This window comes from Nannobrachium achirus, assembly GCF_963921795.1.
Source record: "Nannobrachium achirus genome assembly, chromosome: 8".
In the NCBI taxonomy this organism is placed as follows: Eukaryota; Metazoa; Chordata; class Actinopteri; order Myctophiformes; family Myctophidae; genus Nannobrachium; species Nannobrachium achirus.
This window is the reverse complement of record NC_137817.1, coordinates 42,672,728-42,744,816: the sequence shown is the minus strand read 5'-3', so window position 1 is coordinate 42,744,816 and position 72,089 is coordinate 42,672,728. Positions and strand designations below refer to the sequence as shown.

Below are 72,089 nucleotides of genomic sequence, written 5' to 3'. Positions count from 1 at the left end.
CGTCCCTGCGATGGAGCATAAACTGGATAACAGTCAAGTATGGACTATGGAACAAGCCATTGAGTTCTATCTTTCACTGTCTATCTATCTGCCTCAGGGAACTGGAAGACGATCTTTTTTAGAGCAAAAAAACAACTCAACCATGAATTCCAGACGTAGTGAATGACATCATGCAAAGATTCCGCAAACGTGTTCCATCCAGCATGCATGCATTCATGACATGCAAAGGACGCAGGGGCGTCAATTGGGTATGGCAGGGGTATGCAGCTGCCATACCCTGGGTCCAGGGGGGAAAATAAAAGTTACTTTTAAATATAAATCCATGAATTTCTCTTTGTCTATCCGTGCTGGTTATTATGTAAATTACATTAAATAACTACAAATGCAAAATGTAACAAAATGGTCACTTTAACAAGGTATTATAATTATATTCTCCACACTTTTATTCTCCTCATCTTGACAAATTGGTATATTCCCAGGTTCCGCAGGTCAGCTGCACAGGTGCAATTCATTATTGTTAATTGTGACACGTTTACTAACATGTTTAGCTGCACTTGAACAACCGTTCCAGGCTGCCATATCCAGCCCAAGAAACCGTAGAAACGTGGGGAAAAATAAAATGTACAGTATTTTCCGGACTATAAGGCGCACCGGACTATAAGGCGCACTGCCAATGAATGGTCTATTTTCGAACTGTTTTCATATATAAGGCGCACCGGACTATAAGGCGCACATAATAGACGCCACCATTGTGTTATGCATCCAACAGATGGAGCTGTGCTAAAGGGAATGTCAATGTCAATGAATGATCCATATATAAGGCGCACTGGACTATAAGGCGCACTGTAGCTTTTTGAGAACATTAAAGGCTTTTAAGTGCGCCTTATAGTCCGGAAAATACGGTACTTCTTAAAATAAATGTATCATGCCTTTTGCTAAGGTATGGCAACATGACTGGTGTCTTGCACGCGCGCGAAGGCGCGCGTGGAAGACACCAGTCATGTTGCCATACCTTAGCTTTTTCTGAACTGACGCCACTCCACTGAAAGGATGAGGAGACCGTTCCATTCCATACGTCAATGTGTCTCTGCAACAAGAGACTATGATTGATGGCTTTAATAGACTGGTGCCTTGAACAAATCAATGATTGGATGCGATAAAAGTGAAGTAACCGTTTTTTTGGAGCCAAGGGAAGAACGATTAAAATGTTGAAACCCACATCCCAAGCCAGAAATCTTGGTGTAGTTATGGACTCGGGCTCGAACTTCCACAGCCACATTTACACAATTACGAAGTCAGCCTGCAGTACTATCACCTTAAGAATATGTCAAGGAATTAAAGGATTAAAGAATACTGTATCTCACCAGGATTTGAAAAAACTTGCCCAATGCGTTTATCTTCAGAAGGCATGATGACTACTGAAACTCTCCTTAATAAATCCATCTGACAACTGCAGTTCAGCATAATTCCTTACCAATACTATACCACTTCTCAGATCTTTATGTTGGCTTCCCGTGTCAAATTCCTAATTGATTTGGAAATACTACTGTTGGTTTATAAATCATTGAATGAATTAGGGCCAAAATACATTTCTGATCTTGTGCTATGTTGTAAACCATCCAGACTTCTCGGGTCCTTTGTGACAGGTCTGTTGTCTGAATCCAGAGTCAAAACTAAATGGGGGTGTTAATTTCATTTTTGTGCACCACATGGAATTATCTGAAACAAAGTCCCAGAAATCTGCAGCTCTGCCACTCACACCCAGCTCCTTTCAAAGATGAAGACTTGTCTGTTTGCTGCCGCCTTTAACTTTTTGATTAATTTCCTATGCTGCACTGTAACCTTATTGTTGTATATTAGCCTATTCTTATGTTCTATCCACTTAACATTTAGAATTAGGCCTACCTTTTTGAAATGTTCTATAAAAACCTGCCTTACCTTGCCTTGCCCAGAGGGAACGCAGGCACATATCTGGGCTGTACAGGTTAATTAAAATATCAAATCTCTTCTATGATAAATGTTGGCTTGTGACTCTATAATAAATACGATTTGATAACTGTTCTAGGCCATACGCCAGGTGGAAAATATGGATTGAAATATGCCAAGCACGAAGATTAATCTTGGGTGCTGCTTTGACTTTGAGGGAACAGATCAAGAAAATATATCTTTTAAACAAACTATTTGTAGCATTGCCAGTATCCTTATATAATGTCCCTAATCTGCTCCCCTTAACCCGATAGTTGCTTAATGACAGTGTTTCCTTTTGTCTGATCATGTCTATTTACAAAACAGAAGTGGATGTTTTCTCACAACAGAAGGGACACCTTCCTGCAACAACATGGAACAAACAGCTGGGTGGGGGGTCTTACGGGTCTTCATCCTGCATTGTCCCTTTCTCGGGATTGATGCTGTCATCACTTTTTCTTATTGTTCCCTTTCCTGTCCCCCACCAATTAGTTCCTCCACTCTCCTCTCTCTGCTCTTATCGGTTTTCCTGTCACCATTATCTCAAAGTCTTCAAAAGTCTAGTTTTTCGTTTTGGACTTATTATTTTCCTTATGTAGACCTATGTAATTTTGTCTTCTGTATCTAAGGTATCAGGTATGTTTATCTTAGCATTTCCAATAACTCTGGGGGTGGAGAGAGGAGAGTCCCCAGGAGCTGCTGGGGAAAGCCGGTCTTTCAAAGATCACAACATATGTCTTTCATACTTCTAGAGCATATCCGTGGTCATAATAGGAACACGGTTAACAAAAGATGCCGGAGAAAGAGAGCGAGAGAAAAGGAGAGGGAGTGAGAGAGAGAGAGAGAGAGAGAGAGAGAGAGAGAGAGAGAGAGGATTCCAACTCAAAACAAACTCAGTGGATGTTCCCAAAACACTTTTCCTTTTCCTGTGTCTCAGTCCTCAGAACGTCTCGTTGGTTCTCAGAGGGCACATGTGAAACAGTGTGAGAATCAGTGGTGGAAAGTAACTAAGCACATTTACTTAGTACTAAGTACTGTACTTCAGTACTTCAGTAAAATACATTTCCAATACTTTTACTTCTACTCCACTACATCTTGGATCCAAATATTGTACTTTTACTCCACTACATTTATTTGAGAACTTGAGTAACTAGTTACTTTGTATATTGATTATTATTACAAAACAAACATACATTCTCCACTTCAACCCTATATACATTTTGGCCATTTGAAAACAGCCGATGCTATTTTCAAACGATTCATATAAATCATAAACTGTGTGAAATGGGACATTCTGTATTAAAGGAGTAGTTCACCCCCAAAATGACTTTTTTTCTATTGATTAGTCATGCCATGGAGACTAGAGTTCAATTATTATTTTTTGTTTTTTGTCGCATTCCTAAGAAAATGTGATAACAATAAATGTACCCCCATTCGTCAATGGGGGTACATTTACTCGAATCAAATCTTTGTCTTAGGAATGTGACAAAAACCCAAAACTATTATTGTCTATTATAGTCTCCATGGCATGACTAATCAATAGAAAAAAAAAGTCATTTTGGGGGTGAACTACTCCTTTAATGAGTACTTTTACTTTTGATACTTAAAGTACATTTTGATGCCCATACATTTTGAACTCCAGACTTTTACTTAACAGAGTATTTCTGCATTGCAGTATTGATACTTTTTGAGCACTTTTTCCACCACTGGTGAAAATAAGATTTGTGGAGTGGAGGTGAAGGAGAATGGTTCTACAGCCGCTATAACTCATTCCCGTTAACCTCTGGGACGCAGCTGGGGGATCAGATAGAGAGGTCTGCCACTGGAGAGGTGAGGTCACAGGGATTCTTTCCGCTAACATAACCTGGCCCCGCCGCCACACTCTTAACCTTTAACCTGCTTATGTCTTCACCGCAGCACAACACAACCCACCCCTCCTCACCTCCTCACCTCACTGCTGTGTTGACCGTGTTCCCAACTTCCCACAGTCATTTTGCTCTTGCCAGCAGGGACGTGCAGGGAATGTTAGAGAGGCAGGGGCTGACATTTCTTTTTTTTTTTTTATATATATTTTTATCCCACGATTTTTGCAACCCATTTTTTCACCCGGTGCCAATTGCCTAAGCTGTGATCCTGGGCTCTACTCTCCCTCTGCCAACCTGGGGAGGGCCCCGAACTGAGCTCATGCTTCCTTCAATGCATGAGGAGTGAGCAGGCCGCTTCTTATCACCTGACAGGGGGAGCTTCCCCGGTTGGACGTAGCGCGTGGAAGGAACACGTTATTCCAACCAGTTCCATTCTAACATTTCTAAAAGGGCACTTTTGGTTGAAAACATCGAAAATAGCAGACCTCCAAGCTCACAACGCGTCGCGCTGCGATGCGTTGTGAGCTTGGAGGTCGGCTATTTTCGGTGTTTGATACCATGCTGAACTAAGCATTAATCAAGCCAATACAGAGATGTACAGCATGGATCTCTACACAGAGAGGGCAATTCTTTCAAAATTTGGACAGGGCAATTCTCTTGAATGCTGCCTTCAGGTATGGCATGGAAAGGGGGCATTTGCATTTCTTTCACCACAGTAAAAACTGCACTCATGGTCTGGAGAGGGCACCTTTTACAGATGGGTAAAAGGGCAGGGGCTCAAGCCCCCTTTGATGTGTGCACGTGCCTGCTTGCCAGTGGTAAAGGTATCAAATGTTTTACTTGTAAACATATCAATACTGCCAGCTGATAAGCAGATTCTGCCAATGCATTTCAAGGGGAATGGAGCGGATTTTTGGAGAAATCCACAAATGGCAGATTTCTCAAAACTTCTGCTCTATTGTGTGCCCTTACAAGTAAAAGTCCGGAATTCAAAATGAGTAAAGTACAAAAGTATTGGCATCAAAATGTACTTAAGAGTACCAAAAGTATGCTCATTGTGCAGCTCACTATACTCATCTACAAGCTCACAAGAGTGCGTCGCAATGTGTGCTTGTAGATCGGCTATTTTCAAATGGCCGAAATGTAGGGTTGGAGTGGTTAATGTATGTTTTGTAATAAGAATCCAATACATTGTACAATATTTGGATCTGAGATGTAATGGAGTCGAAGTAGAAGTATTCTAAATTGGAAATACACAAGTACAAATACCTCAAAATTGTACTTGAGTACAATTTCGCCATATGGGTTCCCACTGCAGATTTCAAATGGCTTATGCCCTGGGTTTTAGATGAATTACCAAAATGAGCTCTGTGGCAAACAAAGGCTTATGATATTAACCACTTAAGCTCTATATACTGTACTTTGCTGTACACCGAAAAATAGCCAGTCTATAAGCTCATAACATGTTGATGTTTAGCCAACTTTAACTCCTATATTCAGCTAAGTTCGGTAATGTTTTAATGGCTATGTAGAAAATGTAAACAAACACAAAATCTAAAAATAAAGTACATTACCAGGACAATTGTCTATGTTTACAGTACAGTATGACTGAAGCAGTATAGATAATGACATGTATAGTCCTTCAAAAGCTTGAACCCTATTGACGAGAGTCCCCCGGCCCTACAGTATATTAGGGCCTCTCCGGTTATGCTGATCTACAAGTTTGTAGAGTCACCCGATCACTTACAAGCCGAGCAACAAGCTCACAACACGTTGCAGTGCGACACGTTGCAAGCTTGTAGATCTGCCATTTTCAGCAAAGAGATTAGGTGTGGAGGGGGTAAGAGGGGATCAAATATAGACCTCTGGGGGAACTGTCCATGGACTTAATAATGCTTTTTCTCCTAGGCTAATTAGACTGTTTATTACGACACATTAGGGCCAGGTAGTTTTTTTTCCTTCTCTGAAGTATATATCTGTGGTATTTCTCTATTTTTTATCTATGTATCTGTTTGTCTGTCTGTCTGTCTGTCTGTCTGTCTGTCTGTCTGTCTGTCTGTCTGTCTGTCTGTCTGTCTGTCTATCTATCCATCCAATGAAATATATAGGGTTTAAGCGTCTAAATAGTATAGGGAATTTCTTCTTTTTTTTTTAACTACGAACTTTTACAATGAAGCACATAAGAACCAATAAGGAGCTCTTTTGGCCTGCTGAAGACAAAACAAACATGGCTTTTCCTGCCAGGTGTGTGAATGGGTTGTGATGACTGAGTTCTATTTTGGAATGCCGTCTGAACAACAGCCTGCATATTACCTGTGGTGCCTCTATCTGAGCTTCTCGTTTAGAGCGTCAACTTCCCTTCAAAATGATGTATTACGAGGGAAAAGGTCAGAGCTGTATACAGTGATCTTTCCCACCACTTCCCACCCTGAAAAATAAACTTCAAGATTCAACTAAAGGGCAACTGATTTCTGGTGCAACTCGAACACGTTTTGGTATTTCTTATTGTGAATGTGCATGTACATGAAATGTGTCCACATGCATTTATACATCCTAAATATTAGTGGGTGCTAGAATAAGACTATAGCCATCTGTTTCATGCTGTCTCTCCTCATAAATAAACTAGAAGCAGTGCTCTTCTGAGCACAGGTCTCCACCAGGCCGTGCATCCTGGTGGTGCTACTGTATAATAGGCCAATGTAAAAAGGGTGGCATATGTTCTTCACCTTAGATCTTTCATGGCAATCGGACGCTGCATGCATGATTTGAAGCATTGTGTTCCAAAAATGTGTTTTGCTAAAGTCTACCTGCTGGTGGCGCTATAACAGGCCAATGTGAAAAAGGTAGCATTTGGGAATATGTGTGACAAATGTCACGGTAATCGTAAGCTGCGTTGATGATTTGAGGCATTTTGTTCAAAAACGGAGCAATCCTGCAAACTTTGGAAGCCAATAATAGCCAATCAGGATGGAATATGAAATATCAGACGGATCGGATTTGATCACATGACTATAAAGATACTGTGTACCGATTCGCGTGATTTTTGGATAAAATCTCAATGTGTAATATTCAAAAATGTGTTTTACATAAGTCGGCCCAAAGGTGGCGCTATAAAAGGCTGATATGGGAAATGCAGGGCAAAGGTTTATCCTTAGCCTCTAGGGAGTGCGCTTACAAAGTTTGAAACTGATAATGATAATTGCACTTTGCGTTTGGGATTTGAGGCATTTTGTTCAAAATGGCTCAATCCTACAAATTTTGGAAGCCAATCTTAGCCAATCAGGATGGAATATGCAAAATTGGACAGATCCGTGTCGATCACATGACTGTCGAGATACTTCCTACCGATTTGTAGGATTTTTGGACAAAACCTGTAAGAGTAGTGCACAGAAATGTGTTTTGCGAACATCGGCCACTAGGTGGCGCTAGAAAAGGCCCATTTGAAAAATTTAGGGCAGAGGTTCTAGATTGGCATCCAGGGAATGTGTGTGCTCACTTTGGCATTGACCGGGCAAACGGTGACTGAGATTTGGTGCACACAAACTGCGAGGACGCACGCACGGACGCACGGACGGACGCATGGACGGACGGACGGACGCACGGACGGACGAAGGGGAAAACATACTCTCCCCCATGCCTTCGGCTGGTGGAGACAATAAATAATCACACGGTAGCATGGATACTGTCTCTATTCTGGAAGTGCAGTCCATTTACAGTGTATCAAACTGTATGAGAGCCATAGTGTTATCCTTCTTTTGGTAGTGGAGAAATTAATGAGGGAGGAACTATTTTCTAGCTGACTTGCATCTTGGTATATCTCATATCTGTATGTGTGCACTGCAGTCATAAACATGTTCTCCTTTTCTCTCTTTTTTTCATTTTGTGAGCGGGCCATCTTTCTTTGTTTGTGTGCATATTCCTTCTCCTTGCGTCCCAGGCCTCAACCCGGGGCATCTCAGCTCACTGTGCAAGCAGCCAGTTGTTTTTTTTCTGACACACATAAAGGGTAGCATAGTAGCAGTGGTTCTCAAACCTTTCCATGTCAAGGACTCACAATGCAGTATGCACTATTTGGCTGCAGACCTCCATCTGGACATATTTTGTGGCAGTGACCCCCTCCCATACAAAATCTGTGTGTTGTTAAAATATTTCCAAAATGTTCAATATACTTCTTTCAAGATTTGATGCAATGCGTTGTTGTGAGCTTTCTAGATCTACTATTTTCAAATAGCTGATGTGGGAGAGTGTTTTCTGCTGGTGATTCAGTCCGAGTGTATCAAAGGGTGCGTTCGTAAATGCGCCCCGTTTGTGCTTAGGGTTAGGGGTTATGGTTAGGTTTAGGCATAGTTTTACTGAGGTTAAGGTTAGGGTTAGGGTTAGGCATAGTTTTACTGAGGTTAGGGTTAGGATTAGGCACTCACTACACTGAGCAGACACCAGGTGCGCATTTCAGAAACGCACCCTTTGATACACTCAGACTGAAACACCAGAGGAAAACACCATCCCTAGCTGATGTATGGAGATAAAATGTTTAAACTGATTTTGATGCTAATGTAGCCCCCATAGTTAGTACAGCCATGAACTAGCCCACAACAGCCCTGCCAATCGGGCTCAGCCCTATTGGCACGACGGTTTGTGCGTTGGTCTGGTGAGTGGGAGTCCCGGGTTCAATCCCCGCTTCCACGCGTCACTATTAACTCATTAAAAGCCAACCCCGCGATGTCGCGGGAAAAGTAATAGAGTATCTATAGTGCCATCCACGCGATGTCGCGGGAAAAGTAATATATTACTGTAACGGCGAGTAAAAATACCTAGTACAATGGCCGACGCTCCGGAGACGAAATCCGCGCTGATTTGTCATCATCACGGCTCCACGAGCACACAATAGTCATCCCATAACATTGAGGTGGACGGCCGATCTCATCTTTAATGTCCATTATCTCAAAACTACACTTTAGAAGCTAGGATGGAGGCAGATGCTCGCTTATTTTACACAGTTATAAAAGCTCCCGGTCGGCCATTACACAACTCCACGTGGACACGCATCGGTTCCGGCGCACGATCCGATGACGTCAGACCGGAAGTACTTCCGGTCTAGACTTCTGGCCTTCAAAATAAGACAGCGGCCGTTAATGGGGCCGGGAGGGGGCACTCTGGACCCCCTAATCCGTTAATGTCCTGGGCTCAGAATGAGTTAAGTAAACATGTTTTAGCTGGGGATCCCCAGGAACACCCTCAGGGACCCCTGGGGGCCCCCATGCAGACCCCCAATTTGAAATACACTGGAATAGACTGAAGTTGAGCATTGTTGAACTAGTGCATTCTGGGATGGATGTCCTGTTGTCAAGAACACAACCAGCTATCGTTGAATTCGGGCAGACACCTCCTATCTCCATATTTCAACTTCTCACACATTGTTGGGTAATTAATGGCTGCCATAGGTTATCATACAAGTGTCGCACAACAGTGAGAATAGCAGATCTACAAGCTCACAACGCGTAGTGTTGTGGGCTTGTAGATCAGCTATTTTCACTATTTTTTGGGGGCTTTATTTGACAGGACAGTAGACTGACAGGAAGAATGGGGGGAGAGATGGGGAGTGACATGCAGCAAAGGTCGTCCGGATCGGGAATCAAACCGGCTAGCCATCGGGCATCAATGCCTATGTGGTATGCACCTGGACCGGTAGGCCAGCAGCTGCAGGTGCCCATATTTTCACATTTTTTTAAAGGAACGGTTTTGGATATACAAGGTTTCGCCCGAACAGTGACAGTGACGTTGCTAGAACAAAATACGCCCCCTCAGTACGAATCAGAGAGTGTCTCTGTTCTGTGTTCCACTACCACTTCACCGCCGTCTGCTTGTCGCGTTTCGGTTCGTCACGCTGTCTTTTCTCTTTTTTTTTACTGAAAAAGTCTTCAAAGTTCCTATGTGCATGCCGTGTATGCATTAAACCCATGGGATTATTATACTGTAGGTGAACATTCTGACAAAATAAGCTAACACTATAAGGCCAACTATAAGCTCAAGTCCGGTTGCAAGCTTGTAGATTGATGTGCAACAAAGTAATTATATAGGATTTAAGTGGTTAAATGCAGAGCCTCTGTTGCTGCATACGTTTCCATCCAGCCAGTGTCGTTGGCAGGAGAACCACCTCCAAGGAACAGCTTTCAACGTTTTCTCTCCAAAACTTCTTTTCAAATTCATTAGCGCAACTCATAACTTTTGAAGACGTTTTGTTTGTAGACTTTGTACTCTGTCTCACATTCGACAGAGGTGCTTGGCCTGGCCTGTGCTGCATACGTATATATGTATATAAAACAGCAGGTAGGCACTCAGGAATCCCTTTGTTTGGCGGTCAGTGACTCACGATGAAATGTACACCTTCATGTTTATGGTGGTGTCTGCCAAACACGGAGAGATCACCTGCGCTGAAGGGATGATTCACCCTAATTGGTCCCTGGAAAATGACTCATTGTTTCTTATAAACAGCACGGACACTTTGATTGTCAAGGGGGCTGACGGGGGGTCTTCCCCGCCTGTTTGTTCATACATGAATAAGGTGGTTGAAAAGCTGTCTGGTGTGGCACATGAAAGAGGCTGATATCTGTGTCTGACTATGTGAGCAACATCCCCCACTCTCTCTCATGTCTGCCACCCTGCATCTACGTCTGACTTTTCCCTAAAGCAGTGGTTCTCAGACATTTTCATGTCGCGGCTCCCCTAAATCAGTGGTTCTCAACCTTTTCAGGCCGCGACCCCTAAAATAATCATATTTTAACTGGGGACCCCCCCCCCCCCCCCCCCCCCCTCACCCTATGGGGCTGTTAAGTATGACATCATTTTGTAGGCAGAGGAGCATTTCTGCCCCCAGTTTCCGTGAATCTTTTTACTATTTTTACTATTTACACATTTTTCTTCTCTTTGTTGTTGAAAGGAAAGTGTTAGAGTTATACTTTAGTCGTTATTTTTGTCTCGGATCTGTTGAAAATAGCGAGGGACAGAAAATGCTCTGGGGGCAGATTCTCCTCTGCCTACAAAATGATGTCACGGCTTAAAAGCCCCATACAAGCACTAAGAGTTGAGGCATTACATTTTGTATAACACGGTTCTATTGTGAAAATAGTAGATCTACATGCTCACAACGCCTCGCAATGCGAAGCGTTGTGAGCATGTAGATCGGCTAATTTCACAATTTCTGCTTCTAATATTTGACAATTTGGCCAATGTTTAATTTGTCATTTTAGACGTATTAAAAAGTCCTTAAATTGTCACTTTAGAAATGTGGATATACGCTATATAGTATACACATAAACTGAGAACCACTGCCCTAAATGATGTGTACAGTATTTGGCCGTTTGAAAGGACTTTGTGCCAGTACCCCATAACATAAGATTTGACAATTTTGGAAATAGGAGGTCTACATCTGCATTGTGAGCTTATACGTTTTAAAATAGGATCAAAGTGGTTAAACTGTTCCTAATTTTGCTGGGGACCCTCAAGGGCCCCTAGGGGTCCTCGGACTCCAGTTTGATAAAGCTAAAAATGAATGCCCACTTGCTTGAGTGTTGCTAATTCTCCTTCGTTTACTTTGTATGTACGTATATGTCCCACTTGGCTCATTGGCCAAGCTTCGCAGGACGCTTAATGAAAGTAACTCGTAAAATGCACCGCTCACTTCACACTAGATGTGATTTTCCCTTGGGCGTGTGATTTTCCCTTGGACTTCTGAGGCAAACATGTATGCATAAAATAGGGTCAAAGTGTTTAAACTGTTCCACATTTCGCTGGGGACCCTCTGGAACCCCCTCAAGGACCCCTACGGGGACAAGGACTCAAAGTGGATTCCAGGGACTCTGTGGGTTCCTTTAAGTACCATGCATAGTAGTACATAAGGACCGCAGGAATACACAAGCAACGGAGGGTGAGAGAACTTTACTCCGGTTGGTCCGGTTTGACTCCCAGTACGTAACACTCCGGATGATTTATCTCCGTATACGGACCCTTACGGACAGCACCCAACTGGACGGACTGAATGGACTGAAGATGCATCCGTAGCAAGAAGTACCCACGGCCACCGTTGTCAATCGTAGGCGCAGACACGCAGTAGTGAGGAAAATTACTTTTCCTCTGCTCTATGACAGCGGTTCTCAAACTGTGTGTCCCAATGAGAAATATATTGTTTAATGGGGTCTAAATTTACCCATACAAGTCTGTAACTCTGACAGTGTAAAATGCATTTGTACACTATCAGTGTTAAGGGGAGACCTTGGCATTTGAAAGTTTGAGAAACACTGCCCTAAAGTACACGTGAGTCCATTAGAACGCCAGGCCCCTGTTTTGAGCCGGTCGTGTGTGACAGGCTATACGAGTCCAAGGTTAAAATAACCAACCCCCCCATCCCCTAAACACACACACACACACACACACACACACACACACACACACACACACACACACACACACACACACACACACACACACACACACACACACACACACACACACACACACACACACACCAGCATGAAAGAGTACAACATAAAACACATGTGGACCAAAACACAAACGTATTTAGTTGGTAAAACCTAAATAAACATGGCGTTTCCTGTCAGGTATACATGGCTGGCTGGGCTGCGGTGGCTGCGTGTCTTCTATACTTAACATGTGCTGCTACAGTCCAAACAAAAAACCCTCCTCCTCTGATGATGGCAACTACAATGGATCGGCGGAACAAGACAGGAGGCATAAGTGCAACAAAACGAAGAGACGCCCACAGAAAGGTAAAACGGAAAACGAGCCAGGAAGAAAAAAAAAACACACACCCTTTTTTTTTGTTCCACCTTCCACCCACCTTTCAGACGAGGCCTTTCTTTCTTGTAGCCCACCTTAAGAAAACATCCGTGCCCCCCACCGCGGCGATGAGCCCGGCGATTCCTTCTGTCTTTAATCTCAGTGAAAAGAGCTTTTAACAAGGCTGAGGAGGATGAAGGGGATCTGCCAGAGGAGAACAAAGGTTGGGAGGAACTGGGTGAGATAGTAGCATGGAGTGGAAGGACTCTGTAATTTATCACCTGTTGCCCTTGGGCGGCCCTGCACTCCACACACCGGGGGCTTTGTGTGTGTGTGTGTGTGTGTGTGTGTGTGTGTGTGTGTGTGTGTGTGTGTGTGTGTGTGTGTGTGTGTGTGTGTGTGTGTGTGTGTGTGTGGTTTATTTATGTTTTATATAATATCATTTATATCTGCAAAGTAACTAGTAACTAAAGTTTTCAAATAAATGTAGTGGAGAAAAAGTACAATATTTGGATCCGAGATGTAGTGGCGTAAAAGTAAAAGTATTGGAAATTGGAAATACTCAAGTAAAATACAAATACCTCAAAATTGTAATACTTTACACCACTGGTGTGTGTACACGTGTATTACTATACTTGTGAGGGCCAAAGTAGAGTAGCATTTGAGAAATAGACATTGTGAAAACAATTTTCATTGTCCGCACCAATTTTAATTTAACCATAAATCAGTTGCTTTATGGTTGGAAAATATGTTCAGAGTTAGGAAAAGATTAGGGGTTAGGATTAGGATTAAGTATTTAGAGTTTAGCTTTAGGCGTTAGCGTTGGAGTTATGCCTGATTTCTACTTGGTTGTTGCAACCGCACGATAACAGATCTACAAGCTCACAACGTGTCACACCGTAACACGTTGTGAGTATGTAGATCAGTTATTTTTGGCTTTAGGGTTATATGGTAAAAACAGTGAATGAAGTAAATAGCAGTCATACAATCGGCATCCTATGACAATGTCCTCACAAATATAGTAAGACAAATGTGTGTGTGTGTGTGTGTGTGTGTGTGTGTGTGTGTGTGTGTGTGTGTGTGTGTGTGTGTGTGTGTGTGTGTGTGTGTGTGTGTGTGTGTGTGTGTGTGTGTGTGTGCGTATGTAGGTGATGAATGATTCATCAAGGAGACATACTGTACATTACCTCACCCAAACCACATAACACACAGCTATGTGCAATTCTTTAAAAAATAAAATTGCATATATCCCCTTGTGGTTCTTTCCAAATATCCCTTTCCGATTCTAGGTATTTGGCAAGTAACTTGACTCATTCATTGAATTTAAGATAATTTTAGGCGTAATTAGACAGCAAAATAAACTATAGGACAACAGAAAAAAAGAGCATAATTGTATCTGAAAGGTGAACAGTAAAAACAAACATGATGTCAGGTTCATGTTTTGAAGTAAGGACCCTGAAGTTTAGTCTCGTGGTAGACAAGTTGAGAGTAGAATTAGCTTTATCAGTGCCTGCCATCTAGTGGCTAACTGTTGCAACTACGTCTCTTTCTTGCCAATATTAGGCTAATAGTAAAATAGGCTATTTTGATTGATTGACTACTTTAACGCCCATTTAAACAGCATGTGGTACAGTCAGCCAATAAAGGCTTAAAGGACTTGTTTCCATTATGGCCTATTCAAATCAGCATAAAGAAATACACAATATTACATGTCATCAACAAATACAAAACACATGTCACATGTCTCCAAACCATGTCAACCTAACCTATGCCTTCTAGCCTGGACTGATCCTCTCTGATGTAGTTATTTCTGATCTTATCCATCCTAATGAGAATCGCAGCATCCTCAATTCTGCAACCTCTAACTCCGCCTTTGGTCTTTTTGTGCCACCGTTTCCAAGCCGTACACTACAGCATGCCCGGTCTCATTATGGTCTTATCTTCCCTCTCACTCTTCCTGGTTCCCTTCTGTCACAAAGCACTCTCTTCTTCACCTTTGTCTGGTCTCTTCCACGCTCCCCATTAGGCCAACTTGGATAGTTGACCCCATGGTATAAACTCTTTCACCTTCGAGGCAGTGGTTCTCAAATGTTTTCGTGTCAAGGTCAAGGACCCCCACCTTGACACTTATTAGCCCACGCAGCCCCATTTCAAAAAGCCATGGACCCCATAAGAGAAGATGTTTACAGCTCTAAACAGTGATTCCAAACCATTTTTATTTCAAGGACCCCCAGTTTGACATGCATTATAGACTACGGCCCTCCATTTAATGGCATTTCTATCTCTGAGACCCCAATTTAATTCTGAGAGTGTACAAATGGAACGGGTCCATTTGGTTCCATTTGTTCACTCTCAGAGACATAGGCCTACCCATAAGGGGTCCATTTGGTTCATAACTATCATTTAGCTGGGGACCCCCTGGAACTGCTCAAAGGCAGGGGTCTTCAACGTCTTCAGGCCAAGGACCCCTTAGTTTAGAGAGAGATGAAGCAGGGACCCCACAACCTGTTCTGGCTGTTCATAGATTCCATATAGTTTCCTTGTTTGGCAGCACAATCGTGAATCATCAGTGTATTTTGGATTCATGTCAATTTGTGTTTTCAGATATTTAACTACCCGTATTTTCCGGACTATAAGGCGCACTTTAAAGCCATTAATTTTCTCAAAAAACTACAGTGCGCCTTATAGTCCAGTGCGCCTTATATATGGATCATTCATTGACATTGACATTCCCTTTAGCACAGCTCCATCTGTTTGATGCATAACGCAACGGTAGCGTCTATTATGTGCGCCTTATAGTCAGGTGCGCCTTATATATGAAAACAGTTTGAAAATAGACCATTCATTGAAAGTGCGCCTTATAGTCAGGTGCGCCTTATAGTCCAGAAAATACTGTACTTGAACCGTCACTGTCTTTTTCCCTTCTACACCTGTTGAAAATAGCCGATCTAAAAGCTCAGTGAGCTTGTAGATCTGCTAGTTTTGGCTAAAGTTCTCAGAATATGGACGCTAGGGTTAAAGTGGTTAACATAAAAAAGTCACAAATATTTTGGAAATCCCCTGTAGTAACTCTGAGGACCCCCTATAGGGGTCCCGGACCCCCTGTTGAAGACCCCTGGTCTAAGGTATCCTCCATGCATCCTTACTGTTCCAGTGTCCTCTCTCTTGTTCTTGTTCAGGCACACATATTCTGTCTCAAGTCAACGGCCAAGTTATTTCACAAATAAATGAATGGGCATACCGTATATGGAGATCTCTTTGTCATCACTCATTGCGACCGTAGGTCGCAGTTACTGTCAAAACCTCCACCAGCTGTGAGTCAGTCAGTCAGTCAGTCAGGGGGACCCCCAGATGTAAAGAATGACCAAATGTGCAAAAATGACCAAATGACCCCAAACGGGGCTGCTCACGGGGAATTCCCGGGGACCACCGACTCCTGGTGCTCCAGAACGGATGCAAAAGTGGTGGCGCCCCCAGTGGAGGACCCCCTGCCACTGCAGCGCACATAAAATGCCGTAACTCGGGCTAGGAGCGACCGGGAGAGCCGGGGCCGGTACCTATTCGTCCGCCTCGCCAGCGCGGAGACCCCACCCCTCATTTCTCACATGGCCCTCTTCTAGCGCCACCATGAGGCCGATTCTTGCAAAACACATTTTTGGACACTGCTCCTACAATTTTTGACCTAAAATCACTCACATCGGTATGTCTACACTCATTTCATCAACTTGGATCTCTCCCATATTGCGCCACCTTCAGGCGATTTTTAGAACACATTTTTGGCCACTGCTCCTACAATTTTTGCCCTAAAATCACGCAAATCGCTACACAGTATGTCTACACTCATGCCATCAACATGAATCTGTCCCATATAGCGCCACCTTCAGGCCGATTTTTAAAAACACATTTTTGGACACTGCTCCTACAGATTTTGCCCGAAAATCACGAAAATCACTACACAGTATGTCTACACTCATGTCATCAACATGGATCAGGAAGATTTTGGAAAAACAAGTTTTTGCCCTATTTGTGGAGATAAGCGACCAACGGTCGCTTATCTCCCGATTAGGGAGTCTTACTGGTCAATATAGGCCTAATCTTGGAATGCCATTGGCCTGGGGTCTTCAACAGGGGGTCCGGGACCCCTAGGGGGTCCTCAGAGTTGCTACAGGGGGTCCTCCAAATCTTTGAGTGACAGAAACTTTTTTTTTCTTCTTTTTTATATTAACGACTTGAACCCTAGTGTCCATATTCTGAGAACTTTAGCCAAAAATAGCCGATGTAGATCGGCTATTTTTGGCAAAGAGCTTTGGTGTAGAGGGGAAAAAGAGCAGACTAAGTACAGAGTGAAAGGTAAAGTTTATTAAGTATTGACGGTTCAAGCGGTTAAATATCTCACGAATTCACATGAATCCAAAATACACTGACGATTGTGCTGTCAAACAATGAAATGATATGAAGGTAGTGGGGGTCCCTGCTTCATCTCTCTCTCAACTAAGGGGTCCTTGGCCTGAAAACGTTGAAGACCCCTGCCATTAGAAAGAAGAAAGTCGGACAAGTACTATATAGTCTGGTTGCAACCTCCACACTCATTTTATTAGTCTTTAATTAACGTGTGTGTACGTGCACTGTACTTACCAGCATCTTTTAGTTTATGTGGGTGACGTCACGTCGCGGTGACGCCATGCTTTGACGAAGCACAGAGAGGAGGAAACCAAAGCAAACCAACACAGTGCGGTGCGGAGGCAACAAAACACCCCACAGACCGAGGCTTGTCAGCCAGCCAAGCTCACAGCACAACACAAACATAAACTATTATCAACCAGGAAGACGTTACAGTAAGAATAGCAAAGCCTGCCGGTCCAGTCCTCCTTCAATACCCCGAGAGAGAGAGCCGACATGTCTGAGACATACGGTATGTGTCTGTCAACGTTCATATTTATACTCCATTGCTCGAGGGTGTCGCTCGAGCCATAAAAGCACTGATCTACAACCTAACGGCTCGTCGCGCCGCGACACGCTGTTAGCTTGTAGATCTGTGCTTTTTTTGTCTGTCTGGCTGGCTGTTTAATAGCAGCAGTTAACTGCTAACTAGCTCTCTAGCTAGCTGTAGGGTTTGCTCTGCTAATGTTAGCTACGACTTGCTAAATGACGTTGTAACTGATTGTCAGTGGTGGGAAAAGTACTCCAGTGTTTTACTTGAGTAAAAGTATCATCATCAATACTGTAATGTAGAAATACTCTGTAACATGCAAAAGTTTGGAATTAAAAATGTACTTGAGTACAGGTACAAAAGTATTGTCATCAAAATGTACTTAAAGTACCAAAAGTAGAAGTACTCATTGTGAAGAATGTCCCATTTCAAGTTTTCAAATGTATAGGCTACATCTTTTGAAAACAGCAGATCTACAAGCTTTCAGAAGGCCAAAATGTAGCCTAAAGCTAGCTAAAGTGGTTAATGTGTGTCATATTATAATAATAATCAAAATCTACAAAGTAACTAAAGTTTACACATAATTGTAGTGGAGTAACATTACAATAATTTTGAAGTAAAAGTATTAGAAATTGGAAATACTCAAGTAAAGTCCAAATATCTCAAAATATTACTTAAGTACAGTGCTTAGGTAAATGTACTTAGTTACTTTACACCACTGGTTGTAAGGTTAGCAGTAATGAACCTTCTCCATCTGCCACATTGTTGTTAAAGTGTCACGTTTCCCCCAGTATGTTTTATAAACCTGATGAATACCTTATCTTCTATCAACAACAGCGGCTATAACAGATGGTGACATGTTTGTTGTTGTCGCCATCTAAAAGTTAGATCAACTCTTAGATCAGAAGATACTGTGTTATTACCCTAGTTTGCTGCTTTATCATAATTAAATGTCAGGGAGGAGTATAGAAGTAGCTATACTGCACATTATATTGAAACAGACACTAAGGACACACACACTGCATGTATGATGCAAAACTACCCTTTAGTTTTGTGGATATTTAACGTGACCTGTTTTAGGCCTGTATCAGGAAAGTCACTGGTTATACTGGGAGCAGCAGCACCCAGTATTGAGTTTCTCATTAACTTCTCCTTGGTGAAGAGTCATCAGCGTGCATTGCATCTACTGTTGATAGTGACTGTACCTATATCCATTCATAGGGGATGTAAATTCATGCTTATAATCATCACTAGATTTTATACAATTTACTTACTGGTCTGGTAGTAACTTATGGTAACTCAGTCAGACCTTTGTGGACGGCTAGGGTCAGACAAGGCCAGTCCACACCAATGATTAGCGACGCAACGCGTTGCAACATGCAACTACTTGCAAACACTATCCCGAATGGCAGTTGCAAGGACAGTTGAAGACTTTATTAGAAGTTTGAATAGGAAAAGGTACAGTTTCATGACGGTACAGTTCACTGGTACAAGGTCTACTAAAAGGAGATCCATGAAAAGACTACGCTTATTTCCACTGGAAACCATTAAAGTATCTCATATAACATTGAATGATAGACGAATAGAACACAGTACTATGCAGTAGATATGTTGGCAGTTGCTTGCGACTAGTTGCATGATCGGTGAGGTCTGGTCTAATGGACGACATCCCAAATACAAACTGTATACAGGGTTTCCGAAAGTTTCAAACTCTAAAAGTATCTATGTATAAAAATCATATTATCTCTCTACCTGTACTGTGTTTCACAGTCACTTAACCGCTGTTGCTGCTACGACACCTGCATTTCCCCACAGGGATTAATAAAGGTCTTTCTGCAGTATCTATGCACTGTACACTGTCACTTGATGGAAACAAAACAAGACTGCTGCAGCCTGCATGTGGTGTTGACTTGCACTTGTTTGTAGCTGTGGGCCGTTGGTCTATTAAGATCAAAATCGCTTGTTTAACTACATATGTTCATACATCTTCACTCTCTGCAATGGTATCAGTGAACAACATGGGAGAATGGAACGGATATTCAAGACCCTGCTGTTTTGAAATTTCACACCTTCACCCTCTTTCATGGCTCTCTCATACACACACTATTCATGTCTCCATCCTGAAACCCTATGAAACATTACGCTAGCATGCTGGATTCATCGTTAAGTGCTGGCACTAATGCTAGTGTGATATCCCTATTGATTTGGACTCAGTTCCCTCTTTAGAGGGCCAACAGGAGTAAGGATTAGAAGGAAGCATGAGGGCAGTTTAACTTGTTCGAACAGACTCCAGTCACTCTTTCATTTTCACCACATTGTTCTCTAGTATAGTGAAACCATTTCCATGTACATATGCACACAATCTACTAGTGGGTAATGGATAGATGGTGACACATAGGCCTACTTGCGTTGAGAGCCTGTACATCTGCTATTTCCACTACTTTTGAAAATGTATGAACATTTTTCAACATGGAAATTATGCAAAAGTAATTGCCATTATCTCAAATAACTGCTTGTGTGTTATAATTGTGACTTGAGACAGTCCTAGTTTGGATCAGAAGAGTCTAGGAGACCCTTAATTGTAGGCTGTAAAAACTAAACTATACTACTGTAGACTCAGACCAGCTTTAGCCATGAGTGAGTGACTGGACTAAAATGATTATTTATAGTATAACCTGTTTTTCTTCATTATGTCACGGTTGACATAATCCTATGTGTAACACAGCTGAAGGCTGACTGAGTCGAATCACGTGACACATTTTACTGCATGTACAGTTTGCTATAATAGTAATAGGGAAATTAGGCAACATCCTCTCTCTCTCTCTCTCTCTCTCTCTCTCTCTCTCTCTCTCTCTCTCTCTCTCTCTCTCTCACACACACACACCTTTTAGCTTTGTATAATTTTGACAATATCTGACCCTAGTATTGAAAGACAGGCAAGTTACCCAATAGGAAAGTTACATGCAGCAAGGGAGGATACTATTTGATACATTACACGGTTGTACAGTGCAAAACAGAGTGCAAAAGAGCATGTCCATATTTCTTCAGTGCAAAAGTATGAAACCAGGGAAATTATGTACTAACTATTTTATCTGTGTATTTATTCAATATCTGACACCAGTATTGGTGCATCACTAATCTGAATGACAGACGACCCAGTAGGAAAGGAAATGAGTTGGGTTTGTGATTGTGTTAGCCTCCATGCTACCCGTCTCCATGGGGACTGACTGACTATGTATCTTCCCATGCCATACCAAAGAAGTCACTGTGTGTACTGGAACAGTAGTGATGTGTTTGTGGTACGCTCAGATTGTATTTGAGATTTATTTTTGCTCTCAACAAGTGCATGGTCTCTTCACAGAAAGTTCCCAAAAGGTGTGTCTTAAAGTTAGTATTATCGTCAGTCCCAACAAAATACTCTTGTGATTGTAGATAACAGCTCTTCTTGCAATCATTATAAGCATAGCATCCTTAAATCCTAAATCCTCTATTGATTGATTGATTGGAGACTTTATTAGAAGTTTGCATTGAAAGAGTTACAGTTTCATGACGGTACAGTTCACTGGTACAAGGTCAACCCAAAACTTCCCCTGAACTTCCCAGAACTTAAAATATTTTGTTATTGTACCAGTGAACTGTACCGTCATGAAACTGTAACTCTTTCAATGCAAACTTCTAATAAAGTCTCCAATCAATCAATCAATAGAGAGGCTAAATCTTGTCAAATGGTGGTTCGTGGCTCAAATGCCAAATGAATAATTTACCTTTTTATATGAAAAGGGTTGAAAACCCACTGCCTTAAGAGATTAATGTTGATGTCAAAAGCTACTTTTCCACAGTGGTTCTCGGGCGAAATGGGTCCGTGGCACGCCGTCCTTTATTGGGCTCAGAGCCGCTCTCTGCTACTGGAAGAAGGGCCTAGGCCCTAGAGAAAGAGAAAGAGGAAAACTAGAAAGAACCTTCCGATGAGAACACACCAGCTGTGACGTTCTCATGTGTGAAGATTGAATCATGCACAGGGCAGCATGTGGGCTAAACCTCAAATCTAGGGCTGCAACTAACTATTAATGATTTTCTTAACGGATTATTCTATCAATTTCTTATTTGATTTAATTAAAAATCTTGGAGCATGTTTTTTTTTATATCACAGATTTATTTTTATTATATATATATATATATATATATATATATATATATAATTTTCTTTTATTTTTATTTTTTACTTTTAAAATAGTTGAAAACCCTTTTACCGAGAAATGACAGCTTGAAGTTTGACAGCATGTTATAGCAATGCTAAGGGAAATAATGGAATCAGCTACAGTAGGCAGTATCGGTTGACCCCGGCGTACTTCCGGCGTCCCTTGCTTGGACCACCACACCGATGGCCTTCATTGTGATCCCAAATACAAACCTGCAAAGTTTTGTGACTGTATGTTGCGCCGTTGTGGTCAGATGGTGTCGCTTTGACCAAAATTGTCCACAGCTATACGGTATAAACACCACACACAGACTGAGCAAAAGGTGAAAACAATACCAGCCACACTGTCGAGGCTGGTAACAATAGACTAAACAGGCTGGCATGGCCAGGGCAGCACTGCTTTTCCTGTCTCCTCCACTGTCTTGATACATTGACACTGACACAGTACATTTACTTAAAGGGATAGTTCACCTATTTTTGACATGAAGCTGTGTGAAATACTTGCCATTAAAATAGTGGTTACAAATGTATTAATTCATTACCAGAGTCACATGGTCAGAGTTCTGGTCAGTTTTAGATGAATATAAAGTAGTTCCGGTGATTTGGCAGGGGCTCATGGCCCAATCATTAAAAATAGATGAATCCACAAAACTAGCTTCATTTGTATTGTTGACCTATTTCTACCAAATAGACCAACTTTCGTTCAACTTTGACCCCTCTGTCACATGGTACTACTTTTTGTGTCCAGTATCACTACGCCGCTGCAACGTATTTCCCCAAAACAAGGTGCTTTGCAGGCAGCTGAATAGAACGAAACCTCGCTCTATATGGTAGAAATAGGCCAACAATACAAATTACGCTAGTTTTGTGTATTCATCTATTTTCAATGATTGGGCCACGCCAAATTGCCCCCACCCCATTGGAACTACTTAATATTCATTAGAAACTGACCAGAACTCTGACCACGGGACTCTGGTAATCAATTAATACATTTTTAACCACTGTTTTAATGGCAAGTATTTCACACAGCTTTATGTAAAAAATAGGTGAACTATCACTTTAAGTACATTTACTTAAGTACTCTACTTAAGTACAGTTTTTAGGTATTTGTACTTTGTCAGAGTATTTCCAATTTCCAATACTTTTACTTGTACTCCACTACGTCTCTGAGGCAAATATTGTACTTTTACTCCACTACATTCTTTTTGAAAACTTTAGTTACTATAGTTACTTTGTAGATTTGGAATATTATTACAAAACATACATTAACCACTTCAGCTCTGTATACATGTTGGCCATTTGAAAACAGCGGATCTACATAGCTCACAATGCGTCGCGATGCGACACATTGTGAGCTATGTAGATCTGCTATTTTCAAAAGATTGTATACATTTGGAATGGGACATTCTGAATAATGAGTACTTTCTACTACAAGTAAATTAGTGTAAGGGTGCCCTCACACCAAAATACCTATGAGAGTGGAATCTGCGTTCCGCCAATGCAATTCAATGATAAGGGAGCGTTTTTTGAAGAAATCCTCTGCTGGCATGAAACCGCTTCACTCTCATTTGAAATGCATTGACGGAACGCGGATTCCACTCTCATAGGTATTTTGGTGTGAGGGCACCCTAATAGTGTAATAGTAAATTCAAGTACATTTTGAATTCTGGACTTCTACTTGTAACAGAGTATTTCTGCCATGCAGTATTGATACTTTTACTTAAGTAAAACATGTGAGTACTTTCTCCACCACTGCACTGACAGCATGGCTGTGTTTGGGCGACGACAGGCCAGCTTTCTAAACAGAGCTGTTCAGTTGTGTTGCTGTCACATTCATTGAGAGCCAGCCAGTGGGTGGGGATGGGACGATATGAAAATGTCATATCACAATTATTGTGTCAAAAGAAATCGTGAATTACCATATTATCACAATAATCAAAATCCATTATTCTGGGGCGGAACATTTGACAAAAAATAGCAGATCTACAAGCTGTGACGCGTTGTGAGCTTGTAGATCGTCTATTTTTTGGCAAAGACATTTGATAGAGAGTGAAAAAAAAAGACTATCAACTCAAGTACGTATAGTATAAGTACCTTTTACCAACTATAGAGGGTTTAAGTGGTACCAGATATGCAGCTCGGCAAATAAAAGGTGAATTGATCCCAGTGCATGACGGAGGACGATATCACGATAAATTTAATCTCCACGATACAATTATCGTGAGTGTTTTCTATCGCGATAAACGATAATATCGTGCGTATCGTCCCATCCCTACCATTGGGTGGCACTTCCTGTGCTTGTTGTGGTTGTTCTGTCTGTCTGAGTGTGAATTTGATCTCAAGGTTATGTTACTTGAGAGAACGGCCATGTTTACACACGCACATACACGCACACAGGGGCGTCACACCAAATTCTGGGCCCTGGGTACAAGGATTCTATATGTTAACTATTGAAAAATAGCAGATATACAAGCTCACAGCGTGGCACCGAGTGCCGCACTGCAAGCTTGTAGATCTGCTATTTTGTTTTTTAAATGTGAAAATTTGTGCAAGAAACCCATGTTTCCATTGTCAGTGATGCTCAAACTTTTTCATGTGAAGGACCCCCAAAATGATATGAATTTGGCCACGGACCCCCATGTCAAAATATTTAGTTCCAGGGACCCCCCTAACCCGACCCCCCCCCCCCCCCCCCCCCCCCCCAACCCCGGAAGCAAAATTTGAGTTACAAACGTTCGCTTAAAAAATACATATATTACATTTTTACGACTTTTCAAAAATAGCAGATCTACAAGCTCGCAGCGCGGCACTCGGTGCCGCGCTGTGAGCTTGTATATCTGCTATTTTTCAATAGCTAAAGTTACTAGGGCCCCTCCACCTTGGGCCCTGGTAACTCAGTCCCACTTTCCCACCCCTTGTGACGCCCCTGCACGCACACACAATTTGTTTGGGCCAAGGAAGGGAATGTGACTCGGTAGCGCTTGCATAATGTGTTTAAATGTCACAGAGAAACAAACGATCAATTTTCATCCCCTCTCCTTTCCCCCTGGGGACGCTTTGACTGTGGGCTCTCTCTGTTGACCTTGTGTGAAGCTGAATATTCCTAGCCATAGGGGCGTTTACCTGGCCAGTAATCTTACCAGTAATCCTGCTGTAATCATTTACCAGACCAGCAGTTCTGGGTACAGTACCAGTGCTTAACCACTTAAACGTCCTATTTTGGGCATGTCATGCTGCATTTCTTTTTCTTTTCTTTTTTTCTTGATAGCCATCTACACACCCACAATGTTGTGGGCTTGTAACTATTTTCAGAAAAAAAGCTTTTTTTTTTTGTTTTTTGTTTTTAAATACAGTTATTAGTAGGTTACTGACCCCAAATTCAAGAGAAATTGACCTAGACGGAACTCACAGGAGGATAACATAGAGGCTCTGTTTTTTATTTACCTCTTTGTTTCATTCATAAGCACTAGTTCTCTGTTATTGTGTTTCACTCGCTCACCACACACACACTACCTCTTAGTCCTCAATCCCCATATTGTTTAGTATTATATATCTCATGGATCTACACTACGGTATGGCCCTGCCTACGCATGCAAATGTCCCTTGTCCTCTCTGGTCACTGCACACAAAGCCAGCCTTTTGGAGTGGACCATAGAGCTGCTTGTCAAGAGGACTTGTCTTTTGACCTCAGGGTCATCATGTGCGTTGGCTGGGTTGTGTTCTCCAGAGCAAGAAGCCACTCTCTTCACACATGATGTCTGTACAACCAGCTGAAGAATTCCTGTGAGTCCCAAGATAGCAATTGTACATGGAACTCAGCTGAAAGCTGCAGTAATGGACTCATTCTTTTTTCTTTTTTTTAAGATATATCTTTAGCCTTTTATGCCTTTGATAGCGAGAGGATAGAGGAAATGCGGAGAGAGAAATGCCGGGATCGGGACTCGGCCAGGCGACATTAGCAGCCCAGCCCCAGAGGTGCCTGGACTGCCACGCCAGCCGTACGGGCCATAATGGACTCATTCTAATGATTTTCCTTTTTCTGTCCCCACTCCCCAAAGGGCCCTCACACTAGCAGCCCTGATCACTTGTTACAAACAAGTGTACAGTACTAACTGAGCCCGCTTCAACCTGGTGTTCCTTTTTTGAGCATCAATAGCATTATAGGTATGGGAAAAAAGAGCGTTTGATCTACAAGCTAACAACGCATAGCGGTGGAACGGCTGGCGAGCTTGTACATCTGCTATTTTCACCCCACGACACCCATTGTGCGACGAAGTATAAAATAGGGCTCAAGTGAACACTGCCCTATTCACAAGCAAGGTTCAGTGATTTGGTGGCTAATTCAAGGATTGTTTTGGACAGTGTCAGTGTAGCAGCTCAGAATGGATTAAATATACATTTAAGGTGTGGCCCCTCCTGAGAATGGTTTATATTCTGAACCCTCCTCTTTCCTTTTTCAGACTTCCTGTTCAAGTTCCTTGTGATCGGCAGTGCTGGGACAGGGAAATCCTGTCTCCTCCACCAGTTCATTGAGAGCAAGTGTAAGTTTTCACCCATCAAAACGTGAATGATAATACTCATACTATCTGTCACAATTATTACGCAATAGCGATTATTTGAGATTTTCACAATTGTTTTGCATCATAATCAGAATAGTTTCCATTCATCTGTATTCAGTAAATCAAGTATAAAATCATTAAACACATAGCCTGTTTTGGCCATAGTACATTATTTATTTTTTATTTTTTATTGTTTTTGTAAAAGTACAAATACATCATACATAGAATCCCCACCTCCCTCTCCCCTCCCCACATACAAACCCACCTACATACAAAACAGCACATTAAATCATAATACAAAATAATAGTACGCACAAGAGAATAAAAGTAAAAGAAACAAGAAGAGACAGATATACTGGATAAAGTCTAGACTAGACATCAAGTAGCTTCAAGAAATACCAGACCCAGACAGCTGTAAATAACGTATAACATCTCTGACACGGGTAATGACAATGTTTCACAACTGTTCATTTCTGAGAACCATCTCGTAATGAGGACAGGGGAGTCAGACTTCCAAGTTATTGCAATACATTTACCAGCAACTCCAAGTGCCACCTCGTGACCTCGATACATTTTATTTTGTGTTTTCTTAGATTTGCACTGATGGTGGTGAAATTGCATAAGAGGCAAAGTACAAGGACTAACGGGAAGGGAGCAGCTATAATTTTAGCCAGTGTATCACAGATATCATACCAGAATGTTTTAACTTTAAAAAGTATGTAAAAAGGAGCCCTCTTCTGTGCCACATCTAAAACATAAGTCTGATATCTCCGATTTGTCATAGTACATTACTTTGATTATTGGAACAGCCTTTGTCAGTTGTTTCTTTGAATATTTAATGATTTATGTATCATATCTTCCCTGTGCAATTTCTGTTTCCGAAAGGCTAACAATGTTACAATGTTCAATGCCAAAAACACTATTACATCGCTGAGTGCAATTATTTGTACGACAAATCATCAACTAAAATGTCAGCTTGTTTGGACCTGTTACAGCCATACGTTGTTATACCTTTCAAGCTGGAAACGCATCCGTGTCATTTTAGCTGTTGCTATATATTGCTGTTGTCGGGCGGAAAACATATTTTAACAGTTTGCCAGCTGAAATAGAATGGTTGTTGGTAGATTAGCCGTGAAATTTCTATTATTATATTATGATCTGAACCGCATTCATTTTACCAGACATCCAGCGCTATATCACGTGGTCTTCTTCATTGTTTTACTCACCACAGTTCCCTGTGAAATTCTCAATCTGCATTGGCTTAGAGTGGGGGATTCGCCCGACGCATCGTGTCCCTGTGCGTTTCGCGTGCGTGATCCGTTCACGTAAATGTCGCCTCAAATAATCCATGTGTGACTCAAGAGTAGAAATAAAAAGTTTCGCTCGCATAGCCCGCAGCACTGCTGCTGTAGAAGCACTGGTGTATAAACAGTAAACGGACGACAGCAAGGAAGCTTAAAGAAGGAATGGAACTGACGTCACTTCTGCTTCATGTCAAAGCAGCCATGAGCTATCGATGGACGAGCGGTGACTAGGGAAGGTTAGACGATCGCCGATTTTCGGATAAAAATCAATTTATTTCGGTTTTAATGACCCAGTACGGTAAAAGACGGCGCGGCTGAGACACCCTTGCTCAGATGTCCGGTATATTCCGGTTTTAATATTAAGGGTCTCCCCGTGGCTTGGAAAGGGTTAACTTTTTGTTTGTTTTTTACTAAACTAATGCCACTACTTGATCATACTGCAGTGTCGCACAAAAGCACAAACAAATCACGCCATGTTTCAAGCTTGTAGATCTACTACTTTTGCAATTTTTTTTGCTTTTAAATCCTGAAAAGTCACAGTTATGGACATACAGTATGAGGTCTCCACAAGACGGAGACGATACAAAATATTTACATTTTTGGAAGTGTTTCAGAAAAATGTTTTGTCTTACTGGGTAAAACGTGTGCATAGAGAGCTGTCAGGGACGCTTCCCAAAACCATATTCTAAACAGGAAAACCTTTAAATGAGATTTTATGGGTGTGAGATTTCCATAGTTGCAAATAAGGTTGTACAGACACATAGTGTGTGATTAGGGCAGAGTATGACATGAGAGGTTTTCACGTAATAAAACCCTTGCCAGTAATGGGTGGTGAGAGATGGGAGCAATTTATCAAAACATCTGTCTAGTGAGCATGAATTTGCAGTTTTTGCTTTCCTTGCAATAGTCTCTCTCTCTCTACGTCATCCTTATTCACTGCTGGAGAAAGAATAGAATAATAGCTTCTTTCTGATATTAATGATCTTTTATTTTATTATCTTTTTTCTTGGAAAAATAATCAAAAAGAACCAATGATTTTGTCAATAAAGTGCAGAAAGAGAATCTGGACCGATAATAGCAATTTGATCAAATGAAAATATACCACAAATACCATTCATATACTGTTTTATATCATTGTATTTTTTTGGTTGTTGATTCTTAAGGCCAGTCCAAACCAATGCAACTCCTTGCAACTGCCATTGGGGATAATGGTTGTGTTTAAAATAAGTGATAAGTAGCTACCCTTGAGCTTTAACTTATGTCTTTTATATACCAGTAAGACTCCCTAATCGGGAGATAAGCGACCGTTGGTCGCTTATCTCCATAAATAGGCCAAAAAGTAGTTTGTGCAAAATCGTCCTGATGGTGGCGCTAGATGGGACAGATGCGTTGTGATTACATGACTGTAGAGATACTGTGTACTGGTGTGCATGATTTTAGGGCAAAATCTGTAGGAGCAGGGTGACTGTAGAGATACTGTGTAGTGGTTTGTGTGATTTTAGGGCAAATTCTGTAGGAGCAGTGTCCAAAGTGTGTTGTCTTCATTGAGTTTGGGAGAAATGCCACAAATGCACTAGCATGCAAGATGCAAGCTCTCCTGCTAAAAGTAGACACACCCACAGGCAGATCTTGATAGTGGACCCAGGTCTGTTTATTTAAGCATGGAGGCTCATCCTTCCTGGACTCCCTGGTGTGAAGGGGGGTGTGTGTGTGTGTGTGTGTGTGTGTGTGTGTGTGTGTGTGTGTGTGTGTGTGTGTGTGTGTGAGAGAGAGAGAGGACAGTGGCAACATTCCTTGCCACTTGGCAGGTCACACATTATGTTTGAGAGAGAGAGAGTGTGTGTGTGTGTGTGTGTGTGTGTGTGTGTGTGTGTGTGTGTGTGTGTGTGTGTGTGTGTGTGTGTGTGTGTGTGTGTGTGTGTGTGTGTGTGTGTGTGTGTGTGTGTGTGTGTGTGTGTGTGTGTGTGTGTGTGACACAGAGAGAGCAGCCCCGTTGGGGTGGTCATTTGGTCATTTTTGCACATTTGGTAATTTTTTACACCTGGGGGTCCCCCAGGGACCTGGGGGTCCCCGAAACTCCGGGGGTCCTTGGAGGTTGTAGTTTGGCAGGCAAGGAGTGTGTGTGCAAAATCTGGCATGGATCGGGGCAACGGTTGCAGAGATATGAGCAGGGCAAAAGTGTGACGTGTGACAGAGTGACGGAGGGACAGCCGGTGGAGGTTTGGATAGTGTGCAAGTAACTGCGACCTACGGTCGCAACAAAGAATATTACTTTTACCTTTTGACTGGCTTTATAGAAGAACATGTCTTTAACTCATTCCCTGCCAGGCCCGATAGTCCCGAGATTATTCCAATGTCTTTCCCCGCCAGGCCCGATAGTCCCGAGAATTTAAAAAAAAAAAAAAAAATTTTTTTTTTTTTTTCAAAAAAAAAAATTTTTTTTTTTAAATTTTGACCCCAAAAAATGGAGTAGGCATGATAGCAATCGCGAAATTTCATGTTTAACCCCCATAGCAACCCCATCTTTCAAGCATGGCAGCCATTTTGGCAGCCATCTTTGTTAAACATAGTGGCTGTTATCTCAGGAATGCCTGAACGGATTTCCATTCGGATTTTTTTGTTTGAAAGCTGTGAGCAAGGTGGACACACGTGGTGCATTATCTAGGCATGGGTGTGCATGATCCGTGCACACCCAATTACATGGAAGTCTATGGAGACGAATGGCAGGTGGGAGTACGGAGGTATGTTAAAATGGCGGTCAATGTGTTAATAGTCAGTGGAAATATATCAATTTCTGCTCACACGCTCAAAGGCTAAGCAATTGATGGCACCTTTGTCTACTTGGTATCCTGATGTTTCTGTGTTGCGATTCTTTCCAGAAGTTATAGTCTGATATCTAATAATTACAATATTAAGTATGTTTAGTATGCTGTTGTGTCATGGAGTCCAAACGGAAGCGCATTTAAACCAAAAAGTGAAAATAACTGGTGCTGGACAACAGTACTTTCACTGAGAGAAGAAAAAGAAGAACTATGTGTCAGCGTTATAATTAAAGCCTGTGAACAATGTTTTGACCTTTGAAGACCTGGTTGCGGTCATTGTCAGTCTTTCTCTTTAACAAGGTATTCTCCTGGGAGCTGACACACTGTTAAGCCATAAAACTGGCACTTCCTCTAATGTCAGCGTGCTTTACAGCCGGTTCCTGGCAAATTGTATTCATACAAACATTGTGAGAAAATCTGTCCGAGACATGAACATATTGTAGGCTGCTGATAGGGCTGTCACGATTATGACATTTGACATGACGATTATTTGTCCCTCAAATAATTGCGATTAACGATTTAATTGTGTTTTTGTCAATGACAATTACATTTCTGTTTGGCTTTTAGGCTTTTAAGTTGCACATGATAGATATGACACATAACCTAAATATACAGAGAAATTACTGACATATTTGACAACTTTATACTTAACTCATTCTGTGCCGATCCCGAACTAGTTCGGCTTTATTTCAATCCAATACAATTTTTTTTTTATTAATTCACTTACCCCGAGCTGCTTGTAGAGTCGTGGGTGGTCCTGGCTCGCTAGCCGCTAGCCAGCTAGCCATTCTACTCTGTCCGACGATATATTCCATTAAAAATGGTTTAAAATACATTTTTGAGCTCCCCAATGTTCACCCAATGTTCGGCGCCGCTTCCGATGAGTATACGAGTGTGCCGATCCCGAAGTAGTTCGGCTTTTTTTAATGAAATGAATAAAATGATAAGAGGCCTTCTGAAGCCTGGCCTGATTTTTCTAGCTACTAGCCGAAAGCTAGCAACCTCCCGGCCGGCCGTTATTTGCGAACGAAATCGCCAATCTCCGCCTAATCCAATGAAAGACCACATCTTTGAAGGCTTATATCTCTGGATTGTGTCTTTAGGGAAGCGGCGCGAGGTTTATTTACGGCGAAATCGCCCAAAAATGATCTTTTAGATGACAAAATGGGAATCGCCATTCTGTTAGCATTATCATCCGGGACCTTTCCATGACGTGCATGAACGTGAGCACGTGAGGTCCTGGAAGGTGAGGTCCTGGAAGCTAAAGCGCTCGCCTATGAGAGATACCCTGGCATTCTATGGCCCCTAGAGGGCGCTGGCACTAAATGAGTTAAAAAAGAACATTGATAGTGGAAATAGCCGATCTACAAGCTCACAACGCGTCGAATCGCGGCGCATTGTGAGCTTGTAGATCTGCTATTTCCACTATTTTTGACTCTTTTTTTTTAAATATGAACGTTTTTCAACATGGAAACGATTGTGACGATTATGAAAAATAATCGCGATTATGTCAAATAATCACAATTTGACGATTATGTAATAATTGTGACAGCCCTAGCTGCTGACATTTGGCCATTGTGTAAGCAGTGCTGTGCTGTTCTAAATCTTTGGGGCATGAAATCTGATGGAGAAGTGAAACCCCACCTGGATGGATTGGAAGCAGTTGTACTGCAGGGAAGCACAGTTTGTAAACGGCACATACAACAAGTGCTACAGTGTTTCTCATTCTCTGCAATAGACTCGCCAGCACTCAAACATACTGGTTTGGTTTGGTTTAATTTTAGTTTTTGGGTGCCACCACTACTATTGGCCAAGGCCAAGGTCCTTTGAGTGAACTCTAAGATTAACCCAGTTATTTTGTGCTGTTATTATAGAAGTGAATAAGTGCTAGGAACGATACAAAACATGAAATTGTAAACATTTCAAAATCGTACATTGTGCTATTAATACAAGTAATGGATTAAAGAAAAAGGAGAGGTTTTTTTATGAAGTATGAAAAAAAGTGCAATTATCCTGCTGCAGTGGAGAATCTCAGGCCTACCACAAAGAAGTCTTTCATTTGATAGAAATTGGCGCAGATACTAACCATGGGAATTAACCGTGACAAAATGATGCTGTAAAATCTGTGCTCACATGTTTTGCGGTACACAGTGAATTGCAATATTTACCAGAATTTGCAGTACATTATTAATCTAGATTTAATAAATGTAGCTTTGGTTAATATAATATTTGTAATCTAATGCCAGCTAAATCACATATGCATGCATGTGCACAGAGAGGCTTGTTAGTGAAAAGACTTCCAAGTCAAGTTCCAGTGCTGTCAGTGGAGAGAGAGACCGAGAGAGGGGTAGTGTTGGCCGGTGTTAATCTCTCAGGGACTCCCTCCAGTCCTCTGATATGGATATGAGCTGTTTGAAGATAACCGCTCATGTCTTTAAAACAAGCACAACACACCAACACATTATAGATCACAGCTCTGTCTCTGGAAGCTGACTTGAAAGCGTTGGAAAGTGGCAATGCAAACTTTCTTTTTTTTTTCGTAGGGTTTTTTACAATATGACTTTACATCAAACTCCCACAGCCAAACGACCCATATCATTTTCGATTTCCGCTCAACAGATCAAATCTCTCACATCTCTCTTAAGACCGAATCTCTAAAGAAGATTAGAGTTTTGTCGACATCGCGGCGTGAGTAACTTTCCCTCTGTCCTTCCCCCCCTCCATGCTGCAGTCAAGCAAGACTCCAACCACACTATAGGAGTAGAGTTTGGTTCCAGGGTGGTCAACGTTGGTGGCAAGACGGTCAAACTGCAGATCTGGGACACGGCGGGACAAGAGCGATTTAGGTAATTCACATCTCTTCTAGCTGTGAGGCGACTACGGCACTACGCCAACGTGCCCCCCTAATAATAATTCACATCTCTCATGTTCTTACCATAGTGGAAAGTCATGCACCTGGGGGTTGGTCTTGCAGTTTTGTCTATACGACGTTGCAAAGTTTATAGGAGTACTTCACCCAAGAAATGACTGTTGTTTACCTACCCAGTTGTGACTTTGAGTCACTGAGAATTGTGGTTTGTAAAACAGACCTTAAAAGTGAATGGAGAATCCAAAAATGACGAATGGATTATGGAATTACTGATTTAACAACAGCAAAACCATATCCATAAAGTCAGACTACCATTTAGATACTCTTCTGCCAAAGTCAGCTGAAGAACGTTTTCTAAAATATCACCCGAAAGTGTTTAAAAAGTGTATTTACATCTCTGATTAATTCCATTCATCAAGTTGTGTTTTAATTTTTGGATTCTTCATTAATCACTGGGAAAGTAAACAATAGAAATAAAGTAATTTTTGGGTGAAGAACTCCTTAGCTTTTTTGGGGAAAGGTTTGTACATAGTGGGCATTTTCACCTACTGTATATTGTGTATAATGACATGCCCAAAATATGGCCGCCAGGGTTAAAGCGGTCAATCTGTACTCCATCCCATGACAGTGTTGCTTTCCAAAAAGAGCAGATCTGTAAGCTAACTGCCACTGGTTTGTTAGCTTGTAGACCAGCTCTTTTTGGCAAGCAACACCGTACTGCAGAGTATAAATTAGGCTTAACATAATGGTCTGTTGTTCTTCCTCCTCAGGTCTGTGACACGCAGTTATTATCGAGGGGCCGCCGGGGCGCTGCTCGTCTACGACATCACAAGGTAGGGAACAGAAATGCCACGTAAGATCTTATTGTCAGTTGATGATAATAATATCTGGAATTTATATAGCGCTTTTCTGAGTACAGGTGTGTGGGGGGGGACAGGGGGAGAGGGAAGGTAAAAGCAATTTTTAAGGGGAAAAAAATAAGCGATCAAGTTACTGCTGTCAATGTCCCTCTGACAGCAAGAGACAGGTCTCTGCTCTCGGTTTCCCGTCTGCGCACGGTTGTAAAAGCAGACAGAGAATTAGAATTAACTGCTGTACTGTTGTATGTACTTCAATACCTGTGACACAATCATACTCTCTTCTAGGGGACATGAGTGGACATGTGTCACATCATGCTTCCAGATCTTTTCTTTTATAGTAAATTCTAGTAAAATTGTCGAGTGTTCATGACACTCGATAAAGCCGGATGCACCACGTGGATAGGTAGTTCATGGGGTTTATCTGTGTCATGGTGGGCAGCTACTCAACTTCTGTGCCGCCCAAGAGCCCCCAAATTTATTGTAAAGTTTAAAAATGTCCAAAAAGATAGATACAAGCACGTTGTGATGCGATGCGTCATGAGCTTGTGGATCAGATATTGACGTTTTTATAGGTTTAAAATAGCGCTTAAATGTTTCAGCGGTTCCTCGTTTTGCTGGTGGACCCCATGGCACCTGCCTCAATGACCCCTTTGAGTGGTCCCCAGAGCCCACTCATTAGAGAACCACTAATAGTTTTCTCATACTGTCATTCGCACCGCTGTCAACGGCCCGTGCGGCCTAATAGAGCTTTAGCACGTCCATGTCACCTCCACACATGCTGCGCGAGTTACTCTGCTGCTGAGGCAGAGACGGTGGCACCATGTGACAAGAGTCCAAACCACAACGTCTCGTTTGATAAGGCTGCGTTTTCCGCAGGGCGCTGGCATAATCAAGATGGAGTGAGTGCTCTAATGCAGAGTGACAGGTGTGTAATACAGAGCGCATATGTGAGACAGTGTGTATGTTCAGATGAAGGAGGGAATATAGCTGTAATATGGCGGCGTCTACTCTGCAGACAGCAGCAGTCTGGAAAGTGAAAGTCCATTAGAGAAAGTGTCAAATAAGAGAAGGTGCATGGAAGGAAAGTGGAGATACAGAGGAAGAAAGATGGACAAACCGGGGGAGACATTCATCAAAGCTGAATAACTGAGAGAAACGTTGTGGGAGTTGGAGAGGAAGATGAAGTTGTTGACCACGTCCTTTTCCTAACATTTTCATGTTAGGCTTCTCCAAATTGATATGTATTTGTTTGGACATCTTGTTGTTAAAAAGATGTGGTCTCACAATCTTTTGAAAATAGCTGATTGCCAGGGGTTGAAACTAACGGTTACCCGACCGACTGCCCGTGGCAAGTAAATAAAACGTTCGAGCAAGTGGAGTTTGCTTTCAGGTTTCTCGACAGGCAAGTGTGCTGGAATGGGGAAGCATCCACCTTCATTAAATATTATTGGTAATTCATGAACGACCTAATAATGCAGCGTTTCACAAGTGGTAGTTGCGCTCATTCAGACTTTCAAAGTGACTTTTCCACTCGGCAGTTATCAATTGGATTTAATATTAATAAAATTTACTTTTCGTGGGCATGACCTTTGGGCACGTAGAACTTGACCGACTGTTTATTTGCCCAGACGGGCAAGTGCCTCTGATTCCTTAGTGTCAACCCCTGCGCGCTTTGAGAACCATTCCAATCAATCCAATGTATTCTGAGTCTGACCATAGGTCACAGTTTACTATCAGAACCGTCACAGCTTGTCCGTATACGTCTGTCCGTCCGTCCGGACGGGTACCGCCTGACACTGTGGTTCCCCTGACACATCACTGTGACATGTGATGTCACCTGTGATGGTCTATGGGTTTCCTGCTTTGACATCACGCTTTGACATCACTGTTATGTCATGGGAACCACTCTAACAGAATCCCTTTTATGCCCATATATGGAGACCCCTAATGTCATCAATATTAAGCCCATATCTAACAGGACTTCATATGGGAATGCCCATATATGGAGGAAGACTCCAAGGGATTGTACTGTATGTATGATGTCAGATGTGATAGACGTCATAGGCTTCACATGACAGTTAGCTTAATGTAGAATATAGCCAGCAACCATCAGCAAACACACTCGCAATTTCAAATTGCATCTTTCTAGTTTATATAGCGGTAGTACATTTTACAAACACAAGGTTCCTAAAGTGCTCCACAACAGTAAATGCATAAAAACAATCAAGAAAGGTAATCCTGTTACATTGTAAAGATTTTTTTGTATTTATAAAATAGAATAAATACAAATAAAAACCCATAAAAAAGTGAAACTTAAACGACCAGCAACGCTAACCATTGAAATAGACAAATGGGGGAGAGACAGAGACAGAGAGAGAGAGAACGGGACGAGAGACATTCATCAAAGCTGAATAACTGAGAGGTACATGCAGAGAGTTGGAGAGAATGGCGTTGACCTCATCCTCTTAGCGTTGTCTTGAGTGCAGCTGTGGGACATTATCCTGCAGACCCACACCCTTCCCTTCACCTCGCGGGCCTCGCGTCGCCATGGACACCGGCGGGCCGTCACCATGGCGACCAGTGACCTCACCACCAAAACAAGTTCTCTTTGACACTTTCTCTGTACGACTGTCTGCTCACGAGGGTTAAATCAGCTCTCTGTTGTGTACTAACTTGACCTAGTTTTGTGGAATTTGATTTCTGGGTGGAAGAGAAAAAAAAGGTGGGGGAAATACCGTAATTTGGGTTCTTTATTCATTTGATTCCGTGATAGCCTCGGCCATCAAGCCGCTCCGAGCTTGTAGATCTGCTACACTCGCTACAAGTAGGGTATTAACCCGTTAAGAATCATTTTATACTTTAGCTATTGAAATATAACAGATATACAAGCTCATAGCACGGCACTCGGTACAAAAGCAAACCTTTGTAACTCAAATCTTTGCTACTGGGGGTCCCCGGAACAACATATTTTGAGATGGGGGTCCGTGGCCAAATACCTATAATTTTGGGGATCCTACATGAAAAGGTTTGAGCACCACTGATGATAGAAACATGAGTTTCTCAAAAACCTATGTTTTTTAAAAAAAACATGTTTTTCTAGGTATCTAAAATATAACATGACAAGGGTGCTTTTCTGGATTGAAAGGCATAACAAGTTAACGTATAGGCTTTCCAGGTCTAAATGGGTTGAAGTGTAACCACATTGTCCCACTGTCTGTCCGTCTGTCCCATCTTGTCTGTCACATAGCCGGGAGACATACAATGCCCTGACCAACTGGCTGACAGACGCACGGACGCTGGCCAGCCCAAACATCGTCATTATCCTCTGTGGCAACAAGAAGGACCTGGACGCAGACAGAGAGGTGACCTTCCTGGAGGCCTCACGCTTTGCCCAGGAGAATGGTAACTACCTTTAATCACTGACCCAGACCCAGGAGAATGGTAACTACCTTTAATCACAGACCCAGACCCAGGAGAATGGTAACTACCTTTAATCACACACCCAGATGAGGACACTTTTTTTGGCGCACATTGCCGATTCTGATTTTGGAGAGTTCTTGTCAACAAATTACCGTTACTTTTTCTTTTCTTTTTCTTTTTTTTTTTTTATATTTTACCAAAATAATAATAAAATACATTCTAAACAATTTGAAAGGCCAAACTAGCTGATAGTATTCAACTAGATTATAGGGCCATTCACACTGAGCAGTATAACTATAAAAAAAACTACAATGGTGAACAACCTGCACTTTAGGCAAGGGGCCACAATTGTAAAATGACTTGAAGTCGCGGACTGTTTGTTTGTGTGCTGTATAATACACAACAGTGGACATATCATGTCCATTATGGTAACTTATTAGGGCCTGCTTCATACTGCATTCATGCCTTTTAGTGTTTGATAGGTTAATTTCTGTGCCAGTTCTTTCTAATTCACAGGCTTTAACACGTTGCAAGCCGCGGCAGAACCCTCTGAACAGAGGTAGCGCCGAAGAAATAAGCCATTTATTTACAAACATGTTTTAAAAAAACAAAGCCCACATGATAACAACACGTACTGGAGTGCTCGACACAGCGTACATATTCATCCTGCAGAGGTCGGCGATCTTACTTTGGCGAGGCGGAGGGGAGATCAATTCCATTCGTTTACGTGCGGCGAAGCAGGGAAAGGAGCGATAGAGAAGCGGCGCCCGAACGTGATTGAAACCGCGATCCACGAACAGAGACAAAGACCAGCCATCTTGTTTGAGCTTCTTGCTGAGTTTCAACACTGGGGAGAGGATGAGGCTCCTCCTGGCCAGCCATCCATCCAGAATGTGAGTCAACGGCGTGGCCTGCTGGATATTAGGAGTATCACACCCAGCACCAGAAAATGACTGTCAGAGCATATTAACCCTTTCAGATCGCTCCAAAAAGACACAGAGAAGAATTTCCGATGTTTTTTTTTTTTTTATTATAATTTATATCAAAAGTCCGGGAATAGACGGCGTGGCTGATGGGACCCAGTAGGAAGTCCGAGGGAGTACGGCCAGGCTTAGAAGGTGTTAATTTGGATATTGCAAAAATAGGAAGTAGATTTTTCAGTGTTCTGTGCAGGGTCACTGGAATGGAAGTGTCTTCAAGGTGAAGTTTTTACATGTTCATATGAAGGAGAGTTCTTTTTTGGAGCTGTGTGAAGCACAGGCTCCCTATACGTGGCCGTGTGGGTCTGTCTGTGTGTCTGTCTGTGTGTGTGTCTGTATGTAGCCTGAACTTCCTAAACTTCGGCACGCCACTAGTCCCACAGTTTTGCCACCACACACTCGCGCCATATGTCAAATCGAACGGCTTACTCGGGAATCGTGGGCTATTACTTTTCTAAGAGAAAGGTTCTATAGTTTAATTGATATTAATTTATTAGTGAATTAATTTTCCCCATTGACTTATAATGGGAATCGCAAAAACTCACATTCAATTATTTGTCTCTCGCAAACCATAGGGGCTAGAGTTTCAAGACTTGGAGAGGAGGTTCATAATGATTTCAAGGATTAAATAAAAAATAATTGTGTCATTTGGCCGCATGGTGGCGCCATAACACCCCACTTTACGTTTTGGCCTGTAACTCTTGAACCGTAGGTCGGAAAATTAAAAATATTTTTTCCCTGGATTCCTTGGGTCATGACGCATCTCCCCATATAGGCCACGCCCATTTGCGCCATGATAGATTTTCCGCCATCTTGAATTTTCTCCAAAACACACTTTTTGCTCCTTTTCCTACATATTTTCTTCAAATGTCACAAAAATCGGTACACATGATCCACACACACACACACACACACACACACACACACACACACACACACACACACACACACACACACACACAGCTCCACTTCACACGGGTGTGATTTTTCTTTTCTTTTTTGCACCCGGCTGATAGGAGCACATGATGCATTTCTTTAATAGTGGAGAGTCAGTCCATCATTCAGACCAGGGCACTCTCAAGGATGAATGAATCATACTGTGTAAAACCTACAAGTGGATGGAGATGTGGAAGATGGACAAAATCCACTCAAAACTACCCAATTGATTGATTTGAAAGCCACTCAAAACTCGTAAATAGCTACAAATGGATGCCATGTGATGAATGAAATCATAATGACCTTTTTGGGGGGCTTTTTATGCCTTTATTGATAGTGATGTAAGTTAGACAGGAAATGGGGAGAGAGATGGGGAGTGACACGCAACAAAGGCCATCGGGATTGGGACTGGAACCTCGTCAGGCTACATTGGAGCCTAGGTGCCCGCAGTCCAGGCTTCACTCAAAACTTATGCACAACAGATGAGTTTTGAGTGAAGCCTGGACTCACACCTGCGCTGCACCGCCGATACCAATGTTATGGCCGTATATGTAGATCTCTGAGGCAACGGCTGTCATCTTAGTTGTGTCCACGCATCACTATATAACTGCAAAAATGTGACGCGTAGGAACACTAAGAAGTATTGCTCTTTTATTTTTTATTTACACCTGTAGACCATATTCACCCATTTGCCATTTTGCGCTTACATCATATACTCGTGAAATGCTGAGTAGGACATAATGGCAAAAATGAAATGACCGCTGGCGCTGATTATGGTCAGAATAAAATAAGCTGATCTAACAGATGCAAACACCATCTCCGCCCCGGGAGAAGTCCCTGCGACATACGAGTGTCAGCGTCCATGGGGTGGACTGGTATGTCTTGGCTGATGTACAGTACATCTCATCAAGCTGCCTCACGCTATAGAAACAGGAGATACAGGTAGGCCTTAACTGTGGGCCACATGGTTCGGGAACCGTTGGTTCCCAAGGCTATTATATGCAAATATGCAAACTGTAAACTTCAGCAAACTGTATTCCTCCTGACGGGAAAGCACCTGTGTCATTTTAGATTTTTAGCTATATATATACAGTATATAGCACATTAATTAAAAAATCTACATATTCAAAGATTTTGACAATGTGGAGATGGGGGGTCTCCACTCTCCACGGCCAAATACGTATCATTTTGGTTGTCCTTGACATGAGCAACACTTACTGAAAACTGTTTAGAAGACCTTTTTAGAATCAGCCTCAGGTCTCAATGGTCTAAACCTCCATCCAAACCTCCCTCCATCTAATGCAGAGCTGATGTTCCTGGAGACCAGCGCTCTGACAGGAGAGAACGTGGAGGAGGGTTTCCTGAAGTGTGCCCGCAACATCCTCAATAAGATCGAGTCAGGTAGGCTGTCCTCCCTCTGTTGGTTCATGAGGTGTGTCAGTGTCGGTTAGGTGTTCCTGTATGACTGTTGATTTTGCGCGCATTCCCTGACCTAGTTTCTCTATTGACACTGTGCGCCCTATCTTTCGCGCTGCCTTACTCCTTATCCCTAAACGTATTAGCCATGTTTTACTATTTCTGCAACACGTTGTGAGCTTGTAGATCGTCTATTTGAACTATTTTAGAATGTTTTTCAAAACAGTAAAAAAGCGGACTAGCCTTTAAACTGATGACCTAACGAGATGTGGATTTGTTTCGCTTTTTAGTTACTAGAATAAAAATTCAAACAAAGACAATTACAACTAACCGAAACTGTATTTTGTTAAAACGACCAAAAACAATGTTGTCATACATAGGCCTAGCAGTATTGTCGGTGGATATGAAGTCTACCATTTCAGTTACATTTGCCAGTTTTAAGTGAGAATATTAGTTTATAATGGTATGATGTTTTGTATTTATTGAACAATCCTTTTTTCTTTTTTACTTTGTTTATTTGATTTTCAAGTGAAGCATTTAAGGCAATGAAGTGGTACAATAATAAGAGTAGCAGCTTCTTTTGTACAAACATCAAATATACAACAGTGGTATGAGGATTGAAATTCTCACCCTAAACAACAATTAAAAAAGAATATATACATAATAAAGGATAAAGAAAATATGTTATTACATTGGCTTCTAACCATGCATTTCATCCCTCCCTGCTAGATGGTGTCTTCTCAACCTGGTCGGGTCTTGGTATTCATACCTTTAAGGACCTATATATTGAAAACGTTTTTGCATCTTTCCAACAACTTGCAGATGAATATTCCATTCCCAAACAGCATTTTTTTAGATATCTACAAGTCCGCAACTTTGTCCGTAATACATTTCCTGCCTTTCCCAAATTACCAGATGACACTGCCATAGACACTTTCTTGGCCCCATTACCAGTTCTTAAGGGTGCAATCTCACAGATTTACGAAGATATTTGTTGTTTGCGCCCTGAAACACTGAACAATCCTTTTTTTAATCTTGCCTCTGATGAATACATTATATTGTATTTTATATTAAAAAAAAAATAACTAAACCTATTGAAAACAGTCATAATGAAATGAAAAAGTAATGACGAATGCAAAAATATAAGACCTTAGGGTGTGTGTGTGTGTGTGTGTGTGTGTGTGTGTGTGTGTGTGTGTGTGTGTGTGTGTGTGTGTGTGTGTGTGTGTGTGTGTGTGTGTGTGTGTGTGTGTGTGTGTGTGTGTGTGTGTGTGTGTGTGTGTGTGTGTTTGCTTGCTTGCGTATCAGCGTGCGTGCATGCACCCTGTCAACATTACCATTCAACTTGTCTGTTTATACCGCCTGTTATTCCTATGCCTCCTCTGACTGACGTGATTACCCTGCCGGTGTCAAAGGTGAACTAGACCCAGAGAGGATGGGATCAGGCATCCAGTACGGAGACGCTTCCCTGCGGCAGCTGAGACAGCCCAGAGGAACGACGACGCAGAACAAACAGCAGTGTAACTGCTAGGGGTCGGGGCGCTGCCCTCACCTCAACCCCCTCTCATCATCCAGGCCCACGCTCACACCACGCCCCCTACAGGTCAGTGGCGCTTTGACGTCAGCCGTCAAACTTTGACATCACTGGTTCACAAACACTGGGTCAGGGACCCATTTGTGGGTCACGGACATATTTTTATGGGTCCCTTAATTTTTTTGTGTAGTTTCCTACATTTAGTTTTGAATTATTATAAAATAAAATAAAACATTTTCAATGATTTTTCTAAGTAATGTCATGAATAAATTAAAGAGAAATCTACAAAATTCCATAAATTAGAAAACACAGTTTAAGAAGAAGTGAAAATAGCTAGTGAGTTTGTAGATCTGCTGTTTTCACTAGTTTGGGTCCCAGGCAAATGTTTAATTTCTTTTTTGGGCTAAAACGTTTGAAAAACACCGGTTTACAACATATTAGGATATTATCCACGAGCTAGTACTACGTTTTTTGGTAGGATTTGGGATTAGCGAAGGTAACGTTGGGTTTAACTGAAACACTTAATGTCTTGATGTTATTGTAAGATGTGAAAGTAAGCCTGCCTCTTAGCTCTTTGAATTATCTTCTTATGTTGACCTCTTTATTTTCACCCAAGTCGTCTTACACCGCCAGGGTTGTTGCTGAAGGAATAAGGTTAATATATACTTCATTGTTCGACAAATAACAAAACAAACTTTTTTTGTTGTTGCCCAAATAGGGACGCCAGGGTATGTTTAATGTGGTTATTGATTAAGAAACAACTACTGTGTATCTACTGCCCCGATCTGGGAACCCAGCAAAGATTGTTGGCATCTGTCCTTCACGGATTTGACAGCTGCCTACAACTCTGTTGGTTTTAGCCTGTTTTTTTGTGTTTGAATTGTTCATATTTGTCAAATATTATGGCTTGCTCTCTGAAATATGCTGCTCTGCTGCCAGTAGTTTAGTTAATGTTGGTCAAACTGTAGCCCCTTCGTGTGACCGCTTAATAGTGTTGATTGCAGTTGTTGGCGTTGTAGAAGGCAAATAGCTAAAGGATATCCTGGGTATGTTGAACTGGCTTCCTAGTACAGGCTTTTGGCATGATGAGGATACTTTTTTATCATTATTATTTTTGTTATTAAAGGACATTTTCACTTTAAAACATTTCTGGGGTCATTGTCAGGTCTACTCTGGCTTTTGTGTGCTCCCCAGACAGTTTTTCTAAGTTGCTCAATTCAATAATATTTCTTTTTCAGACACGCCAACCTCCTAAACGATATAAACCCATTGAACTTTTCCATTTTCCAAATTCCATTTTAACCATGTTACTTGTTAGACTCGTTTAAAACAACACATGCCTGGTTTTGATTTCCTTCTAATGCGTAAAGAAATAATTTTTCTTGTTGATGTTTTTTGTCAGTGACAGGGTTGCAGTGTAATCCTCATTTGCAGTGGTGGAAAAAGTACTCACATTCTTTCACTTGAGTAAAAGTATCAATACTGCAATATAGGAATACTGTTACAAGTGAATGTGTGGAATTCAGAAGTACTTGGTTAAAACTACAAAAGTATTGGTATCAAAATGTACTTAAAGTACAAAAAGAAAAACTACTCATTATCAGAATGTCCCATTGCAAGCAAGTTTTCAAATGTTTACAAATATTTTGAAAATAGCAGATCTACAAGCTCACAATGCATCGTTTCGCAACGCATTGTGAGCTTGTAGTTTGGCTATTTTCAAATGGCTGACATCTATATAGGACTGAAGTGGTTAATATATGTTTGTAATAATAATCCAAAATTACAAGGTAACTTGCAACTAAAGTTTTCAAATAACTGTTGTGGAGTAAAAGTACAGTACTTGGATCTGAGATGTAGTGGAGTTGAAGCAAAAGTATTTGGAAATTGGAAATATTCAAGTAAAGTACAAATACCTCATATTTCTACTTAAGTTCAGTACTTAACCCATTTAGGACTAGAATTATTGAATGCTTTAACTATTGAAAAATAGCAGATATACAAGCTCACAGCACGTCCTTGACATGAAAACATTTGAGAACCACTGACATAGTAGTCTCTCAAGAACAGACTAACTGAGCTCCAGTTGAAGTGAAAAGGACCTTTTCTTTGACGATGGCTGGCCAGACTGCTGACATAGAAACATAGGTTTTTCAAAAAACCTTAGAAGGATTCAAAAGACACTTATAGAATCGGGTCAAGATTCTAATTTTCAAAAAAAAATCAAAAAATAGCAGATCTACAAGCTTCGCTGTGAGCTTGTATATCTGCTGTTTTTCAATAGTTAAAGCATAAAATAATAATACACTATAACGTGTACCCGTTCTAGTAAATGTACTTGGTTACTTTACACCACTGCTCATCTGCGCTCTCTCTCTCTCTCTCCTCCCACATGTCAGCTCCAGGTGGTCTGTTTGGTGTGTAGGAACCTGCTTCTCTTCAGCCTCACACACACACACACCCCTCAGATCACCTGGACCAGCGGTCGCTCAAAGCCCTCACCCCTGACCTCCGGTCAGTGTCAATATCTCCTGCCTGCGGCGGAGAGAGGGAGGTCCGCTCTGCCTCTGAAAGCCCCTCGGAGACGCGGTAGAAGACTCCATCACTCCTCACCACCAGACCCTGGAAGTGTTGAGGGCTTTACTGTATGTATGTATGGGCTGCCCTACTGTCCATTGTATTGTTTCTTCTACTCCTGGTTTTTAATAACACACATCATGCTCATAGATGGGATTCTTTTTTGTTTGTTTGTTTTCTTTTTCTTTTCTTCTTTGATTGCATCTATTGATCGTGTGAGACTATAGCCTGGTAGGGTTTGTTTATTGGAATGGCCGGCGCTTAGGCAATTAAAATTAATTGAGGGTATTATGCATTTTAATTATTATTGACTGATATAATTCTGGACCCTTATTTGCACTGAACGGCGGTACTCCTTTTAATTGGGCTTTTCATTAATAATGTGATAACCGGATGAAGACCAAATGCATCTTCCGTCGAACCATCTCAGCAGATTATTTGTTCCTTTCTTGTGCTAATCTGTTGAGGACTTTGGTTTGATTCTGTTGTAGATGTGCTAAAAAAACATACACAGTTGTTGTCCAATGATTTCTTCAGGCCTTATATACTGTAAATGGGTGTTGCAGTGTAGATCAGGTCTGTTCAATCACACACAAGCCTAAATATTGACCCTGGGCCTTTATTGAAATTGACTCAGTGTTTGATATACTGTTGAAAAGCACTATTATCATGTTAGAATATGGGCCTTGGTAATATATTTGACATCATGGATGTATTCTATTCCCAGTTACCATGTCTGAGCTGTTGCTGTCAAAACGGAACTGGTCCAACCAACACTCCAACACACACCACACACACACACACACACACACACACACACACACACACACACACACACTGCTACAAGTCTGCGGGTCATGTTCAAAGCACAAAGACGCAAGAAACGTTACACCTGATTTACACTTGTTAGCGCACCGAAAATAGCAGATCTACAAGCTCACAGTTGACACGTTGATGAACTGTGTAGATCTGCGCAACTATAGTATAACTCAGGCTTTACTCTTTTGTTTTACTCCAAAGGCCACAAGGGCAGTGCTTCGCATTTATCTGATTTCCTTGCTTGCTCTGGCCCATGTTAATGTTCTTGTGGGTCTGGCACAATCACAGTGGAAGGTTAACGGAGGGTTATCTGTCTTTGTAAAAGCCAACCACTTTCTCTGCCTCTCTCTCTCTCTCTCTCTCTCTCTCTCTCTCTCTCTCTCTCTGTCCCGGCTGTGCCCTTCCTCCTCTATAGCACTGGTTCTCTGTCAGGGATCCCTAAATTGATATGTACTTGGTGAGGTATATATATTGATATATTTTGTGCCTGGGAATTGTTACCATTTTTCACAATTTTGCGATAACGGCAAAATCTGCAAGCTCACAACGCACCCCTGGGGAGGGGGGGGAGGGTCCCACTTTGAGAACCAATGCTCTATACCAGTGGTTCTCAACCTTTTCAGGCTGTGACCCCCAAAATAATCATATTTTAACTGGGGACCCCCCACCCTGACGAGCACTAAGTAGATCTACAAAATAGTAGATCTACATGTTCACAGCGAGGCGTTGTGAGCATGTAGATTGTCTATTTTCACAATTTCTGCCTTTAATATCTCACAATTTGTTTAATTTGAAATTTTCGAGGTATTTAAAAGTCCTTAAATTGTCACTTTAGAAATGTGCATATACCCTCTACTTAAACTTTATGTTGGTTTGTTAACTGTTGAGAGAGAAAATAATGTTGCACATTAAGTTAATCATCTGGGGACCCTCCAAAATAATTTGAGGACCCCCCTGGGGGGTCCCGAGACTCCCGACTCACAGGTTGAGAACCACTGCTATACTCTATACCTCCCTTCCTCATTTTCCCGCTCTGCGTGCCCTTAACGAGAACGGTCACAGGAAACCACAGTTTAGTTTTGCTTCAGTCGCCTCGCTGGTGAATCATGGCAAACATTCATAACCGCTCGCCCCAGGTTTTTTTGGTCACAGAGGAGGGTTCAGTTACACTCCAGTTTTTTTTATTTTATTTGACATTTTGGTTTCTCGACCTCAATGAAGCTGCCTGGCCGCACAGAACCGGAACCGTTGGGCTCTGTGTGGTTGAGGTTGTTGAGGGGAAAGGGAAAGGGGGGGTGGGGGGCATTCAACAGTAACACGCTTTCCTCCTCCCATGTATCACACACTGGCTCTCAACGCGAGGTCCGCAGACCGACCCGTACGGGTTTGTAACTCCCGAGAGTGTGCATTTGTACATTCCCAGAGTCAAATTAAACGCTGGGGATTTTTTACGGTGTAGATCGGGGTTGTCGGAGATGGAAATGTGCATCAAATAGGGATTCCATGGCCTAACGCATATCAAACTGGGCGTCCTTGAAATTTAAAAAAAGTTTGACCACTGAGCTAAAATATGTCTCCATCCCCTAGTCCTCTTTAAGCCTAATTTATACGCTGGAGTGTGAGAGGGGTCGCTTAAAGGACAACTTTGTTTTTTTTACAACAAGGGTTTATATTTTATTCATATTCATAATATTGTGTCTAAAAAGACCTATTTAGACACTTCTACGCAAACTTCTACTGAAATCTAATTCGCTAAAATGACTAAAACGATAGAAAGCAGTAAATGAAAACATTTGAACACTCATCTTTTCTCGAATCACTACCTAAAATATTAAACCTTGTCGCAAAAAAAAAATTAAGTTGTCCTTTAACCGGCAATCGCTGATTTTCACGGCGTGAGCTGTTGGCTTGAAGATCAGCTCTTGTGGGTAAAGCGAGGCTGTCGTGTGATGATGGAATATAAATTATGTTTTGGTCTTAAAGCCATAGGTGGCAGGTGCTGCTTCAGTCACGGTGTGTTCCAATTCTGCTCTAGACTTCCTGCCATGTCCTCCTTTCCTGTCTTCTTCCTTTGACGTGCACTCTCACCCAACAACCCCAGCACTGGTACTTACACAAACACCTCCCTTGCAAGGTTCAACCACTTTCAGCCTGGCTTGTCATTATCTAAAATGGCAGATCTACAAGTCATGCGACGCGTTGTGAGCCTGGAGATTTGCTATTTTCGCTGTTCGTCGAACGACAAAATACAGTATACTGTTTAGCAGTGGTTCCCAAACTTTTTAGCTCAAGACCCAAAAGAGAAATTTGACGTCTGCCTGGGACCCGAATGAGTGAAAATAGCCGATCTGCGAGCTCACAAAGTGTCGCGAGCTTGTAGATCGGATATTTTCACTACTTCTGAAACATTTTGTTTTCTAATTTATGGAATTTCTTTGATTTGTATTTTATTTCTTCATAAAAGAAGTCAAAAACTCATGAATTTTGTTTTTAATTCATGAATGTTTATTGAACATGTTTTGAAATAATAATTTAAAGATTGCAGGAAACCAAAAATAAAGGGACCCATAAAAATGTGTCCGCAACCCACAAATGGGTCCCGACCCAGTGTTTAGGAACCAGTGCTGTATAGGGCTTAAGCTTGAGACGGTGCACATAATGGAGAAAGATGGAGAATCAGACAAGCAGGAGGGTGGTATGTGACTGATAACGAGACGGAGTGGTCAGAAAGGCATGGTTTCATTGTTTTTTTTGTTTTGTTTTTGTTTTGTTTGCTTAATCGTGTGACATTTGGTCGACTGCAAGTGCACTTTTACTTTCGAGAGAAGAAAATTGTTGTTTATATGCTGTAACTACAGAACTGTACATTTTATTTTAATTGAAACGCAAACTGTAATAAAACATTTTAATGATACATGTCATTTCTTACTAAAGAACAACTGAGTTTTGTTAGTTCTGTCGATGGGATGTTTTTCTGCCCTCGCTGCTCTAGAGAAGGACGTGCAGGTGATGTCATCACGCTGTTTATTGGAATAGGTTTCATCACTTTGCTGACGTGAGGTCATGACACAATTACGGTAACTTTTTACTTCCTGAGCTGAAGGACCCTAGCAACCACAAGTCTGAATCAGAAACATTCTAATGTTCACTGAGTTGTTGTACTCAAGAAACTGAGAGGCATCTTAATTTTTTAATTGCTGCGAATTGCTGACATAAGAGTTTGAGTTAGGCTGTATGCGTTAACCGTATGGTGCATAATAAGCACCCAATAGCCATATGTTATGTTCAGCTGGAGAATATGTTCCGACTTCATCCGGTCAGCCATTGCATTCTGGCTGAATTCTGTCCGATCATGAATACAATCTAACTCAGTTGTTGCTTAGTAACTCATGTTATTTAATCCTCTTTAAAACTACTGTAGATCTTGAGTAATCTATGCTGTAAATAATATTAAAGTTGTCTATTGTCTATCGAGGGTGGATGTTGCTCATTTGATTGTAATGATTATGGAATTCTGAGTAAAAAGCTTGTTTTTTAAGTTAATATCTTTGCAGATGTGTCTTGTTTCTTTTCGTTTTATAAATGTTAGGTTTAGGGGGTGTAACATGGATAGTTAATTAACCTGCCTGCATATTGGTAAATCTTGTGCTCTGAACAATTATACATAAAATAGACTCTATTGAATAGTCAGGAATGACAGTCATTGTTCTGTAGTCACTCTGATAAGATTTGTTTCTACCTCCAACCACCAAGTGCAATTGTATGTTCCAGGGTCAATGCAGTAACAGCCGCAGTGGGTTAATGTAGCTGAAATCGATAAATATTGACCGATTTATTGATCTTAGACCAGCTGTGACAATTACATCAACCCAGCTGCATTATTATTTGACAGAGAGGAAACAATGGCTCCCATTTGCCACTAGATGGTGCTGCTAACATGTTAAACTCGAATCAGCTGGACCCTGCTCCACACCCCACCCCATGGCTCAGTTCTTCCTTCCTAGCTTTCATCTCGTCATCCGTTTTTGCACTGCAGTCTTTAGGAATGAGGTAGTTAGAATAACATGGTTTTAAGTTAGGTGAATAATCATTTTTTAAATCAGGCACTGCAACATATTTTAACACTCGAATACCTGGAACGCGCCTGAGTCGTGTTAGATTTTAACCACTTCCATTGAAAAATAGCAGATATACAAGCTCACAGCGCGGCACCGAGTGCCGCGCTGCGAGCTTGTAGATCTATTTTTGAAAGTCTTTGAATATCTTTGACCCGACTTCTAAATCCTTCCTCTAAATCAGTGGTTCTCAAACCGTTTCTTGTCAAGGACCCCCAACATTGCAGGTATTTGGCCACGGACTCCCATCTCAAAATATGTTGTTCCAGGGACCCCCAGAAGCAAATATTTGAGTTACAAATGTTCGCTATTAAATAGATTTATTCAAAGACTTGCAAAGAAAAATCATGATTTTTCAAAAATAGATCTACAAGCTCGCAGCGCGTGAGCTTGTATATCTGCTATTTTTCAATAGTTAAAGCAGTCAATCCTAGGCCTAAATGGGTTAAATACATCCCTTTGAATAGAAATCTTAACCATAGAAGAGCAAAACAGAGGCCAAGAATGTCTTTTTCAACAGTTTATATATCACTTAATTTGTTTTCATTATATACACTGAAAGGCATAAAATTAACGTGGGCAGTTGAACAGGAACACCTACAAACATACATCTTCAACAAGCTCACACAGATGGACAGGGATGGGAAGCAATTCAGTACATCTACACTAATGCCAAATCATGATAAAAAAAATAACATACAAAAATTCAACGATAGTAACATGTAACCCATTATAACTCAACCTCCATAACTGGATGTAATTAAAAGATTAAGATTATGGAAGGCATCACAGAAACCTTGATTCTATTAAAACTGGGCTTAAGTGACTCGGGTTATAATTCAGGAGGCTTCCTCTGGGCATTTAATTTATGTACAAAGCCAATTTCATAATGTGCAGTTAGGTGAAAATCAACGTACTACTGATCCCAAGTTACAGAATCGTTCTAAAACAGACCATGTAGTGGGCAGGGTTGGAAAGGCTCTATAAGAGTATGGAATGAACGTGTTAAAAGTTTCATACAATTACACATAATGTATGTAAACACCATACCAAGCAAACTTCACAGTACTGCATTACATAAAACATACTATATTATTTCCATTGACCTTTCAGCTGCATTTCCTAAATCTCCATGGGCATTTGGATGCATGAGTAGTGTTAGGTGTTAACACTGTTGTTAACCTGTTGAGTTGCATAGAATGACACATCAATGATCTGTTGATATTCACATGGAGTAAATAATTAAGCTTTACTCTAGCAAGGGAGCATTCTAACAGTGGTCTAGTTGTACTGTGGCGAGCTATATTCCTTTACTTTGGTCAAATATACTGGAACCAGGACCAAAACAGCAACATCATTTGCAGGGTTGTCACACAGCTGGTCCAGGCAAATTTGTCTACACTCACGGATCGGAAACGATACGACACGCTGTCACACGCACATTCTACAGTAAAGAACAGTGCTGCTGGCCAAAACGACACCTAGCGAAACCTGAAAAGATCTGCACACCAACTGGCTCCCTACCGTGAGTGACGTCTTAGAGGGAGAGCTTTGTGCTCCAGACGTCACGGTTGCAGAAATAATGTCCTTCAAATGGAGAGCTAGCTTGTGTGAAAACATCTTTTAGATTTTTACACACATGGATCATCACAGGCAATATCTCACACTCCATGGTGTTAGTTTAGTTACATTAGTGCTATTGAATGAAGGCTGAGGGTTGTGATTAAGAAGATGAGGGGGGCGGGGGGGTGATCAATCTGTCAAAGATCCCATCAAGCTACATAGCAATTGAATGCAAAGACTAACTGGCGACTATATGAAATTAAGTCAAGCTGAATAAAACATTGATTGTAATTACTGTTCTGCAGCTCATCAAGAAATGAAATGTTAAGTGCCGTAAACCTTCAATATATCGAAATATGCAACCTCTATACTGGGCGCGTTGTTCAGCGCCGTGCACCACAGTTGCTGAATGCAGCAAATGGACACCCCATATATAGACTAACATATCTTGTCACCATAACTCGATATGATATATATATATATACACAATTCTACAGCTGGACATCCTAGAAGTGGTGGTGCGCTTTCCTGAACGGCCCCCCGCCCCCCACTGGTTCTGTAAGGGGGCGGAGCCTGTTCCATGGCAGCCGTGCACACTGACGAATGAGGAAGTCCTTTCCAGAGTGATGGTGAAAAGGGGAGGACGGGGTTAGGTGAGCCGAGGGCGAGGGAGGGTATGAATGGCTGGACATCTGGACCCTATTCAAGTGACTGCAGCATGAGGAGCTGCTTCAGGACCTTGGTCTGACTGGTCTCTCTGATCTCTCCAGCCAGGAACATCTCATCCACCACCGTGTACACCTGAGAGAGAGACAGGCAGCTTGGTCAGAGGACACACCTGGTGGAATGTTATTATGCCTCATTTAGACCCGGAACCCCCAAAATGCCCCATTTTATACTTAGTAAGTCTTAGTTGCATGCCATGTCCTGCACCGAATCTACAAGCTCATAACGCAACGACACGTTGCGAGCACTGCCATTTCAGGTGAGCGACGCCAACACACAACAAAGTATAAATATCAGGCCATAGAAACACTTGGGAATGCACCGATATCACTGTGTAACTTGTGATATCGCTTAACTTTAGGATCAGTACTTAGGTGACTGTCACGCCTCGGTAATTAACGAAACGCTTTCCCCCAAAATCTGACAAAACACCAGCATCACAAGTAGATAATGTGAAATGCTTTACTGTGGAACTTATGGTCAGACCGTACAGACTTTTGTTAAATTGACATTCAAAGACTAAGTACTTAAATCATATACAGGCACTAATTAAATTGGCATCTGTGCATTCCAAACAACCGTGTTTCCAATAAAAGGTAACCTAGTGTCTTTTAGACAGCATTAACTAAATAATATTCAACATTCAGATACTTTATTCACTATACTACCAACATGAAGGTACACAGCAGTGCTGTGTGCAGATATTATGCAGGAGCATGGAGACAGTTCGTCTCTGTCGGGGTGGAAACCTCATTATGTCCTAAACTGTTAGTTTTCAGGATTCAAATTCAAAAGTAGCAAGCTACAAGCTCAAAACGCGCTTTGCGGTCATGGGCCTGATACTTTTGTGTGGTGCTGTATTATGATCACGTAGGGAATCAATTAATGAAAAACACAAAAAGGCAGAATATGGAGGTTTCTGCCAGAGAACAGCGCTATGCAGTACAAGATCAGTCGGGTGCTTTTCATCTGTCAACTCAAACGTGTGGTGGCTGGCTAGAGTTCATAAGCACAGCGTGGGTGGAACTCAGATGACGGGGAGTAGAGTAAAGCTTGCACGAAGCCTATGCTTTTTTACTGTGTATCCACATAAATGGTGATTTCTCTGTGTTGTTTTTCTTTATGCGAAGGTGTCACTCGCGAGGTAACTTGCAAACATGGGGCGGTGTGTGTCGTTAATGTTCAGCGCGTGGGCGGACATCCAAACACGCCGGCGGTAATTAAGCGTGAATGCTAACAGCAGCGAGGTGTTAACAGCTCAGAGTTTCATTCGCAAGGTCGGAAAAACACCGCTGTTTGTAAGATGTAGATGAGCATTATAATTGGAAGGACTGGTGTAATTATAAGCTACATATCGTTGCTATGGCACCACCATAAATAAATCGTATTCATAATAATAAGAGACCATGTACTTAGTTTCTTTTACCACCCCCTTTGTCTTAACAGCACATACTGTATGTATACTATACACATAGTATTACTTGAGGAATTCTCACAACTCTGAGTGAAGTGAAGCTCTATACGTTCTTACCTTGTAGAAGTTGAACACGAGGTCCAATTCACACACATTGTGGAAATACTCGTTTAGCACCTGCGAAGAAAGACCCGCAGTTATACATTCAATAGACAGTCGGTAGAGGATGACAGAACTGCTTTGTTTAGAGGGGACGACTGGTCGCAGCTAGGAATTATTATAGCTAAGGAAATGGATTCTGACAAAGAGATAATTGGCTCTGCTATGAAACCTACGCTACAGCGCAGTTCAACTGCCTGGAGAGAAAATATGAACCACTGACCGAATGAGCTCACACTGCACCACGACCTGACGTGTCCATTACAGCAAAGATATTCGGTGTAGAGGGAAAAAAGGACGAGGCCTAGAATATAGACCCCTGGGGGACGTGGTAACTGGCGACCGCACTATATAGGATATAAGTGGTTAGGATTGCACACGCCGACAAGCCTACGGGTATGTTATTTATTTATTTTTCTTCATATTTTGTGCAAGCTTTGGTCTAGAGTTTCAATTAATTTCAGTGTTTTGAATATTTCATGACCCAGAAGGGTTTGGACAGGACTAGATTCTATCCTTTCAACCGATCAATACTTGCACGCCCAGGCAGCTCTTCTCGGTTACAACACATTTCCGGACCATAAAAAGGCTGGGAGTGAGAGCAAAGCTAACAATTACCAATTTGGCCTCATACTGTAAGTCAGTGGTAGCATAGTTCCAGACCCTGAATCGCTAGCCAGACCCCTTGGTGGTAGCAACTTCAGACTGAATAATGGAGTGAAACGAAGTCAGTGGTTCTCGAAAGTGGATTTTAGGGACACTCTAGGTTCCTTTATGGGGGTCTAAATTGACCATTACAAGTCTGTAACTTTGACAGTGTACAAATGGAACCAAATGGACCCTGGCGGGTCCATTTGGTTCCATTAGTACACTGTCAAAGTTAAGGGGAGACCCTCAAAGAAATTTCAAAGTTTGAGAACCACTGCTGTAAGTGATAAAAATAAATAAATTAGAAATGGTATGAAATGTGTACGCATATGCATAAGCTTTGACCGATGTTGTCCAGAGGCAATCATTGCATTCTAGGTCATGGAGCTCTTGAACAGTGTGTCAGGAATGGACTGTTTCTCTTCATGGCCACATTCCGCCTGTCCCTTGAACAGTGTGCACTAAAGAGAGCTGTTCTGGTATTCCCCCCGGGACCCCCAAACACAAACGCCACGGTCACTCCCTCCGAGCTAGGTGTAGGGAGTATGCATCTACTTGTGAAAGACCTTCCCCAGGAAAAACCCTGAATCTGAAGCCTTCAATCATCACCAAAGATTTCATCACCACATTCAAACATGATTTTTAGATTTCAAAAGTTTATATTTTTTCCAGTCATTATTAAGACCAAACTTACATGGTTAACCACAAACATCTAGAGTCCCTTTTCTCGGCGTGTAATAATAGGCAAACAATCTGCGAAATACGTATGGCTAAAATACACGAGCGTCACAATATGATGGCGCCTATTATCTAGTGAATTATGATACACAGTACACTGGGCTATTATTCTAGATGCTATGAAATTGTATTCGGTGCTGTGTGGTCTTCTTTTAAGTCCATAGTTATTGGAATGATTCAGTGTGATAACGGAATGAACCAATTGTTAAAGGTATAATTTAATTAATTATTAAACAGATGAGGGGGACATTTTAAGAGAATCATTGAGACTTTACTCAAGAGCATTCCTCATATCAGGCTGTTGAGTACAACATAGGATATCTCAAACTGTGTGTGTGTGTGTGTGTGTGTGTGTGTGTGTGTGTGTGTGTGTGTGTGTGTGCGTGCGTGCGCGTGTGTGCGTTTAGGTACAGTGTGTACTGTTGTCTTTTTGAGAACCAAATGTTCAAGGATAGAATGATTGATTCGTGAAATTATTAAAATCTTTAATAGGCTGTTTCAGGGTTTGGACTTATGGTTAGAATTAGAGTTAGGTTCAAGTTAGGTACTCTATGTAGTACTGATGGTCAGTCAAATTTCATCACAGTAAAGTGAAGCAACAAGTATAGCAGTTTGATTAGTATACCTCTACAAAGTTGTGGATCCCCTCCAGGTATGCCAGGTTATTGTCCGTCACATCCACACAGATACAGAAGTACAACCCAGCATAACGCCTGTAAATGATCTTGAAGTTCCTGAACTGCAGAAGACAGACAATGAAAGCATCTTAAACATAATGCATTGACTTAAAACAACAATAACTGCTTCAGGTAATTTCTTTCTTCTCTGAAAAAATAAAATAAGAATGGACCATTTAGGGAAATAAGCACCAATTTATTTATTTCCCAGACAAATAGGGAAAATAGGCAATCTACAAGCCAAGTACGGAATGTTGCATTTGTGAGATTGTAGATATTCTATTCGCTTTATTTCAGAATCAACCTTATTTAGTCATTTATTGACACATCACAGGTTTACACTACAGTTAAGAAGTAGGTGAAATTTGTTTTGTTTTTTTAAGATATTTTTGGGACTTTTTCTGCCTTTATTGATAGGTGTACAGTAGGCTGACTGGAAACGGGGAGAGAGATGGGGAGGTGATACGCAGCAAAGGACGTCAGGATCGGGACTCGAACCTGCGACGCTGCAAGGGCTGGATTACCAGCCTAGGTGCCTGGACCACAACCCTGTGGCCCAGGCCTGAAATTTGTTTTTGTGCAAGCTCCACTGTTCTTGTTGTTTTCAGGAAGAGAAAAGGAGAGGGGCAGGGAGAGCAAGGAGAAAAATACATCAAACAGTGAGGAGAAACAAAAATCTAAGCATTGCTTGACCAATTTTTGTCCATTTATCATTTCTGGCCATTTTGACATACCGGTACCCAAAATGGGAAGCCAGGTTGAAATTCAGTGGTTATTCCATAAAGCCAGGCATGGTAATGGAATGATATGGATGACTGCGGTTTTCAACTGCTCAAAAGAGCCACAACAAAGCACTTAACCTTAACCACTTGAAACCTAGTGACCCTGTTCTGAGCATGTATAATAGCCAGATCAGTGGTTCTCAAACTGAGAAATTTGAAGGTCTCCCCTTAACTTTGAGAATGTATTAACTCATTTAGTGCCCATGAAATTAACGGATTATAAAGTCCACGATGCCAGTCTCAGGTTGGCATCACCCCCGTTATCTTATTTTGAAGGCCAGAAGTCCACAGCGCAATCACTTCCGGTCTGACGTCATCGGGTCCTGCGCCGGAACCGATCCTTGTCCACGTGGAGTTGTGTAATGGCGGACCGGGAGCTTTTATAACTGTGTAACATAAGCAAGCATCTGCCTCCATCCTAGCTTCTAAAGTGTAGTTTTGAGATAATGGACATTAAAGATGAGATCCCCCGTCCACCTCAATGTTATGGATGGGACTATTTTGTGCTCGTGGAGCCGTGATGATGCGAAATCAGCGACGGATTTCGTCTCCGGACCTCCGGCCATTCTTCTCGGTAATGTATCCGCCGTTACAGTAATATATTACTTTTCACGAGTATACTCGGGATTGGCACTGCGGATACTCTATTACATTTCACGAGTCTTCTCGGGATTGGCACTATATGAGTTAATAGAGTTAGGGTCCACTTGGTTCCATTTGTACACTCTCAAAGTTACAGACTTGTAAGGGTCAATTTGGACCCCCATAAAAAAGGATCTGTGAGTGTCCCTGGAATCCACTTTGAGAACCACTGCAATACTGTAGTGTAGGTGAATATTTGGGTAAAAAAAAAAGGATCTACAAGTTCACAACACATCACACTGTTGTGAGCTTGTAGACCTGGCTACAAAAGGAGGGTAATGACTATCGAGTATAGACCCCAGGTTGACCCCGGTCAAGAAGTATGTACTGTGTAAAGAGGTTAAAGGCTTTATAGAACACCCCCTCAAACAAAGCACATTTATACCTCATTTATCAAACTTGCTCAGACTGAAAGAAAGATTTCACAGTCACACCAGGTCTCCAGGTCGTGTACACCAGTTCTTTTCATCGTAGACATGCGGTGGAGCATTGTCTCACAATCTAAAAGCATACCTTATGCAGCAACCAATATGATGATGTGATGTAACCGAACAATAAAATCTCAAGTATTTAAAGGCAAGGTATAAAAAACAATTGGGTTGGACTTGGATGCCACCCATTTAAACAGGAGCTTAAAGCTTTAACGGTTATTCAGATATCTCAACATTTGGCTTGCAGAGGATTTCATTACAGCAACGGACATCTCCAGGGTGCACAGGACTGTCATATAATCAATGCTGGGTGAAATTGATATTCAAAACGCATTCCGATCATAACATCATAACGTGATTTGTGTAGTTTGACAAAAATTATGGCCACATGATAGGATAATATGCATGTTTCACAGTTTGCCAAACACACGTCCTTGCAGTCCGGGCTGCAATTCAATCCCGAAGACTTTTGCTGCGTGTCACTCCCCGTCTCTTTCTCCCCATTTCCTGTCTATCTACTACCTGTATATACTATCAATAAAGGCAGAAAAGGGCTGAAGAATATCTAAAAGAAAGAAAATGTATAATAAATTATGCACAGGCCTGCCACAGTGGAATGTGTTGCCGACCTTCACTTAGAGATCAAGGGTTCCCATACTTTTCAGGCCGCGACCCCCAAACATAATCATATTTGAACTGGGGACCCCCCACCCTGACAAGCACTTGGACTTGTAGGAGTTGCAGCATTACATTTTGTTTGAAAAATAGTTTGACCCCCAGTTTGGGAACCACTGACTTAGATCAAGGAGTGACTCGACTGTCTGTACATGTGTGCCACGCTAGGTAAAGTGTCAAACATCTGGCCTGTGGGGTTGAGCAATTATCGTGATATCGTCCTCCGTCATGCACTGGGATCAATTCACCTTTTATTTGCCAAGCTGCCTATTATCCGGTACCACTTAAACCCTCTATAATTGGTAAAAGGTACTTATAATATACATACTGATAGTCTTTTTTTCCACTCTATCAAATGTCTTTGCCAAAAAATAGCCGATCTACAAGCTTGTAGATCTGCAATTTTTTGGCAAATGTTCCACCCCAGGATAATGGATTTGGATTATCACGATAATATAGTAAATCGTGATTTCTTTTTTCACAATAATTGTGATATGAATGTTTCATATCGTCCCATCCCTGGTTGTGCACAATATTGCTTTCATATTATTGTTGAGCCGTGGATATCACAGTCCCAACGGAGGGACTGTACGACGTCGGGACGGGACGTCGGGACCTCATCACTTTTTAAATTATGTCTGGCAAGCAGGCTTAACTGACAACGCACTGACTTAACTGCCCAACAGTCCTCCTAACTGGACAAGTACCGCTGCTCACCTCCACAAAGTTGGTGTGTTTGGCATCACGGACGGTCACCACCGCATGTACTTCTTCAATCAACTTCTGTTTCTCATCATCGTCAAACTGCATGTACCATTTGGCCAGCCGTGTCTTCCCTGCTCGGTTCTGGATCAGGATGAAGCGGATCTGCGGATGACAACATGGAGAAAGTGAAGGTTTCATACATAAAGCTTGGATGAGTTTCAAAAACCTAAACCAAACAGTCAAGGACCCAATCCAGGGTTCCCACCCATTTTACCAATTAATTCTTCCAGAATATTTAACCCAATTTCTATATAACAATAATTAAATAATTCAGCTCAATAACAAGTCGCTTACTCCTATGCGCAATTCCCAAAGACAGGAAGTGTATGCCAGTGGTTCTCAACCTTTTCAGGACGTGACCCCCGAAATAATCATATTTGAACTGGGCACGCTGACGAGCACTGTGAGTTGAGGAATTTTGCATAACATGGTTATATTGTGAAAATAGCCGATCTACATGCTCACAACAATTTCTCTAATACACATCATCTCTAATACATACTGACTCTAATACATATTTGGCCAATGTTTAATTTGTCATTTCAGACCGTGGGAACCCTGCCAATCTGTCATTTTTAAAGATCCGATATACATTATTCCATGGAAGTGTGTTGCAATCTACAGTATGTTTATTAACTAAGTATTACTAGATAACTACTAACTAGTTATTTAATCACGTTTGACTAGTGGTTTGATTGATTGAATACTTTATTCGAAGGTTGCATAGGAAAGAGCACAGTTTCATGACAGTGCAAATCACTGGTACAAGGTCAACTAAAAGGAGATCCCAGTAAGCTTTTCGGCTTATATACACAGGAACCACTTTAAGTATCTCATCTAACATGGAAAGACAGACGGATAGAACACAGTCGTTTGCATAGGATATCACCACAGTAACAAAAGGGAAAAAGCATTCAAAAAGAAGAAAAAGGGAAAATAAAATGAAAAGAAAGGGGAGATTTTTACAGTGGAAAAGGAGAGGTAAGTATGGGCTTAGACTATTACAAGTTTCGAGTAGCAGCCGTTGAAATAAATACATCAAATATGATTATAGATAGATAGATAGATAGATAGATAGATCTTTGTAGATTAGATCTTGTAGATATCTTTTCGGCAAGTGACCCCGTTGTACTACTCACTGACTACTGAGTAAAAATTACATTAGGCTTTAGAGTTGAACCACACCCATTCATTTGGTAAAAATAACACATTTTAATTTGGAAAAGTATAAACAAGACTCTCTTTTTTGTCAGTAGGAAATGCGATAACGTCTATTGTACGACAGTAGTGCAGTATACATATATAAATAAAATAAATAAACTATGAATTAGCCTTTAGCCTGCTATCGGTTATGTGCTAATGCTGGACCAGTGGTTTTGAGATACATAAACACAGTTACCATTGTCTTCTTCTATGTGTGGAGCCCTTTACGCTTTAAAAAAAAAAGCCGTTCTTCAACAGGAATGCAATACTTTCAAAATAAATACATCAGTAATTGGTTTTAATTCTTTCGACCGCTGTCCGCTATCTTTCACCGAGCTATCCGGAAGTGCTGGTGGCCAACGTCATAACGCAATGCAGGACGGAGCATGGAGTTTGGATTGGTGTTCTTAGAACTAACCGATTACGTTGTAGAACTACCAGTACCAGCATGCATTGCGCCCGATCTCTCTTGATGTCGTGCATTGGGTCACATGAGTAACCAAAGCTATTATTATGTTCTTCTCACAGACAACCTAGGTGCCAACACCTAAAGCCTGGATTTAAAGGTTTTAAAAATAGGATACTGATGTTTATACAAATTAAATTAGATTATTGAGGTAGTCAAGGGATGATGTGTAATGATTGTCATCTAATGTTTGTGTCATTTTATTTTAGGTGACTCAATTCAAATCTTGCATGGAGAATTGGGTTACACATCTCCATTCAGAAACATTGCCATTCAGAAATGGAGGTGTCACCTAAACCTAACCTTAACCCTAACCCTAACCTCACTGGGGGTATTTCTGAATGGGGATGTTTCTAAGTGGGGGTGTTTCTGAATGGAGGTCTGCCCCCGGAGAATTGTCCATCATTAGCCTATAGTGTGAGTGTGGATAGTTGGTCAACTTGGTCCATTAGATTAGACTTTCCTTTCCAAACGATGTTCTATCAATCAAATATTGTTGAAGTATGTTGTGCAAAACTTTGCAGTGGTGGTGAAATGTAGGGTCCTCCCTATCAGGTTCTATGTTCCCCAGGTTCTATAGGCCTATACAGTATGTTCCCCGGCCACTTCCCCCAAAAAAGGTGCTATGTTCCCCAGGTTCTATGTTCCCCACCCACCCTCCCCAAAAAAAGGTTCTATGTTTCCCTCTCAACCAAAACAAGGATCCATGTTCCCCACCCCAAAAAAAGTATATGTTCCCCACTCAAATGCCGGAAATGGTGGGACATCTGGGCACTAAGAACATGTTGGCAATCCTACGGTAATTTAGGTGCCAACTCGTCCAGTTGTCCAGATGCCCAGTTGTCCAGGTGCCCACATGTCCCTAATGCCCAGATGTCTCCACCCCTGAGTGCCAACTCGTCCAGGTGCCCACTCGGTGCCTACTCGTCCAGATGCCCAGTCATAACAAAAGTATGGTGTCCATGGGTATCCCTAGTGCCCCTTGTCCCTATAGTATTCGTAATTTTTCCCCATTATGTTCCGTTGTGTGTGTTTAGAGTTGCTATTAATAATTATAAATTAATGTTTCCTTAATTGTTTGTTGAGTGGGGAACCTAGAACCTTTTTTGTTGCGGTAAGTGCATGGGGAATTTAGAACCTGGGGAACATAGGACCCTTTTTGGGTAAGCGGGGGACATAGAACCTTTTCTGATTGGGCAATATAATGGACAACATAATGGAGGATTGGTCAAGCTTCTTGTGACATCACAATATAAATAATATAACAATAATAATATAAATAGGTAAGACGGAATTCATCAGGAACAGTATTTTCTAGTGTGAAGTTTGATGTGAGCACTGCTCACTTCACACGGGTGTGATTATTTTTCTCACATAGCGAATAGGGCAAAAACAAAATACACACCCATGATATTTTACTGCATGAAACAGGAAAAAAGAAAAAAACAAGATGGTCAACTTTTCTGAGGTTACATCACTTTGGCTGTTTTCCGCACAGTCAGGACTCAGAGGTTGTTTACTGGGCTGCCGGGTAGACGATGCACCACAGAACATTGTCCAGACAGCTTGGACAGCGAGGCTGCTCTGAACTGGACGTTTGGGGAGAGGGGGGGGCTGATTGTCAAAGATTGCACAACTGTGAGTGGGAGGAATGTGCTCTGGCCCCTGGGGACCTAGAAATATTTCAGCTGCAGAGGGAGAGAGTTGAGGTGGGATAGAGCTAAAGAGAAGAAATAAAGAGAAACCACGCAGACACTGATTTTCTATGCAGCAGAATTCATTCAGATTCAGTGTTCATTTCTGAGGGGTTTACTGCGTACTGTTGTTGGCATCTATGTTTTCAGGCTATTTACCAGGGCCATGGTAAACACGCTGTTCTCGACTCTAGGTAGGAATAAAATAGCAAGTTTGTAGCTTCACGTGTCCTATTTTTATGTTTTTTTTTTCTCTACATTTTTATCCCACTATTTTCATGTTTAACCACATGAACCCTCGAGTCCCTGGGAAAACAATGGGAGAAAATAGCTGATCTACAAGCTCACAACATGCTGCAACACAACACGTGAGCCTGTAGATCGTCTATTTTCGTCAAAATTGATTGGCGGAGAGGGAAAGGCGTAGGGGGCCTATAGTAAAGACACCTGGGGGACTGGTCAATGAAGTATATATGGTTTAAGTGGTTAAATAGTTGTTTAGTGTTGACAACATGTCACAGGGAACTGCTAGCAGGCTAGTGGGAGAAAGGGACGTAAAACAGAGGCAGATTGTGAAATTGAAACTTTGACCCCTGGCTAATCTTGCTCTGTATGATTGGGGTCATGCAAATATTGCTGAGAACACACTGACAATGTGATTGGACAGAAGCTTGTGGATTCATGCAAACCGAGGCCACTGCACGTTGAACCATGGCCGACTCAGACTGTATGTGTTTAATGGAGGGCCACGGACATAACCTTTTAAATAACTCCCAAAGTACACAATCTTATAATCTTTTAATCCCAATTTAGAATTTTATAGCTACATTTTAGGATCATGATATTAAGTGGCTATTACCGGTATGTGACTTTTCAAAAGCCACCCACAGAGATGTGACTGATCATTGTGGACAGAAATATTCCTCATTATTTAAAACAAGGTATTTTCAGAGACCAAGAGGAAACTGATTCACATTCACATTTCTTTTGCAGAGGTTGTGTGGCCTTATTAACCACCAGGGGTCTTCAACAGGGGGTCCGGGACCCCTAGGGGATCCTCAGAGATACTACAGGGGGTCCTCCAATTTTTATATTAACAACTTGAACTCTAATGTGACTGTCCGTATTCTGAGAACTGTAGCCAAAATAGCAGATCTACAAGCTAAAGCTTGATGTACGTAACATCACCATCAGGCCCCCTACCTTTTTCCTTTTACACCAAATATCTTGCAGAATGTGAGAGGAGGTGCTATTATGTCTCAGAATATATAGTGTGTCTAAGAGACAGGGTTTAAACCAAACTGTCAAATTAGGAATGCAATAGCTGTCTAATATGTTTAAGTATAAAGTCAAATTATTATACAAATTATAGACTATTACAAATTGGATCACTGATTGTCCTGATTATGTTGAATGATTCCCATTGGTATGTACGGAAAGAAAAAAACTACATATTTTCCATTTGTTATGATTTATTTGGCAGAAATGCTCAAAACATAGTCTGTTCATGATGTGTTTGAGGACCCCTTATGCATGTAATCCCTGTACTTTGGTGACTGAGGTATGGACCTGGCTGGCCCCCTCCTTTTCCCCTATACACCAAATCTCTTTCCCCAAAATAGATGATCCACAAACTTAGAATGTGTTATGTTTCTACATGTTATGAGCTTGTAGATCTGCTATTTTGAATGTTCACATTTTATGATAATACCCGGAATAGGGACTATAGGATTCATGTGAACCACTTTCAACCTGGCGTCCCTATCGTAGAAAGATTGTTGATGAAAAAATTGGATATCGTTTTAAAAATATTCCTAAAAAGTAAAGGAGCTGTGAAACCTCTCCTTTGGTTCCATTGAAGGCACAGTCAACTGCCAATTAGTATGGGATATTCTTTTTACCTTCAATTGATTGATTGATTGAAGACTTTATTAGAAGTTTGCATAGAAAAAGGTACAGTTTCATGACAGTACAGTTCACTGGTACAAGATCAACTAAAAGGAGATCCTAGGAAAGCACTTGGCTTATTTACACAGGAAACCATTGAAGTATCTCATATAAGTCTCTAACGCTGGGTGAAATTCACCCGTACACCTGCCTGTAGTTAAAAACAGGGATGGGGGCGGGGAAACACAGCTACCTTCTATGATGTCACTGAGCGTCCTGAAGGTACCCAAGGACCCACCCACCTCAGACATCAGCAACATTATGAAAATCACATGAATATAATTGTCAGGATGATGATACACGAAAGAAGAAGAAGTTTGGGTTACAAAATTGTGAGATAAAAAAAGATTTGGTTGCACTTGCATGTCTATAATGCATTATAAACATGCTTCATTATTATTATCTGCTTATATAATCCTGTGTCTATAATGCAATATAAAGATGTTTCATTATTATCTTCTTATGTATAGTCCTGTGCCCAGGGGTGTGCATTCTGTGCAATGAAGGATTGAATGTATGAATGAGTCTCAGAAGTAATGTTGGTGAACCCAGACCGGTGCCCGTTGGGCAGAATAGTCACCATTGATGTCCAGTTGTGCAATACCCATTGTATCCGTCTGTCTGGCTGGCACTCTTTTATGCCCATATATGGTGTTCCATGTCCAATTGTCCATGTCCAAGCCACTGAAGCCAGTCTGTGATGTCATCTCCAAATGTGGGCACTGTAGTGATGCCAGTCAGTGTTGACAGTTGGGCTTTGTTGATGTCAGTTGGGCATTGTTACCATGGTGGCGACACTGTATAATATCAGTGATGTCAGCATGACAGATGGCGGACGGCGGACAGACGGACGGATGGACGGACAGACAGACAGACATTCGGTAAATTAATTGTGACCGCAGGTCGCAGCTATCAGAACCATCACAGCTTGTCCGCATACGTCCGTCTGGACGGACGGACGGACGGACGTATACGGACACTTTTGTAAGATCTATGGGTTTGCCGCCCTGACATCATGCTCTGACATCACTGTGATGTCAGCGGAACCACTCAGAGAATGGGTTTGCCGCTCTGAGATCATGCTCTGACTTCACCATGATGTCAGGGGAACCACTCTAACAGAAGGGGTTTACCGCTCTGACATCATGCTCTGACTTCACCGTAATGTCAGGGGAACCACACCAACAGAATCCCCTTAATGCCCATATATGGAGTGCCCTGATGTCATCATTATTAAGCCCATATCTAACAGGACTTCATATTGGAATGCCCATCTATGGAGGCCACATTGGCCACATACCACACTAACAGAATCCATATAATATGGCCAAGACAGATGGCCAAGACAGCCCATATCTATGTGGCTGGTTCTAATCTCCATGTATGGGCATAAAAGGGATTGTGTGTATGATGTCAGATGTCATAGACGTCATAGGACTTTCACATAACGACTAAGCATGTTTGGGCTCTCACAGCATATCTCCATGTACAGTACATGAATCTCCATATATGGTACCAGCAGGCATTGACACTAAGGCTTGCCCACCTGCCCCCGGCAGGTAAATACAACGTCAGGGCAGGTGGAGTTTGCTTTCAGGTTGCCCGACCGGGCAAGTGCTCATTTGAGAGGGGACACAAACATCTATAAACACAACACGAGATATCTGTCTAAACACCTGAACGTGGCCAGAGCGCTCTGTCTTCTGGTATGTGGAATGTAAAATAAGAGCACTATTTACCTATGCTGTTTTTACTGTGTGAAACCATAGACATATTCAATCATAGCTACAGTATGTAGGTATTTGGATTTGGAGGTATTGAGGTGTGACTTTTTTTTTATCGCACAGGCCCAGAAAGTAAAGAAATAAGTCTTAAATTGAGCGGTAATTAAAATCTTTACCTATCATTTTATAATGGACGATTTACTTTTCGGGCAAGTGGGCATGACCTTTGGGCAAGTAGAACATGACCTGTACTTGACCGACGGGCAAGTGCCTCTGAGACCTTAGTGTCAACCCCTGGTACCAGGGGTCTCCATATATGGGTAACTGGTCCGATTTACATCACTGGCCAGATGGCCAAGACCGAGGTCACTTGTCACCCTGAGGCGTCTTACTAGTAGTTAGATATACAAGTGATTAATCACTCATAACTCATAAATTCTCATAATGATGTATAATCATTACACATTATAAAGCATTTTGTCACTGGTAAAATGTTACTGTCATAAGTCATTGAGTGTTAATTTGCTGCTTTAAGAAGAATATTACGTTTGCGCAATAGAGAAGATTATAAGAGTCATTCTGAAATGCTTTATAATGTGTTATGATTATTGTTATAAATCATTGAGTATTTGTGAGTGCTTATAACTATAATTATACAGTGTTATAAGCAGATTATAAAGCATTATAGGCCTATGTTTATGCATCATACACATGGGGTGCATAAGTGTTAACACATTTATTCTTCAGTTCGCTTTTACTTTATTTGTTTATTTCTTATTTGAAAAGAGAAATGTAGCCTATTGTAGACATCTCTCCACACCGGTTCTGCCTACTAAAGCAGTACTTCTCAAAGTAGTTTTTCAAGGATCAGGGGTCCTTGAGAAAGGAGTAATAATTAATATAGCATCAAAATATGTTATATTTGGCTATTCTAAAACAGGCTTTAGCTGTTGCGAGCTTGTAGATCTGGATCCTTGGCACAAAATTGGGGTCTGATGTGGCCATTGCAGGTCAAAATGTGTGGTCCTTGCCTTGAAATGAGTTTTCTTTTTTGAGAACCACTGTAGCTAACTGGTGCAGCACACTACTCCTTACACTAGCCCTAAAGATATGGATGAACCAGTTGGAATGACTAGTTTATAGGCTATAGGCCTATATTATTTATGAAAAATGGAGGAAAAAATAATGAGCTGTGATGCCTGGTGATGCGAGGTTAGTGATGATCAATGCAAAATTCACATTAGCATGTATGTATTTCTCTTTGGCAAATGTTTCAAGATCAACAATCATAAAAGTGTGTGTGTGTGTGTGTGTGTGTGTGTGTGTGTGTGTGTGTGTGTGTGTGTGTGTGTGTGTGTAGTGTGTGCAGTGTGTGTGTGTAGTGTTGTAATTGTGTCCATGCGCCACTGGGCGAGACCACGCTGGCGTGCAGAGCTTTTCTCTCTCTATTCTCTCCGAATAGGAGGCGATGCTGGATTCAGGAGAAGGTCCGCCATTATTGGGGGAAAAAACACACACTTCTACTAGTACACACACACCGCCGCACGTTTAGACTGACTGTACAGTTATATATCAACAGTAGAGTTAAAATAGAAGCCGTGCATTTCCACTGGTTTCTACATTCTGTGGGTAAATATATAGGGCTGATCTGTGCGATCGCGTACAACAAGCCTGTGTGTGGAGTGGACTCTTGTTTTGGACACAACAAAGGAAATAATAATTGGTCAAAACAACGTGGTGAGCCGAGAGAGAAAACACAAGGAAAACAGAGCTTTCTCTCTGTGCGTGACGTCTCGGGAGGAGAAAAGACTGAAGAGTTGAACGGCATTTTTGTACTGGAGAGAGATTTTAGTTTTGTGTTTTTTTTGTCTCTGAGGGAGAGAGAGCGAGAGAGAGAGAGAGAGAGAGAGGGACAACTAAAATGCAGTCGTTCTGAAAAACTTCACACTCGTCAAAATGAAGACTCAAGGGAAGCAGTTGACATAATAGTCTATATGGACTGAAAAGGGATAAATGTACGTGAGTGTTTAGGGGAAGTTTTTTCTTTTCCTTTTCGTCTTTTTAAGCAGTCTTCCACCCCGGCTGTGTGAATCGAGGAGAGGACCTGGGAGAGAGAGAGAGAGGAATGCTATGGTATGTAATGTAATGTTAGAATAATAACCATTTTCCTTTTGTAATAACACGTGAGTGTGGGGCGATCTGGAGAACTCTAATGCAACATAATTGGGGTTTTGTTTGGAGAGAGGTTGATTTATTGCACTTTTTCTTTTCCTCGCAACATTGTGGCTTTGTTTGACTAGACTGTTTTAGTGCTGTGAATAACAAGATATTGGCAATCAACCATGGACCCTCAGGGCATGTGATTGGAAGCCTTTATTTAGGATAATTATAATGGCCTGATCTAGTAAACCAAAAACGTTTAACTGTCTGAAACAGCAGAACAGACCTATGCTTAAAGGAGTGGAGGGAGAAAGCTGAATATATAAAAGTAAAAATCTAATTTTTACAGCAAACCTGGAATGCACTGGGCTTGTCAGGCCTGGGGGAGTTTTCCTCCATTTGCCTTTTAACATAATGGACTGCTTAATTTAAAAGCGTCACGAATAAGACTAGACCTCTTGGTTTCTGCCTCCATATAGGCCTAGAGATTTCTTAACAACCTTATTTATTATTTCCCACTTTCTTTGAGGACCATTTCCTGATCCAAGCAATTAGGCGAAAAAGCTGAAAGCAAAAGCAACTAAGAGAAATAAGGCTCAGTTACTTTGTCTAATAGTGTCTAATGTAATTGGTTTAGCTGTTAAGCATTTGTTGGACACAAACAGAGGCTTTATTTGTTATATTAGGCCATTGAAAGAGGGCACGTTGTAAGCTGTTTAATGGTGAACTCCCTTATACCTTAATACTTTTATTGCATGTTAAATGTTCCATTAACTTTCAATAAGTGTAATCTTATTAAAGTTTCATTTTTTTTAGACGGGCGTGTTTACTAATGCGCATATACCCTCCTGCTGATGCTCTTATAAATGCTCCCATTTTATTTTCACTCAACAGTGTCTTGTCACATGAATTATGGTTGCATTTGATGCTAGTTAGACACCATATGAACTATGGTTGCAGATGAGAAAATTACCTGGAAGAAATTGAATGCAGAAGTCTGTCCCTTGCCGATGCTGATGCATAAACAAGGAACCAGTCACACAATGATTGAATACTATAATGTTTTACCAGTACCAATGTGTTTTTAGGACACTGGTGTGTGTTTAATCGTACTGCATACTGGTCACTGCGTGGCCAGCCACTCCCATTATGTCAGGAGTCATGTGGAGATATCCTCTGTTTCCTCTTGGTACAACTGAGGCAATCGGCTGCACATAAAGAAGATGGCACATATTTGTTTTAGTTCAAGATGGATCATCATTGTGCTTGCGACAAGTAGATGTAAATTTAAGCTTACTCAGCAATTATGCATTATCTCTGAAACTGATTGTGGGGAAAAGTAAAGTGGTCTGAGATAGTCCATATTATGGCCTTTAACACAGATATGCAGCACTGGGTTTGGTCTGTACTGCTTCTTATAAATTCACCTCCTTCCTTCCATCAATCTACAGTGCTGGCAAGTAGAGCAGAGAGCAGTGTCAAGGATTCTAGCTACCTAATCTGAGAGACAATATTATAGCACAGATCAGAGGATGGGAGTGTCTGCCCGGTGCCTTGTGATGCAGAATAGGCCTAATAGCTGTATTCTGCTTGTGACTTTCCTTGATCTCTATCAACTTAATTGGACAGAAGGTATAGGGCTGCGCTTTATAATTATCGTTCAGCAGCAACGCTGTAATCTTGCGCAAAAGTGACATTAAAAAGGATAGCTATTCGCTCATACAAATTGGGCCAGTCAGTCACATAACCATTGTTCTAAAACTGGTTTACTTCTTGATAGAAAATGAGAACTAGCATGGTTAGACTATTTCATGAACAATCTGGAACAACCTGGAAGAACATTATGCTTTAGTCCATCTGATAAATAACATGATTTAATGACTTCTTGGAACAGCAACTAACTGGTCTTGCAGGTACATTCTGTGTTTACAGACATCATGTTGAGTCAGCCAGAACAGGCTTTTTAACTGCCATTTCACCCACTAACTAAAGTCACCCTAATCGTTGCTAGAGTGTACATTCTTTCCAATTGGACCTATTGAATTTTAGATGCAGAGCTACAGCTACATACAGTATATACGGTTTCTGGTGAAATTATGTTGACTGCTGCTCTTTCATATTGCAATGCATATGGCAAAAAAGAAGAATATCGCAATGTCATGTTTCAGTCAAGCCTGAAAGGAGGCGTGGTAGGAACTGAGCACAGCACATCCACTTGCGCACGCACGCACCCATCTCTGGTGAGACAGACAGGTAAATGCATTAGCAGCTGTCAGCGCTTAAGTGCTCTGTCTGATTGGGTCCCTTGCAGTGTGGGCACACCTCTCCAGGGAGCCTCCTCCTCTCCCCTCTAATAGCGGTGCCATTTGCCCAGGCAGCAGGCTATCATTGTACCCACTCCCGCTGCCTCTGGGCTGGCTATTGTGAAGCGAGTCCCTGAACTCCAACATGTTTATGAGATTAGAGGCGGGCAGGCCTCATCTATTAGGATAGAGATGTGGATAATTCCTTTGATGAGGACTGATTCAGATCCTCCGAACGAAAGTGGGAATCTGTCACATTTGAGGACGGATAAATTGTGGCGTGGCAGAGAGCACTCAACAGGAGAGGCAACTAGAAGCAGAAAGCATGTCTTCTCATAATGAGTTTTAATGCCAATTTCTGACTTGGGTTCTTCTCAATATTGAATAAGTAATCAAATGAGAAAGGTACAGTAATTGGAAAGTACTGGTGTCAAACAAACATAATTAGGTCCAGCTGTGACCAGGGAGCTTTTTAACAAGGAAAGACACATTCCTGGCCAGTGACACCTTTCACTTTTGAAACCTTGCCCATCATGTCATGTTACTCCTGCGTCAACCTCAGGCTTTCACTTCCACCAGCCGCCTTGGCTGCCGAATAATAATCATCTGCTTTCACCTGCTCTCATGCAGGTTACAGAGCGAGTACGCCTATCAGTCAGCCAACCCGGGCAAGGAGACTGTATGTCAAGGATGAGGGATTTTCAGGCATATAAAAAAAAAGAAAAACAGGGCTTCGGTCCAACCTGTCTCCCATGTATTACTGCAAAAGGGGAAGTTACGTTTTTGTGAGTCAGTGGAAGCCTTGTTTGATGGAGAAAGGAGCTAATTATAGCGGGCAGCTTTGGAGTTTGGTGAACCAGATTACAGTCACTCTACTCTCAATGGTCGCCTTGTTCTAGCAGCCGATTATTAGTCAGAGAGAAGTGCATTCTGGGATGATTGTATCTGAATTTCCATTAGAAAGTGTGGCTGCCTCAGTTGAACTGGGGTTCTCTTCTCTTCCCCACGGTCTCAGCTCCGTCCCTCTTTGCAGATTTAGAGAGGAGGGCTGGCTCAGTATAAAACAGAAGCCTTTTGGTTGATCCTTATTCTGACTGGGAGCCAGTGTCGACTCCCCGTTTTAAACACTTGAACCCTAGCGCCCCTATTCAGTGGCCAACATTCGGGCAAAATGGCAGATCTACCAGCTCACAACAACAACACCACTTAAACTCACAACATCTTTATGGGACCACAATGGAGACAAGTCCCTAGGATCTTTTTGTGTTCTCCTTTTAGCCTAAATGTTTTGTTTGTTTAACCTCCGTGCTGTTTGCATGTTTTGACTAATAAAATATCAATGAATCAATAAATTTCGTGTTGCGACACATGCTATTTTCGATGACCAGTGAACAGCTATTTTCCCTCCAT

The 72,089-nt window shown here is 41.6% G+C and overlaps 3 protein-coding genes across 3 annotated transcripts in view; 2 read left to right on the top strand and 1 right to left on the bottom strand.

The window, feature by feature from the left end:
- Positions 1-17,335: 17,335 nt before the first annotated feature.
- Positions 17,336-49,339, top strand: rab4b (RAB4B, member RAS oncogene family). The gene is made up of 8 exons (XM_080731433.1): positions 17,336-17,535; positions 26,212-26,292; positions 33,168-33,282; positions 34,076-34,138; positions 37,413-37,567; positions 40,807-40,902; positions 42,333-42,520; positions 44,851-49,339. Exons 1-7 carry the CDS (start codon positions 17,520-17,522, stop codon positions 42,446-42,448), a joined length of 642 nt encoding a protein of 213 aa, XP_080587559.1. The 5' UTR covers positions 17,336-17,519; the 3' UTR covers positions 42,449-42,520; positions 44,851-49,339.
- Positions 49,340-50,467: 1,128 nt separating this feature from the next.
- On the bottom strand, positions 50,468-60,735 carry ap2s1 (adaptor related protein complex 2 subunit sigma 1). The gene is made up of 5 exons (XM_080731544.1): positions 60,582-60,735; positions 59,135-59,284; positions 55,836-55,949; positions 53,783-53,842; positions 50,468-52,326 (listed from the first exon to the last, which is right to left on the bottom strand). The coding sequence occupies exons 1-5, from the start codon at positions 60,582-60,584 to the stop codon at positions 52,225-52,227; spliced, it is 429 nt and encodes a 142-aa protein (XP_080587670.1). The 5' UTR covers positions 60,585-60,735; the 3' UTR covers positions 50,468-52,224.
- Positions 60,736-67,682: 6,947 nt separating this feature from the next.
- Positions 67,683-72,089, top strand: part of arhgap35a (Rho GTPase activating protein 35a) — a 119,400-nt gene continuing 114,993 nt past the window's right edge. Inside the window, exon 1 of the mRNA XM_080731283.1 lies at positions 67,683-68,349. The gene's annotated coding sequence lies outside the window, so the exon portion shown is untranslated. The remainder of the gene's footprint in view (positions 68,350-72,089) is intronic.

What these genes read in the sequence shown, in the direction of transcription:
- rab4b (XM_080731433.1), top strand. An exon ending in GCGGGACAAGAGCGATTTAG is followed by an intron (nt 33,283 to 34,075) that starts GTAATTCACATC and finishes CTTCCTCCTCAG; the next exon opens with GTCTGTGACACGCAGTTATT. An exon ending in CTCGTCTACGACATCACAAG is followed by an intron (nt 34,139 to 37,412) that starts GTAGGGAACAGA and finishes TCTGTCACATAG; the next exon opens with CCGGGAGACATACAATGCCC.
- ap2s1 (XM_080731544.1), bottom strand. An exon ending in AACACACCAACTTTGTGGAG is followed by an intron (nt 55,950 to 59,134) that starts GTGAGCAGCGGT and finishes TGTCTTCTGCAG; the next exon opens with TTCAGGAACTTCAAGATCAT. An exon ending in GGATCCACAACTTTGTAGAG is followed by an intron (nt 53,843 to 55,835) that starts GTATACTAATCA and finishes CTTTCTTCGCAG; the next exon opens with GTGCTAAACGAGTATTTCCA.